This window comes from Dreissena polymorpha, chromosome 5, assembly GCF_020536995.1.
Source record: "Dreissena polymorpha isolate Duluth1 chromosome 5, UMN_Dpol_1.0, whole genome shotgun sequence".
In the NCBI taxonomy this organism is placed as follows: domain Eukaryota; kingdom Metazoa; phylum Mollusca; class Bivalvia; order Myida; family Dreissenidae; genus Dreissena; species Dreissena polymorpha.
Genome location: NC_068359.1, coordinates 9,586,042 through 9,658,130, shown reverse-complemented (window position 1 = coordinate 9,658,130; position 72,089 = coordinate 9,586,042).

Below are 72,089 nucleotides of genomic sequence, written 5' to 3'. Positions count from 1 at the left end.
ATCCACATGGGTAAAACATTATGTATAACGCTGTAAAAAATATCCAGTAAAAATGGAGTAGAACGCTCATATTTTTAGATCTATATATTCAATGTAGAAACAACAGATGTGTTTGTCAGAAACACAATGCCCCCTAATGCGCCGCTTTGATTTTTTTACCTTTGACTTTGACCTGTCACCACTCAAAATGTTAAGCTCCCTGAGATACACATGCATGCCCAACATCAAGTTGCTATCATCAATATTGCAAAAGTTATGACCAAGGTTTTGTGACGTATACAATGACAGATAGACAGGCCAAAAACAATATACCGCCGATCATTCGACCGGGGGCATAAAAACAGATCAAGAGGGCCTGAAAGGCTCAAAGTCGCTCACCTGAGATAACAAGATATTTTGGGAAAAAATCTTCTGACCAAGTTTCATGAAGATCGAAAAATAAATGTGGCCTCTAGAGTGTTAACAAGGTTTTACAATAGCCATATAAGGAAAAATGCCCCGCCCCCTGGCAGCCATGTTTTTCAACCAACCGGCATCATTTTTGAACTCGTCCAAGATTTTATCGGGAGGAATCTTCTTACCAAGTTTCATGAAGATTGGACAGTAAAATTGGCATCTAGAGTGTTAACAAGATTTTACTATAGCCATATAAGGAAAAATGTCCCGCCCCTTGGAAGCCATGTTTTTCAAGCGAACATAATTATTTTCAAACTCATCTAAGATATCATTTAGACCAATCATCTGACCATATTTAATGAAGATTGGACAATATATGTGGCCTCTAGAGTGTTAACACTGTGTTACTAGAGCAACATATAGCCATATAAGGAAAAATGCCCGCCCCTGTTGGCCATGTTTTTAAACCAACCAAAACCATTTTCGAAATCATTAAAGATATTATTGGGACAAATCTTCTGACCAAGTTTCATGATGATCGGAAAATAAATGTGACCTCTAGAGTGTTATCAAGGTTCTACAATAGCCATATTAGGAAAAATGCCCCGCCCCCGTGGTGTTTTTCAACCAACCGGCATCATTTTTGAACTCGTCCAAGATAGTATTAAGATTAATCTTCTAACCGAGTTTCATGAAGATCGAACTATAAATGTGGCTTCTAGAGTGTTAACAAGTTTTTTACTATAGCCATAAAAGGAAAAATGCCCCGCCCCTTGGCAGCCATGTTTTTAAAGCAAACGTTATCATTTTCGAACTCATCCAAGATATCAATAAGACAAATCTTCTGACGATATTTGATGAAGATTGGACAATAAATGTGGCCTCTAGAGTGTTAACAAGGTTTTACTATAGCCATATAAGATAAAATGCCCCGCCCCCTGGCGGCCATGTTTTTCAAACAACTGACATCATTTTCATACTCGTCCAAGATATTATTGGGATGAATCTTCTGACTAAGTTTCATGAAGATTGGGCAATAAATGTGGCCTCTAGAGTGTTAACAAGATTTCACTATAGCCATATATAGACATAATAATGAGGAAAAATGCCCCGCCCCTTGGCAGCCATGTTTTTCTCAGCAAAGGTTACCATATTTGAACTCATGAAAGATATCATTGGGACAAATCTTCTGAGTAAGTTTCATAAAGATCGGAAAATAAATGTGGCCTCTAGAGTGTGAACAAGGTTTTACTGTAGCCAAATAAGGAAAAATGCCCCGCACCCTGGCGGTCATGTTTTTCAACCAACCGGCATCATTTTTGAACTCATCCAAGATATTATTGGGATGAACCTTCTTACTAAGTTTCATGAAGATCAAACAATAAATGTGGCCCCTAGAGTTAAAAAGATTTTACTTTAGCCATATAAGGAAAAATGCCCCGCCCCTTGGCAGCCATGTTTTTCAAGCAAACGTAACCATTTTCGAACTCATCCAAGATATTATTGAGACCAATCTTCTGACCAAATTTCATGAAGAAAGGACGATAAATGTTGCCTCTAGAGAGTAAACAAGGCAAAAAGTTACACCGCACAACGCACGACGGACAAAAGGCGATCACAAAAGCTCACCATGATCACGTTGTGCTCAGGTGAGCTAAAAAGAACCTAAATTTTTCCCTTTTTTGATAATCTTTCCATAAAGTTAATTCAAGAGTGAAAGATTGAGATTCATTCACATAGAAGTTAAAGAATGTGATAAACACAAACTTCAGGAAACTATAGACTTTACAGTGGACTCATTGCAGCCATACTTTTTTTCTTTACAGTCAACTGAATATTAAGGTCATTTAACTGTGCAAACTTGGGCAAGAACATCCCAGCATTTAAAGAGAAGTTTAATACACTAATAAGATTTGGGATGTAAATATGTACATTAAAGTGCAAAGATAACCGTCTCCCAATATGTGGGCGCAGACACAATTTGGGCACAGAAAACATTGAGTAATACTAGTATATTTTTAGCATTGCAGTGCATATTGGCCAAAGCCTACTTTGCCTTAGATGTCTAAGTGACAAATGGAATTTCAGGGCTAGTATTTATTATAATTGTGCTACATTTTAACTCAGATTTCAGGTAATCTTTCTAGCCTATGGCATGATCTGTTCTACAAACTATTTTTGTAACGCAAGTCTTGCAATGGAAACATATAAGATACCAGTACTTTCAACCATACTTTGCTTTTTCTGGGCCCCTTGCACCTCTGCCCCGCCAACGGCCTCTTGTTTTAGGAGTGGCCACACCTGTGCCCTTTGACCCTTGATAAGAATTGCCTCGACCTGTAGATCATACAACAAGAGATGATCATTTTGAACTGAAATAGATTAAGTTATGAGAAAACAAGACTATTGCCAAGCAATATATGTTCCCTACCTTCCACTATTGTCAGAATTTGTTTTTAATATACATGTATTTGTTGCCATAGCAACCATAATTTTTGACGTAGGAAGAAAATGTTATGACGTGCATAATGTCCATATTGCCATCTATCCCTGTTTCAAGTTTTAAGAAAAAAATAAGAAGAACTTTTAAAGTTATCGCAGGAGCCAGAAAAGTGTGACAAACTGACAGACTCACGGACACACAGAGGGCAAACCATAAGTCCCCTCCGGTGAAACCGGTAGGGGACAATAAAGCATACAAGAAGAAATTATAATTAACATATAATTGAAAACATTTAACATGCAAATTTGAAAAGAATATTACAATTACACCAAATTCAAAAAATTGCGTTTCAATGATACAATTAATACAGGGATTAAGCTAGTGGAGCCCTTCCAGTTTCAGGTTAAAGCCAAACTAATTAAAAATATGAGCCCCCTCCACTGTTTTAACACCGCATGTCAATGAATATGTCCCAACCTTTGTTCTCTTTTATACAGTGTTAACATCATAAAAACCTGAGGGTCTGAAAGACCCAAAGTCGCTCACCTAAGATAATAAGATATTATTGGGACAAATCTTCTGACCAAGTTTCATAAAGATCGGAAAATAAATGTGGCCTCTAGATTGTTAACAAGGTTTTACTATAGCCATATAAGGAAAAATGCCCCGCCCCCTGACAGCCATGTTTTTCAACCAACCGGCATCATTTTTGAACTCGTCCAAGATATTATCGGGATGAATCTACTGACCAAGTTTCATGAAGATCGGACAGTAAATGTGTCCTCTAGAGTGTTAACAAGATTTTACTATAGCCATATAAGGAAAAATGCCCCGCCCCTTGGAAGCCATGTTTTTCAAGCAAACATAATTGTTTTCGAACTCATCCAAAATATCATTTAGACCAATCTTCTGACCAAATTTCATGAAGATTGGACAATAAATGTGGCCTCTAGAGTGTTAAAAAGGTTTTACTACAGTCATATATATTCATTTAAGGAAAAATGCCCCGCTCCTGGTGGCCATGTTATTAAAGCAACCAAAACCATTTTCGAACTCATCCAAGATATCATTTGGACAAATCTTCTGACCAAGTTCCATGATGATCGGAAAATAAATGTGACCTTTAGAGTGTTAACAAGGTATTACTATTGCCATATAAGGAAAAATGCCCCGCCCCCGTGGTTGCCATGTTTTTCAACCAACCGGCATCATATTTTAACTAGTCCAAGATATTATTTGGATGAATCTTCTGATCAAGTTTCATGAAGATCGGAATATAAATGTGGCCTCTAAAGTGTTAACAAGATTTTACTACAGCCATATATCCCCATATAAGGAAAAATGCCCCGTCCCTTGGCAGCTATGTTTTTCAAGCAAAGGTTACCATTTTCAAACTCATCCAAGATATCATTGGGACAAATCTTTTGACCAAGTTTCATGACGATCGGACAATAAATGTGGCCTATAGAGTGTTAATAATGTTTTACTTAAGCCATATAAGGAAAAATGCCCCGCATACTGGCGGCCATGTTTTTCAACCAACCGGCATCATTTTCGAACTCGATCAAGATATTATTGGGATAAATCTTCTGAATAAGTTTCATGAAGATCGGACAGTAAATGTGGCCTCTAGAGTGTTAAAAAGTTTTGACTACATACATGTATAGCCATATAAGGAAAAATGCCCCGCCCCTTGGCAGGCATTGTTTTCCAAGCAAACGTAACCATTTTCGAACTCATCCAAGATATCATTGAGACATATCTTCTGACCAAATTTCATGAAGATTGGACAATAAATGTGGCCTTTCAAGAGTTAACAAGGCAAATGTTGACGCCGCACAACGCACGACAGACAAAAGGCGATCACAAAAGCTCACCATGAGAACGTTGTGCTCAGGTGAGCTTAAACTATTTAAATAAGGAACATGGATGCTTAAATGGATGCTTGGTATTTGTAAGAACTTAATTCAATTATCCCTTTTCAGGCCCCTCCCCAGACATTGTGTTTTATTAAATCCTTTATTTCATAAATGACAACAGGAATATTCCAGTTCCTATACCTCTTCCCCTTCCTCGACCCCTGGTGGAACCTCCTGACTTGGCCTTCTGACTGCGACTGACTGCATTCTCGAGCCCCATCATGATGTCATCATCATCATCACTGCTAGACAGCAGTTCCAGGAAATCAGGCCTTGCAGCAGCAGACGATCACCTCTGCACTGGCTTTGTTATAGGTGAGATATCCGCACAGCTTGGTGATAGTGTGGATTTTGCCGGGCCAGCAGAATCATTCAACAAACCGTCATCACAAGTAAAACTGGCAGCTGGAACCATGCTCTTTGCACTGGTGACCAATGGAAAATTAGGTTTTGATGTGCTGGTGCTGAGCATTCCATTTGGATTTGATGCATTTGTACTTGGTGTGCAATTGTGTTTTGGGGTGTTTGGACTTGATGGACCATTGGGTTTTGGTGTGCTCGTATAAGGCATACCATTGATGGTGTTGTTTACAGCATTGCTCTTGAAATGAGTCCTGGAGTTTGGAAACTCCTCCAGCTCTCCACCCCGAATCCCCTTGTACTGAAATGGTGTGCCAGATTGGTAGCGAGTGCAGCTTACACCTTGGTCCTGGGATGTCTTTGCCACTTTAAGTTGAGTCACAATGTCCTTCGTTTCAGCAGTTTTCATCTTTTGCCTCACGGTTTTTTGCAGCATTGAAGATTTCTTGGCAGGAGGAGCAGCTGCGTCCTGCTCTAGTTAACGTTTTACACTTGAAGTTCTCTCCCTTTGAACATCCTGAACAGCCCCATCTGGTTTCTCTATTGCTTCCAAAGGGTTTTGATTCAGTTTTATTCTTGTATTGCTTCCTTTCTCTTTCCCTTCTGGGACTATTTCTTGACTACAAAACATTTTCTCAAGGAAAGTTTGCGTCATTTGGATAAATACGCTCTTTTCTTCTTTAGTCAATTTTCTTTTAATTTTTCTCTCAAATTGATGTCGAACATCTGAAAATGAGACAAAATAATCACGAAACCGTCGGAGACGGGTGATGCTCCCCAAAGGTTTTTTTGGTCACAATATTGCACTATATATTCAGATAAAAGGAAACGTCTTGAGGGCACAGTAGTTGGGTGGACAATAATTATTTTATATAAAATTTCAAAGGACCATAACTTTGTCAAAAATCATCCGACCAGAACCCGCTGATAATATGCACATATCCTCTTGGTAGTGAAGCTTCCCATTAAGTTTCAATGAATTCCGGTCATTAGTTGCAGAGAAATAGCCCGGACAAGAATTGTACTATATGTACAGCTAATGGAAAATTTCAAAGGACCATTACTCTGTGAAAAATCATCTGACCAGAACCCGCTGATAATATGCACATCTCCTGTTGGTAGTTAAACTTCCCATAGAGTTTCATTGAATTCCGGTCATAAGTTGCTGAGAAATAGCCCGGACAAGAACTGCACTATATGTACAGTTAATGGAAAATTTCAAAGGGCCATAACTCTGTGAAAAATAATCGGACCAGAACCCGCTGTTAATATGCACATCTCATCTTGGTAGTGAAGCTTCGCATAAATTTTCATTGAATTCCGGTCATTAGTTGCTGAGAAATAGCCTGGACAAGAATTGCACTATATGTACCGTTAATGGAAAATTTCAAAGGGCCATAACTCTGTGAAAAATCATTCGACCAGAATCCGCTGATAATATGCACATTTCCTCTTGGTAGTGAAGCTTCGCAAAGATTTTCATTAAATTCCGGTCAAAAGTTGCTGAGAAATAGACCGGACAAGAATTGCACTATATGTACAGTAACGGAAAATTTCAAAGGGCCATAACTCTGTAAAAAATAATCCGACCAGAACCCGCTAATAATATGCACATCTCCTCTTGGTAGTGAAGCTTCCCATAAAGTATCATTGAATTCCGGTCATTAGTTGCTGAGAATTAGCCCGGACAAAAATTGTGCCCGGCCGGACGCACACACACACGCACACACACAGACAGACGAAGCGGCGACTATATGCTCACCCCAAAATAAATTTTGGGGGAGCATAATAAATGAAGAACATGTCTGTAGGAGATGGAGTCAGAAATTTCCTGACCTTTCATTTGTGTATCAACAATATCACTTATTTTGATTTGTTATGCATCTGAAATTCAGAAGTGCCAATGCTTACTTATATGAAATGTTTCATCACAACAGTTATAATTTTCAAGCAATATGCAATCCAGTCTAAAGAGTAAGTTTCGCAAAAAAAGACATATATTTACTGATGTTTGAATAAACTGCATCAAACAACTCCGATGCATAAGTAAAGACAGTTTTCCAATATGATTATAGCCATATGATTCCAGCTAATGTAACAGACAGTTTTAGGCAAAGAGAGATTTCTGTTGTTATTGAGATGTTTTATGACATAACAAGGATTGCTTATATACAGCATAAAATACGATTCTAACCATAGTAGCACAGACGGTCGAGTGTTTTTGGCGCTTTACTTTTATTCCAAGGGTCATTGGTTTGAGTCCAGGTATGAATTACTTGTTTTCTTTGTAAAATTTATTCTGTTTATTACTGGTGCTCTTTTGTAGCAATGTTTACATTAATTTTATCAATTTAACGAGAAACATCAAAACATGCCAAAATCTGTTAAATGTATTTGCATTTAACTACTATGTTAAAGGCTTATATGACGTATCTTACAAACAATAATGAATAAATGTAGAGCGCAATGTGGAGGTTTAGCAACACATAATATTAAATCCCAAATTAAAATAAAGACATGTTAAGAATGGATCTTCTGCATGTATACTTTTCAAGTACAGGTACATCTTTTTACATAGGAACCAGACCCAATGGCCCTGATTATGTCAACTTCATTTCCAGCCCATATTCTACTTTTCAAACGGATTTACAGCCTTGGATTTATAGCCTATCTTGGTTTACAATATTTAAGCAAATTGTAATTTACTTTCATGATTTCAATGTTTTAGGGGACAATTCTTTTTCCTGTTCAATGTATCAATAGCTTTTGCTATAAAGGCATCAAGAATCCCTTTTACTATGTGAGATGTGTTGTTAGGATCAAGGTGCCGATTAAAATGGCCTTTTTTCGAATAAGAATCATCAGTTTACCCAATTCTAATGATAATCTTTGTTCGCTTGACAAACTTTAAATAAATTATAACATTAACATACACTTTAAGTTTAACTGGATATGTTTAATCTGGTTCAGAAGCTTTATCAAACAAAACTATTGCCAAGCAATATATGTCCCCTACTGGCTCCACCATTGTCAGATTTTTTTGTTGTTGCCATAGCAACCATAATTTTTGACGTAGGAACAAAATGAAATGACGTGCATAATTTTCATATTGCCATATATCCATGTTTAAAGTTTCATGACAAAATGTGAAGAACTTTTGAAATTATCGCAGGATCCAGAAAAGTGTGACGGACTGACAGACAGACAGAGACAGACGGACTCACAGAGCGCAAACCAATAGTCCCCTTCGGTGAAACCGGTAGGGGACAATAAAAATACATACTGCAATTTGTAATACGAACTGTTACTTACACTGCTGATTTTTTCAAAACATTTTAATAGTTTATTTAGCGTGTTCATCAATAACATCCATGTATCATATCCCACCTGCCATTGTGATTGTGTCCAAATGTTGGCGCTCCAGACTCAAACTTCCATGGAACTTGGCAATCTCATCTTCCAGCTGCAACACAAGTGTCACTCTAAGAAAAAACATTATACATGCAAATTGCGTCATAAACATTTCTCTGAATGAGAATATAATCACACGAATTTAATAAATATTTTTTTAAGTAATTGTATCAAAATGTGATGCGTATTGCCAATATTTAGAAGAAAGGTTACATGCAACTAAATAAACATTGTAGTGGCAACACTGTACTTCAAAAGTTTAGTATTCGCCTCCTTCTATTACCATAATAACCACATCTTTGACTGACTAAACAAAATAATATCATGCACATTCCTTTTATGGACCTCTATCCACATAACAAGTTCCATCAACCCTACTCAATCACTTTTATAGTGATTGCTGGATCTAGATTCGATGGACACATGGACATAGATAAACCAATAGCCCCCACTAAGATTACGCAAAGGGACTAAAATTTCAAGCCACAAGAACTCGCTTCATAACTATGTGATGAACTGACCATTTAATACAAAGAACAACAAGATGTGTTTGTGAAACACTATGCCCCCCATATATTTGACCATTGACCTTGAAGGATGACCTTGACCTTTCACCACTCAAAATGTGCAGCTCCATGAGATACACATGCATGCCAAATATCAAGTTGTTATCTTCAATACTGCAAAAGTTATGGCCAATGTTAAACTTTAAAGTCTGACGCAAACCAACAGGGCAAAAACAATATGTCTCCCAGTATAGACTGAGGGACATAAAAATAATGATCATTTGGTCCCTAGAATAACAGCATAGATTCATTATCCACTCATATCATATAGCACAACAACCAAAATCTACACTTATAAGAAACCTTTGGAACCTTTTTCTGCCCCAACATGCTGGAGTACAGCGCTGCTCTGTCTCGTGTTGTGGAGGGTTTAGGCACGCTGAATGATCGATGGTGTTTGCTCTATGACGCAGCCAGAACCAGGCGAGCTGTGCGGGAAAGTGACCCCCCTCCCTCACCACTTGCTGAGATCTTCAGGAGGCGAGATTCTAAATGGTCATCAGCCTTGTTTTTTATGAAAAAAGGAAAACATTGAATGAGATTTGTTTATCATATAACCGGCACGTACATGTAGGATTACTGGAACAGCATGGCTTAAAATACTAGAGCCTTGTCACAGACGTGACATATACCCCCACATGCCGCATTGACACAGACTATTTTTCATCCTGTCTTCACAAAACAAGAGAACCTAATTTATGGCGATTTTAAGAATTATTATGCCATGATCATTTATAGCCATTTTGACCTTTGAGCTCTTGAGTTCTTTCACATGACACGCCGTCCAATGACTGTGAACAAAATTAATGTACAGAGTCATTTTTAAATCTCACAATAAATGGCATAGTTGTGGCTAGGACAAGATCATTTATAGCCATTTTTTGACCTTTGAACTAAAAGTGTGACCTTGACCTTGGAGATATCGACGTAATTCTTTTGCGCGACACATCGTCCAATGATGGTAAACAAAAGAGTAACATGAGTTTAAAATCTTACAATAAACTACATGGTAATGGCCCGGACAAGCTCATGTATGGCCATTTTTTACCTTTGAACTCAAAGTTTGACCTTGATATCGACGTAATTCTTTCGTGCGACACACCGTCCAATGATGGTGAACATAGGTGGCAAATAATTTTCAAATCTCACAATGAATGACATAGTTATGGCCCGGACAAGGTCATTTATGGCCATTTTTTACCTTCGAACTTTAAGTGTGACCTTGACCTTGGAGATATCGATGTAATTCTTTCGCACAACACACCGTCCAATGATGGTGAACAAATGTGCCAGATGATTTTAAAATCTTACAATGAATGACATAGTTATGGTCCAGACAAGCTCATTTATGATCGTTGAACTCAAAGTGTGACCTTGACCTTGGAGATATCGACATAATTCTTTCGCGCGACACACCGTCCGATGATGGTGAACACATTTGCCAAATGATTTTAAAATCTCTTAATAAATGACAAAGTTATGGCCCGGACAAGCATTTGACCTTTCAACTGCAAGTGTAACTTTGCCCTTTGAGATATTGACGTACTCTTTTCACACGACACACCGTCCCATGATGATGAACAAATGTACCAAGTCATTTGAACATCTAACGATAAATGACATAGTTATGATGCAGAAAAACTTTCAGTTTAAAACACACTAAGTGACCCCGTGACCTAGTTTTTGACCTGGCATGACCCATATTCAAACTTGACCTAGACATCATCTAGATACAACTACTGACCAAGTTTGGTGAAGATCTGATGACATTTCGGGACAGACAGACAGACCGACCGACAGACCGACCGCAGACCGACCGACAAAGAGACACCTATATAGCCCCCATTACCAATGATAATGGGGGTATAAAAAAGAAGCAAAAGGTGGCCCCCAACTTTCTTAGTGCCTTGCCTGAAAAAAATATCCAAGATAAAGGCCAGAAAAAAAATCTGAATAAATTTTAATGATAAATATTCAAATCATGTTTGGTACAACAAAACACTAAAAATTTACAAATTTCATTAAATGATCAAAATGCTGCAACAGTTTTGTGAATAACCACTAAAGTTAAGATGTATAATAAACATCATAACATGGGTAGGTTAATAAAGCTTGATTGGTCATTGTCGGCTCGGGTACTACTTAAATGTCTCCCAGATACTCTTTAAGGATACAAAAATGTACCCTGGGTACTGAAAAAAATACTGAAACGTATCTGGCAAAGTAAGACTGTATTCCAACCCTAAATCTGATATTGTAAAACGTCCTTATAGAAATACGAAACAAAATTCTCTTTGAAAAAAACAACAACAATGTTCTGCAACATTTTTTGTGAGTAAGAGTTTCCGTAATAAAGAGGGCATTAAAAAAAATTAACATACATATGAACATGATTAATTCGAAAAAAAAACACACATACACACATTAACAACAATCAATTAAGCGGGGTACATTTAAGTTTACTTTATGATCCTGTGTACATTTAAGTAGTACCGAAGCCGACAATTACCAATTAAGGGTAAATAAGACTCTGTTCAAATGGAGGATGCAGCCGATTGTCAATTTGTGTCTTGTTCTCTGAAAATTGAGCAAAATGTATTTGCGTAAAGTGTCGTCCCAGATTAGCCTGTGAAGTCCACACAGGCTAATCAGGGACAACACTTTCCGCTTTAATGGTAATTTTCATTTAAAGGAAGTCCCTTTTTACCGAAAATCTAGTTTAAAAAGAAATTGTCTTCCCTGATTAGCCTGTGCAGATTGCACAGGCTAATCTGGGACAACACTTTACGCACAATCATGCATTATGCCCAGCTTTCTCGGAACACGACTCATTTAAACAAATAAGAATGGTAACGTGTGATAGGACGTGATCGGACGTGTTTTGAATCTGCTCTGGAAATACGAGGCTTATACGTTCTGTTTCATATTTTTGGATTAATTTTTTTGTGGTTGCGTGATATAAAAGGTCGGAAAGTGTGCTTGGATATTATGCTCTAGGAAAAATATATTTCATATAGTACTTTTGAGAGCATGAAATATATGTTCGCGACAAATATCTCATCGACCTAGCTTTCGTGAGCGAGTGTTCAAAAGTTTAACATCGGGTAATAATTCTTAATCCCTATTAATCCTGTTTTGCACCTCGAATCGGGATTGTGCATTGTGTTGGTAGTATCAAAGTTTTATACCTGGATAGTTTGCCTGGAGTAAGTATTCACGCCAATATAGACGAGTTCACCAGGTAATTATCTTTGACACGGTTGAGTGGAACGCAAGTACCCAAGATGGCTACCGGAAATAACTCTCAATGTAGAGATACTTTTCTCTCAATGCTGGATAACGATAAAGATCTGTCAGCCTGTCTAACACAGAAAGCAGATGATGCTGAGGACATTGGTTTCAATCTAAATCAATCACACCAAAGCATGAAGGTCGATAATAACACGGACAGCAAAGACCGTACACCGGATCCAGTAAGTACAGTTCTCACTACTGATGATGATATCGACTTAACGCATTCAAAGTCGCAATCGCTTATCTCTGGTGAGGTCCCAAACACCAGAAAGAACAATAAAAAGACAGTAATTACACGTGTAACGAAACCCAAAAGGCAAGCGCAATCGACTACACCTAACTCAACCCCAGTAGCCCAAACCAAAGGGAAACGAAACAATAAGAAACGTCGGCTCTCGGACTCAGAAACACAAGAAAACGAAAGTACACCATCTAGAATTGCGGAAAATGTATGCATTGTTACAGCCTTAAATAAACTTACAGACCAAATGCGTGCCAGTTTTGAAAGCCTGAGCAATAGAATAGAACAATTAGAAACGAGCATTGATAATAAAATAAAAACACAAGTGCAAACAGAGGTCGGACAAGCCATCTCTAAAATAAAAACCGATCTAAACAAGGAACTTACAAAGATCCGTGACGACGTTAAGCATGCGTCTGCAAATGCAACAAGAAGACATAGTAATGAAAACACTCAAAGTGAGTATGACAGCGAAAGCAGTTCTTTAGACATTGTTATAAGAAACCTACCAGACTCGCGCGAGGAAAATACTCTACATAAAGTGAACACACTGTTAAAAGATGGATTATTGCTCAACGTGAAAGCTGTGGCAGCCGAACGAAAGATGGTAAAATCAAACTACGAACATGGAATCATAATAGCTAAATGCAAAAATAAGGACGAACTTTATAAAATCTTGAAAGCTAGAGTGTCATTAAAGCACAACAGAACATACAGCAAAGTGTTTATCGAAAAATCGAGAACAAGGTCAGAAAGAGAAGCGATTTCTAATCTTGCTACGATTGCGAATCTTATTGGTAAAGACAAGGTAACACTGCGCGGAAACAAACTGGTCCCGCGACATGACGCTGACAACCGGAACGACAATTGGACGGAAGTACGACGATACACATATATACACGTTACCCGAGGATCAAACGCCCACGAACACAGACAAACAAACACTTCGGAACAAACAGGTGCGAGCCATGGGTCCCGTAGGTGTGACGACCGTGGTTACACCGGCCACGGAAGAATAAACAAGGGACACTACTCCAAGAATGAACGGCGCCCCTACAGAGAAACAGCCCACCGGCGCTATTAGGTGACATGCGGGTTTTGGAATCCAAATGGGTTTAATCAAAACCATTCATCTGAAAATTTTATGCTCAGAAAATCATGCATTGATAATTTAAATCTAGATATCGTTGGGATCGCCGAATGTCATTTAAAGAAATTCGAAAAAATAACATTGGAAGGGTACAGTTGGTATGGAAACAACAGAATCGAGACACATATGAACGCCCCAAAAGGAAGCGGTGGAGTCGGTATTTTTGTGAAAAATGAACTATTGGAACGCTTCCATATTAAGCTGTTAGATAAATCCTACGAAGGAATAATATGGATATCCCTAGAAAGCAAATATACCACGGAAAGTTTGAAAGTATGTGTCTGCTATTTACCGCCATCAAACTCGTCGAGACAGATAAATGTAAACGATTTTTTGGACACACTTCTTGGTCAAATTTACGTCTACCAAAATGAGACAATACTGACAGTGGTTGGTGATTTCAACGCACGTATCGGAGATACAGATGATTTCATTTCCGGAATTGACTCACTAGTACAACGTGACGTAATTGACTATGTGAAAAATCAATATGGTGAACCTTTCATAGACTTTCTACTAAGTGCTAACTTGTGTATACTTAACGGAAGAAACACTACGAAAAATGACTTCACTAGCGTTTCAACGCGTGGATGTGTAGTAGTCGACTACTGTTTAGTGCCATACGAACAGTTACATAAATTTACGGACTTTCAAGTTTTGCGCCCATATCCTTTAGTATCCGAATCATTAAACATTTACAGCATAAATAAACATATTTTTCCGGACCATTCACTCCTGAAATGGAATATAAGTCTTACTACAGTTTTAGAAACGGTGACAGCCCCAGACGACAGTAATATACGCCCAATGGAAAGCACACGATACGACAGGAAAAATATACCGGAGACCTTCACGATGGATATTAATGTCATTCAAATGATTCACAATACAATTTATTATTTAGAGAGAAATCAACATGAGCAGGCGTGTATAGACAATTCATATGATGATTTCCTTCAAATACTCCGGAGTCAGATGGACATGCAACTTAATCCCAAAATTGTACCGTTATGCAAAACACCCGGTAAATCGAGGAAAAAAGCATGGTGGAATGAAGACCTCGATGTAAAATGGTCAAACGTGCGCACCGCAGAAAGGAACTTTACTTGCTGTAAAAAACAGATCGCTACGGACCAGCCTTAAGCGCATTTATATTCATGAAAGATCGATATTTCATAGGTCTGTACAAACTTGCAAGAGGTGCCACTTAAAGGACCAACAACGTAAGTTACTTGAATCGTGTGAATCAAACAACTCAGAGTTTTGGAAAACAATCGGGAATGTAGGTCTAGGATCTGAACGCAACAATAAAATACCAATTGAAGTTAAAACAGTCGATGAAACTTACACTCGCGACTTACCAACAGTGTTAAACGAGTGGAAATCCTGCTTCCAAAAGTTATTTACAACCGATGAACATTACCCATTGAAACAAAAACCATGCGGCATCGGACCTACCCCACTGAATAGCGGTATTAGTATACTAGATGTTAAAAACGCAATAAATAGTCTTAACAAAAACAAATCACCAGGCTATGACCAGATACCAAGTGAAATGTTAAATAACAATACTTGTTTAAATTACTTGCACAAATTATTCTGCGTATGTTTTGAAACAGGAAAAATCCCAAAATCATGGAAACACGGTATAATTACACCTGTATTAAAGGATCCTTCAACCGATGCACGGGACCAAATTATCTACAGAGGTATAACGGTTACTTCGGCCGTCTATAAAGCCTACTGCGCTGTGCTGAACAAAAAAGTGACAACCTGGGCTGAGGAAAACAATAAAATATGTGACAATCAAAACGGCTTTAGATCCAAGCGTAGTACCACTGATCATGTATCAACGCTAAACGGCATACTAGAATGCAGAAAACGTAAACGACTATCGACATACGTCGCTTGCGTGGACTTTTCTAAAGCGTATGACCGAATACACCATGGACTGCTTTTTAATAAACTATCGAGTTTAGGCATAGAAGGTAAATTTCTGGACGCAATTAAGTCATTTTATGATTCCGTTAGGTGCGCGGTAAAACTGAATAATTATCTAACGGACTGGTTCGACGTGAACATCGGATTAAAGCAAGGATGTTTGTTATCAACGACCCTATTTAATATGTACATAAATGATTTGAATGAACTCTTAAATAATAGCGGTGTAGGCATTGAATTGAATGAAAAATTGGTGAACCACCTATTTTACGCGGATGACCTAATATTGTTAGCAAAAAACGAAGAACACCTACAGCTACTGATCAATATATTATCTCAATGGTGCACGATTAACACCATGACAATAAATAACAACAAAACGAAAATCTTACATTTTAGAACAGCTAAAACATCACCGACGGAGTTTGTGTTCAAGTGTAACCAAGCAATTATAGAACGAGTCAGTCAATATCGTTAACTGGGCCTCGTTTTAACAGATACATTGGATTATTCTATAACCGCAAAACACGTAGCACAGTCAGCATCTAGAGCGCTAGGATTACTGATCTCGAAGTACAAAGCACTAGGTGGAATGGATTATGAAGTCTTTACTAAGCTATACGACACGATGGTGTGGCCAACAATAAGCTACGGAGCTGCAATATGGGGAATACAGGAATTCACATGTATAAATGCCGTCCATCACAAAGCCTGTCGCTTCTTCCTAGGTGTAGGGAGATATACACCAAACGCAGCAGTCACAGGAGACATGGGATGGACACCACCGCACATTCGACAGTGGAAATCAGTGCTAGGACAATGGTTTCGCTTAAACAGGATGGACGATAACAGACTTAATAAAAAGTGTTTTGACTTCTTAACTAGACAGGGCGCACGACGAAACAACTGGAGCAAAACGATAATCTTATCAGTCAATACAAAACTGCAAAATGCCGCTCTCAGCCATGGACACACATACAGCAAAGCTCAACAAACGTCGATAATTAATAGGTATCAACAAGCCATGTTGATCGAATTAAGCTTAAATGGGAAGACACTGTAAATAGAGAACATGGTCAAATACGCGCAAATGGGGGTAATAAACTTCGGAACTATAGGCGGTTTAAGACAGAATTCACTGTAGAGCCATACGTCAAGTGTTCTACGATAAGTCGAGCACAACGTAGTGCCTTGGCAAAATTCCGCTGTGGCGTTCACCTCTTCGTATAGAAACAGGACGGTATGAAGGTGTACCAGAAAATGAACGATATTGTTTAATCTGTAAGACGAGAGTGTTCGAAAGTGAAGAGCATGCCCTAATGATGTGTCCGTAATATGAAAATATAAGATCCAATTTAACAGAAAGTGCTCTTCTGGTAAACCAACATTTCAACGCATTAAACCCAAGAGAGAAAATGAACTTCTTGCTGTCAGATGACCGCATCATTAAACCCACTGCCAGAGCCTGTCATGACATTTTAATGAAGCGATGCAACCACATGTATATATAATCCTTTTAATGTGTGCACATAGTCAATTTCGTATAAAATAATAATATACAGTGTACTACATAATTTTCTCTTACTGTATTGTTTGATGATATATATTTTTATTTATTTTAAGAAAACTAATAATTTTAAACCGAATTTCATCAGGATCTTTTTTATATTTCTAACAGTTGTAATTTTTATTTATTTTAAAACACTAATCATTTTAAATCGAATCTCCTTAAGAATCTTTTTTTATATTTCTAACAGATATGAAAGATTCTATGATGTATATAATCGTTGAACACTTTTAGAATTTTAGAACTATCGTCTCTCGTAACTCTTTTAGAGTGGTTTTGTACATATATATATAATGATTTTGTACTGTTTTATTGTGTTTTATATACAAAAGTAAGACGTTAATAAACTATTCTGTCTGTCTGTCTGTCTGTTAAGGGCAGGAGAAAAATATATCATTTTTATTCTTGTTTTTGTGTGTGTTTTACTTGGGTAAATTAATAAGCATTTAAACATGCTTTGAACATATGATCAGAGCTCCAGATAAGAATTTGTGAAATTAGTAACGGTACTGCCACAGACAGAAAGAAAAGGAGTAACGCTGAAAATCAATTAGTACCTGTACTACCATATTCAAAAATACAGGTAGTATTGTACTACCTGTGTTCTTTGATAAATTGAAGGGTTTATAACTAACAGAAACATTTGCAGCAATAATAATGAATATATTTAGCTTCTTAAACAGTTACTTTATTAGGTTTTCCATTCTGAATTACAATGTATGATGCACATCTATTTACACATTAAAACTTAGACTAAATACAATTTTTTTCATTTACTTGACAAGAAAACATAAGCCAACTAGTAAGCTAAGTAAATGAACACTTATGTCACTGTCTCATATTCGGTTTTCCAATCTTCCACTCTTTTTTTGGATCCGTTACCAATCGTGTTTTCTAACGTTTTTAGCCACCGATGCAATCAAATCGTTTCATATCGAGGCGACAATGTCTTTTTCTGGGTTTACAGATTGAATGTCAGGATGGTTAGACGACGGTGTCTAGCCATTATATGACAATAAAGTGTTTTTTAACGGCCTTTCGTTGCGCCAAACATATTGTTTTTTACGGGTTTACAAGTAAACGGAAATCACGCGACACAATAGACAATAATACCGGAACCCAGTATACAATTTTTCGGTAATTTAAATTAACAAAAAGCGCCGTTAGGTTAGAGACCAGCACATCACGCCGCGCTGACGCGAACGTATCCATACGGCCAGATTTATTTCGTAAATGCGTTAAAAGGATATAAAGTCGTAATTGTACGTCCATTTTATAAAAATTAATGTGTAAACCTTCATTAAAAAGCCGTATTTACTGCTGCACGGCTCTTATCTGGAGCTCTGTATGATTCCTACATTTCTCACATTTACAACTTCATAATTTCAAACAAGAATCTTTCCCACCAACTATTCAAATAAGCAAAATGCAAGGCCATATACAGTGGTATAGAAAAAATAAAAATAAAAGTCCAGATTGACACAATAAGTACTAATTTAGTATGTCCTCAAAAAAATTCAACTGCAGAACACATCTGTGTTTTGATTGGATTCTTTCCATATAGACAGTCTGCAGGGGTCATAAGGTTGACAGTGTAGACAAGGGTCTCATACTCCTTCCCAGCGGGTCACTGAGAGCACCCCACCTGCACCTCAACAGTGGCACACCACACGCAGCCTGGAAACATATACCAGCATACAAAGAAGTTGCAATTTATAGGAAAATGGCTTAACAAGTAGGCAAATGTGAATTGACAGCAAATGCATTTGTAAATTTTATACCTTGAACAAGCCAATTTTTTATACACTGATAGTCAGCTAGTTCATCTGTTTGTATTTTCATTCATTTCAAAATATGCCATTCAATCGAAGTAAAAAATAATATTAAAAACTGGTCCAATATCAAAACACAAGGTTTCTAAATACTTCAAATGTTAACCAAAAGTTTCATAAACACGTTCCTGCTTTCCATACCTATATCAATGTAGGAAATAATGCAAAGTCTGCCCAGCTGAAAGACTGCCTCAATCTGTCCTGACTTTTCCTGGGGATGACTCGACCATTTTTTTTAATCCGTCACTTTTCAACAAGTTAGTGACTGGATGCCTCTCATCCTACAACAGAAAATACTTTTGCTTGGAATGATGAAATCTCTTCGACCTTTAATTCATATATGAGCCGTGTTCTGAGAAAACTTGGCTAAATGTATGTGCGTAAAGTGTCGTCCCAGATTAGCCTGTTGAGTCCGCACAGGCTAATCAGGGGCGACACTTTCCGCTTTTATGGTATTCTGAGTTTTAAGGAAGTCCCTCCTTATTGAAAATCAAGTTTAGACGGAAAGTGTTGTCCCTGTGCGGATTGCACAGGCAAATCTGTGATGACACTTTATGCACATGCATTATGCCAAGTTTTCTCAGTCTGTTCTGTCTTACCCGGCATGACCAATATTCAAACTTGACCTAGACATCATCTAGATACAACTTCTGACCAAGTGTGGTAAAGATCCGATGAAAACTACTTGAATTAGAGAGCAGACACTATGCTGAATGTGTAAAATTTACTAAGTGACCCAGTGACCTAGGTTTTGATCTGGCATGGCCCATGTTCAAACATTGTCTTAAAATCATCTAGATTAAACTTCTGACCAAGTTTGGTGAAGATCGGATTAAAACTACTTGAATTAGAGAGCAGACACCATGATGAATGTTAAAAAACGCACTAAGTCACCCGATGACTAGTTTTTGGCCTGGCAAAGCCAATGTTCAAACTTGGCATAAAGATAATCAAGATAAAACTTCTTACCAAGTTTGGTGAATATATTGGATTAAAACTATTTGAATTACAGAGCGGACAACATGCTGAATGTTTAAAACGCACTAAGTGACCCCGTGACCTAGTTTTTGACCTGGCATGACCCATATTTAGACTTGAGCTAGACATCATCTAGATACAACATCTGACTAAGTTTGGTGAAGATCGGATGAAAACAACTTGAATTAGAGAGTTTCGTTTGTGGGGGTATAAAAAATTATCATTTGGCAGGTTCAGATAATTTTTACAAGGGAAGTAATATTTTTTAAAGGGATATAATAAAAATATTACTCACCTTGTAAAAATTATCTGTACCTGCCAAATGAAAAATAGAAATAATCTCCCTTTAAAGCTAATTACTTTTTTGACCTTTGACCTTGAAGGATGATCTTGACCTTTCATCACTCAAAATGTGCAGCTGCATAAGATACACATGCATGCAAAATATCAAGTTGCCATCTTCAATATTGCAAAAGTTATGGCCAATATAAAAGTTTTCGGACAGACGGACAGACTGACGGACAGTTCAACTGCTATATGCCACCCTACTGGGGGCATACAAATTTACATCAGACTTAAGTCACACAATAAGAAAGTATTGACCCATTAAAACTATAGAAAAAATTGTAAATTTACAACTAAAACATTGTAGTACGTTTTTTTGTGAGCCAAAATGAACCAGACTACATTGTTGAACAAGTACGTTTGTAAACAATATTGGGGAGATGAGGGGGGGGGAGAGGGCGGACTATTCCTGCCAATACACAAACATGAATAAAAATGAAGGAAATGAAGCATTTAATGCAGAAAAATAATATTTAACTTAAATGTGGTTTGATGATAATTTAATACAATGCTTTTTGATACCACTACATCTAAGATAATTATTTTGTAGGTTATTCTTTGTAAGTCTCACACCCTGACAGGTACACTCATATATTGTGCATATAAGCTTATATGTGGGTTGTCATCGTAAGGCTGAAATTTGGCTCCTACTTTTTTTCCCTTAGCTCCAACCTAGATACACATCATGCATACAATAACAAGAGGGCCTGAAAGGCCCAAAGTCGCTCACCTGAGATAACAAGATATTATTGTGATAAATCTTCTGACCAAGTTTCACGATGATCGGAAAATAAATGTGGCCTCTAGAGTGTTAACAAGGTTTTACTATTGCCATATAAGGAAAAATGCCCCACCCCTTGTGCCCATGTTTTTAAAGCAACCAAAACCATTTTCGAACTCATCCAAGATATCATTGGGACAAATCTTCTGACCAAGTTTCATGATGATCGGAGAATAAATATGACCTCTAGAGTGTTAACAAGGTTTTACTATAGCCATATAAGGAAATAGCCCCGCCCCGTGGTGGCCATGTTGTTCAACCAATCGGCATCATTTTTTTAACTCTTCCAAGATATTATTGGGATGAGTCTTCTAATCGAGTTTCATGAAGATCGGACTATAAATGTGGCCTCTAGAGTGTAAACAAGATTTTACTATAGCCTTACATGTATATAGCCATATAAGAAAAAATGCTACGTCCCTTGGCAGCCATGTTTTTCAAGCAAACGTAACCTTTTTCGAACTCATCCAATCCAAGATATCATTAAGACAAATCTTCTGACCAAATTTCATCAGGATTGGACAATAAATGTGGCCTCTAGAGTGTTAACAAGGTTTTACAATAGCCATATAAGGAAAAATGACCCGCCCCCTGGCAGCCATGTTTTTCAACAAACCGACATCATTTTCGAACTCGTCCAAGATGTTATTGGGATGAATCTTCTGACAAAGTGTCATGAAGATTGGAAATAAATGTGGCCTCTATAGTGTTAACAAGATTTTACTATAGTCATGCATAGCCATATAAGGAAAAATGCCCCGCCCCTTGGCAGCCATGTTTTTCAAGCAAAGGTTACAGTTTCTAAACTCATCCAAGATATCAGTGGGACAAATCTTCTGAGCAAGTTTTACGAAGATCGGAAAATAAATGTGGCCTCTAGTATAGTGTTAACAAGGTTTTACTATAGCCATATAAGGAAAAATGCCCCGCTCCCTGGCGGCCATGTTTTTCAACCAACCGACATCATTTTCGAACCGTCCAAGATATTATTAGGATGAATCTTCTGACCAATTTTTATGAGGATCGGACAATGAATGTGGCCTCTAGAGTGTTTACTTTTGCTATAGCCATATAAGGAAAAATGCTCCGCCCCTTGGCAGCCATGTTTTTCAAGCAAACGTCACCATTTTCGAACTCATCCAAGATATCATTAAAACCAATCTTCTGACCAAATTTCATAAAGAGTGGACAATAAATGTGGCCTCTAGAGAGTGAACAAGGCAAATGTTCAAGTCGCACGACGGACGACGGACAAAATGCGATCACAAAAGAACACCTTGAGCACGTTGTGCTCAGGTGAGCTAAAAATAACAACACTTCATGTTTTATATTGATTTAACATAATGAAATATGCACACATATCCTATAATACTAATTGATCATTTCTATTTTATTACAACAATGTTGTTATCATTGCTCCAGCTAGGATTTTAAAAGGGCAGGGTGTCTTTTTTTCAAAAAGGGCACTTTGGACGCGCAGTATTTTGTCAAAAGGACACGTTCGAGCGCACGGGCGTTTCTGGAATGCTTCCATTTGCATGTTAATTTATGTTATAAACAATTGTTAGAATATAATATATATTATTATTCCCATATTTTATAAAACAATTCAAATATAATGTCTACAATGAGGAAAAAATTAATTACAATGTATTGTAATAAGAGATTTATAAATCATCATATGTAAAAAAAACACATTTTTTTAAGGGGGGGGGGGTGGTCCTGGGAAGGGCCGGGCGGAGGTTCGGGAGGGCAGGGCGGGGCGCCCTTCAATTTAGGCGTAGCTGGAGCACTGTGTAATGCACTACATTATTATACATCCCATTATGGTCCATACCTATATGGTATTCGTACATGCCATACGTCCCGGATTGTCCGGGTAATGAAGAACGTGTCCCGCAGTCCCGGAAATCTGTCAAATGTCCTGGATTTTACTAAATCCATATACACATGTACCTTATCATAGGCTTAACTGAATCTCGAATCACTGTGTTCCCACTAATCCGCAGCGTCTCCATGGCAATGCCTACCGGAATAGGTGACTACGCTGCGTGTCAAAATCGATCAATTAACAGGGGTCCTGTTATCATATCGATTGTCTCACGTACGTTCGCAGTCAAACCGAAAAGTCGGCATTGTTAATGTGGTTGTTAATTGGCTTTATTATACTGATTTTATGGCAGTTTGTTGGCGCACGGTTTGAATGAGCGACAACACTCGTAAGCAGTGTTCCTGCAGTATGATCATGCAGACGACGAGTGACGTAATTTTAATAAGCGTGTGATTTTATGGCAGTTTGTTGAATTAATTACGCACAACTGTAAATGTTTCGTTCGATTCTCAAATGAGCATGATTCAATTTGTAATCCGAAACACGCTACCGAATTTAAATGCTTAATATTACGCGCCATTAACAAATTCTAGCGTCAAATAAACTGCTTTATCCTTTGTCTCAATAAAACGCGCGCGAAAGTTATGCAGACATGTAGAACGTCGCATGGAAAGTTTGGGTATATTTTGTGTTGAACATCACGTCAGGCGATTTACGGTGTTCAGTGAAATTAAAACGCCCCGATTGGACGTTTTTCATCACATCTTTAAATAGTAACAAATGCGCTACGAAGTTTTTATGCTGCAGTGGATACGCCCACGCGTTTCCTGCAGATATGTGACATGTACACAGAAGCAATAGGGTGCTCTTTTTTAACACGAAAAGCACGTGGCTTGTATATATTAACAGAAGTAGTATTTCGGATAGTCTTTCGAACATAGCAATTAACGATGTGATAAAAATGCGTACCAAAAATGCATATATTAAGTCTACATTCATCGCTATATGTATACACTGCAACGCCGATATATCGCGGTTGGTGGCATCCAAAGATAGCGAGAACGATATATCCGGCGCGCGATATAACTCGAGAAATGTCTTACTTAATTGTATTGCGGTTAACTTGTCAAATTTCCCGATTGTTTTCATTTTATATACAGCGCTGCTGCATATTTGTATTGTAATAATTGTTAACCAATTCTACAATAAACGATTTCATTACTACATAAGTATCTGTGTATTTATCATAAAAACAATTTTTTTTTATTTTCATGTACGATCCCTCGCGAATCAGCTAAAATGAAAAATTCTTGCCGCAAAAAAGTATAAAATACATTGTGCATAGATTCTAATTTACCCTTAGCGTAACAGTAACGATAGCGCGTGTTTGAATTATATTTTATTAAGAAGAAATGTCAATGCCACATAATTGGCGAGATACCGCGCTACTTTTTTTTGAAATTTACAACGAAACTTTAAACGGAAATTAAATTATCGCAATGTTGTACCGGCTACGAAATTTTTATTCACAAATAAATACACCCACGTCAATTTTCGCGCGCTTTTTATCAGGACAAAGAAATTCATGACCAGTACCGAAATTTAACGATTTATATACCAGTAAACTGCCATTATTACCTTTGCAATGACACTAATTGAATATTTCCTAAGTGTTAAAAACAACCACAGCCTTGTGTAAACAACATTGTCACTAATCGACTGTTTTTCACGCTTCACTGCGTGCCATAGTAAGCCTCGAAATATGGGGTGTTGATACTAGCTACAACCAGTTTTTTTGCTTAAGTTAGCGAATTAAAACATGTCATTTAGTGATCATGCTCGTCTGATTTTTGGGAGCTATAGCCAAAGCACGATATATTGGACAGCGCGATATAATGGTCAGTGATATATTGGCGTTGCAGTGTACATGTCCCGGAAAAATAAAAATCGGCAAAAGTCCTGGAAAATTGAGCTCAATGTCCCGGAATTGCTCTGAAAATGTATGGCATGTATAATGTTATTATTCACACATATCACCTATATATTACCAGTGGAACAAAACATCTACCTCTTTTCAACACAAAAATCAGTTGAACGAACTGGTAGTGGCAGGAAACGGCCACCCAAGCAAAAAATTGCCAGACTGTCACCCACTGACATTTGGAGAATCAGATAATCAGATTGTTCAAATTTACTTTTTGCAGTTTTGCTGATCAGATGTCTACATCACCATCAAAGTAAACACTTATCTTGTTAAGACTGCCACCCGTTCAGTCATTTAAACTGAGATTCTAGTTCGTGTTCTTAATTACTGATGCTCATAGGCCTAGGCAACTAAATTAATCAGAGTAGCATTCGAAAATTTCAAATCCGAAATAAAATATATTAAAGTAAATAAACGCATTAACCAACATTTAAACAAATTCATAAAAAGAAATGTATATTGTTACAATCGATATATGTTTATATTACAATATATGCATTATTCGTTTTACCTGAGAGGAAAATGAAACAATATATTTAATTGTTTCATAGGGCATTATGGTACAATTTTCCCGCAAAAATTCTTACAGGTTACACATGCGCAATTAATTTCCTTCTATTTTACATATAAAATAGTTGAAGTTCGATATCGATTTTTACCATGATCAAGCGCATACCCACTATATCATCATACATCATTGGAAAGATAAATGCATAATCTTTTGAAAAAAAATGCATGTCATTAAATTCTATACGCTCTAACTCAAAATATTTACCTTAGAATAGGCAAACCGGTTTTGAGAACTGTGCAGACAACCATTTTGGGCTCAAATAGAATAACCTACTTTCAAAGCCGGGAACCATCAACACAAAAAGTAGAGCACAAAAATGGCTTATTTCCTTTTGCTTACAAATATACCTTCAAGTTGATGCCAAAACTAACCTTTTGAAATGTATTTAACAAATCCTAGGCAGCATGCACTCAACAATGTGTGCTAAGTATAAAACTGACTGCATGTAACCCTAAAAACAGGAGTTCCGGTTTGGGGTTATGTGACCTACATACTGAAGGGTAACCCCGTACGTAGGTTATTTTCTACCATTTTTTGAATATCAATTTTATCAAATTATGCCGCTCTGTGCACGTTAGACGGGAACAATTTGCTATCCCAAGATATTGGATTTGGACAGAACAAACAACTGAAAAAGGTGCTCATTTATGTAATTTACTGTATAGATGTTAAACAATTAAAATATTATTATTATTGAAACTAAAAGTAATTAAAGGGAAAACACTGAGTATATAATTATCAAATAACAAAATATATAACTTTCTGAACTATACCGATATTGTTAATGCTTCATTGCGAATTGATAAACAACTATTTGAGGGACAGTTAACATGTGTTGCAACGCACCAGGAAAAAGACCTATATATTAAACAATCGCGTGCTAATGAATACAGTCAGGGACCTATACAAACTTAGAATACCCGTTAAATGGGAATACATATCTTTTTTTTCGGACAAGATACAACCAATTTTTTAAGAGTTCGAAAACCTAATTATGTTATATCAGCCTGACATGGCGGAACATATATTAAAAACAATAACCTGCTGTAAGGTATTTAATCTGATATCATTGTATACATGCAAAAAGGAAAAGACAAAACCAATTTCTTACTAAATTTGGTACAACGGAAGTTCCTGTTTAACTTTTTTGTAAACTACCATATATTGTTTATGCAAACAATTAACATTGAAATATTTTATCAAGCGGAAATCTCGTTAAAACAAAAGAAATTATATTTGGCAAATATCACTTACAACTTTTGTGGCATTCCCTCTCCCCCCTTGAATATTAGGTATAAATATACAGCGGTGGATTCTACACAAATATTGATTCCGAATCTTTTCAAGTATGACTTCAAAGTAAGTATTTTAGATTTATTTATTTATTTACTTCATCGTCTATTGTTTCAAACACAGCAATTCACACGACGACTCATGCATTATTAATCACTCGGTTAAAAGTCAGTTATTATATACTGGAAGTCTAAATGCTTAATACAACATCCACGTATAATATATACAACTGGTATATAATTAATTACAGGTCGTTTAACGCTGTTCTAATCGTGTCAGTGGTCACAATTGTCGTCTCCAAATTTACAAATGTAGAATGCTTTCCGGACTCACGAATATCGCCGATATGCACAGAACCGGACTATTTTAATACCAACTTCTACAACGACATACACGAATCGTTTCTTATGTTGACTCCACACGAGCACGTGCCAACATTCGATGTGGAGAACTTTAAGAGCATCAAAAGAACACATGTTTATGGGAAACTACGGGTTGCGCCAGTTCAGGAGATCTCTCGTCCGCTCACGTGCATGAACGCTCCACATGCAACTGGCATTACGTCATCAACTCAGATTAAAACAGGAGGCCGCGTGATCTCATTGAAGCGGCGTGCAACTGCAATCATTGTCAGGCCGGAAGTAGGCGGTCACGGTGCCAGCCCGTACAATACTATGTGCGCGTGCTCCGGAAGATCGGTTGTGACCTGGATTCTGGACGGTACATCTATCGACAGACTGTCGAACCAGTGAATGTTGGGTGCACATGCATGCTTTACTAGCCAATGTTTTCCAATATTGTCTGTTCATTTTTAAAATCAAAAACAGCGATGCTTTTTTCGAAAACAATTCTCACATTTGTACAAATAACGGAATAATAAAGATATACGATATTTCAGCGATATGTCGGCATATTTTGTTGAATTGTCTCGTTTCAAGTTTATTTCAAATTTAAGATCATTTTTACGATTTTATCGATGAAAAAGACCCACAAGAGGTTATAAAAATGTATTTACCTACGCACTGTACTAACACATCTTTTACGCTAATGAAATATTCAGGTTGACATATAGTCGTTTTTTTCGATCTGTGTCTCATTTTTATATTGTTTTTATTAAAATTCATTTGTTTTAATTTACATTACTCATTTGCTGGTTTTATTTATACAACGAGAATTAAGTCATAAAATGTGCTTTTTACAATGTATTTACATGCTTATATTAATGATTTGATTTTAAATTGTATTCATTTTTATAGAATACATTGATTGTCGAATTATATACATTTTATTCTTACATTTTACTGAGATTATTGACTTGTGCATTATTGTTTTATTTGTAAGTTACTCTGTTAATGTTTGATCTTTAATTGGATAGGATTTATTAAAATACGACCAATTCTAATTATTTTTGAGGTTATTTAAATGAAATTGGTATGTGCTGATTTGTACAGCTGTTTGTACTATCTGTACTCGAACACAAATTATCGTGCTGTTCCATACACACGGCCGAGGCTTAACATTAATGACCTATTTTATTATATAAAAATCAGTATTTCTCGTGTTTTTTAATCAAAAAGAAAAATCATTAAAAAAAACAACAACAACAGAATATGTTGCCACCACTAAAAAAACGAATGACTGTATGGCTGTGTAGTTGCTCATTGTTTGTATATACCCGGTTCGCAAACGTATATTTTTCTTGTTCTCATTTTGTATACGTATAATATTTGCAACTGCGTTAGCATACTTGTAATTGTATTTCGTTCACGTTAAGTGACACATGGACATAAACACCACGCTACTGTAAAAATAGGTATTTTAAAAATGTAATGACATCATAATGTGAAATAGACAACCAAATAGGCAATTGTATGGTATAGAGCTTCCGCAAATGTATGTACATGTTACTACCGGGTCATAAAATGGGCAAGCGTATTGGTAAATTCTTCGGTCAAATAGAAGGTCATGAAAGTAAGAAGCATTTTACAGGTGGTTTTCGTTGAAAGAACTGCGCCGAATATATTGAAAGGGGATTACCGAAAGAAATTACGGTTCAAAACAGAAAATAAACTGCTGAGGGCCTAGATTACGTGATAAATTAACGATACACGTTTCAAATACTTATACGTTGTTCCGCCAATTTCTTAAATATCGATACCTTATATTTATAATATTGAAAGGGACACCCGGCAAATGCTTTAATACGTGGATTTGTTATTGTAAACTTACTTTGCACGTGTAACATACATTTTCCATTTCAATAACATTGAATGTTGTCCGCTCAATTAAGACAGCCATGGTTTTCAATTTAAGTATGTTCGGACGGGTGATATATACAATCAGAATAAAGTCATATATGTATGCTCCTGAGATGTAAGAAGACACTTATTTATTTACAAATAGAAAGACGCGTTAGTGTTTTTTTTTACGTCAATTCATATTTCTATTATGATTCGAATGGGTATTTTACTATTAAATAATAAAAAAAAACATGTCTGATTTCTGATTTCATATTTTACAAAAATCGCATTGACCCTGTGAGAAAATTACCATTTGAACCGCTTTCATATTGACTCCGAGATACAACCCGCATGACATACGAGCATGCTAGTGTGATATAAACACATGAAGCGTGTTTTTTGTGTGAATTTATTTAGCAACACGTGAATTGGTTAATATTGGACCAATGTCAAAGTTATTTATTTTTAAACTGGTTGGTCATTGCGTTTATGAGGAAGTGAAAGTTTAAAGGTGGAAAAAATCATTGACTGATATACATAAATTAAACACTTGTACACGCGCTACCTATTTAACAAGCAACAACAACAACAAAACAACAAAAATAACAATCGTGATACATCATCGTCGGACACCCCGGTCTGTTCATTACGTTACTCTCCATTCCTAATGTATGAGCGGAGCGTAATCAGCAGCCGTGGGTATCTGACGATGTGATACATCGGCTATCTCGGATTCCTCCGGAAGATAGAATAAATCGTCTGCTGATCCAGAGTGCCAACATAACTACTAATTATACAACAACAACAACAATAATAACAATAACAACAACACTCAGAGACTCTAAATCGTACAAAAAAGAAATTAGATCTAAATAAGTTTCATATTCCAGCGAGGTTTTAAAAACTGTAATTATATATATAACATAACTATTATTCATTTTACCATAACACGTTTGTTTTAAATTGTCAACAAGTTTTCGTTTGAAATCGCTTATTAAGATTCTATTACACAGATACTAGAATGAGATATACCAAATACGCGTTCTTGACATTGGTCCAGACATATGTTTCACTCAATTTTATTAAAATTTGCATAGTTAAGTACCAGTATGTAGTTTACATGCATGCGTATGTTTTCAGTATTAACATATCTTATACAGGGTGCAGGATCACGTTACTTTGTTGGGTTTTCCCAATTAAACGTTAATGGATTTGACACACCGTTAAGTGCTGCTTTTTTTCAAAATAACTTTTTAAAACAATTTTTCTTAAGAATTTAAACTAGTACATAGAAGACAGATTTTTATGTTGCTTATGGCAATGTGAAATACACCAGAATTATTTTATTTAATAAGCCTGTGTTTTTGATACAAAAGTATATGTATACTGCACGACTATGCGTCACGCAACCTGAAATTTTGTCACCGATTTCAGACGTTTTCAAGGATTTATTCTTATACCTTAAGATATCGGCACAAAATGCAAGAAAAACTGTCTTTTATGCACTCAAGATTTTTGCAAATGTAATTTGATAACTTGAGATGTTTGCAAAAATAAAGTACTTAACGGTGTGTGTATATTCTGTCCAGCCCGTGTGTAAACCCCTGAAAACCACGTTGATTCTGCACCCTGATATAGAGCGTTCATACAAATAACATTCAGATGTTTCAGATATACTGATTCATAATTTGTTGACATTATATTGAAAAACATTAATCACAAAATTTGACAAAATGCTTCGCTTTATAATATTTGTATACAGTGAACTATGAAGCCAAGTTAAAATACCGGTAACCTTAATTGATAACCAAACCCAGTCCTTCTGCCCCACCGCCCTTTTGTCTGTACATATGTTTCATCAATTAACTTATGGTTATTTGCTGAACTATTTGATTGTGATCGAAAAATCAATTCATTGAGTGCAAAATACACAATTATCTATAACATGGATATTTATACGAAGATAAAAGAAGAAACAACACATATATTATTACACTATACAGTAAGACCCATAACGTTCGAACTTTTAAAAAGCACAATAGTGTGATTTGGAAAGAGACAATAAGATAATGTACGTTATGCTCGATTGGTCATCGGCTCGGGTACTTCTTACATGTAACCCGGGTACGGTAAATATAATAAAATGTACCCGGGAATTTTAACGCTTTATTGGTTATTGTCGGCTTATTTTTTTAAAAATATGTTCACATTTATGTAAATTTTCTGTTAAATGGCCTCTATATTATCGAAACTCATACTCAAACAGCATTTTGATTCAGTTTTTTATTTAAGAGAAGTTTGTTTAAGATAAACAATATCGTTTTAAGTTAATCGGTAGGGAGTTTTACGACATCAGATTTTGGGCGAGAATATAACTCGGGTACAGTCTAATATCGACCGGGTACGTTTAAGTATACTAACCATACTCGGGGTACATGTACGTATACTTCAGAGTACCCGGAGTACTGGTTTGTAGTACTTGAGCCGACAATGACCAATCGAACGTAAGTTATCTAACGTTAATAACAGCTCATGACAACATCCATCAGTATCATTCAATAAAACATTGGACCCTCTTGCAAACACGCGTTGCACATTTCATCTCACACATATCACTCTGACTGACATGGGGTTTCGCTGTCATATCACTAGCACATTGACAAGACAGAGAGAGACCGTGTGTCAGTTCTCGACCTTGTTCTCAAACGGAGCTTTTACAAAGGTCTGAACTCATCTCTCACTAGGTTTAGGTTGACCTCCACTAACCGACTTTAATTCGCTTCTTTGAAGTGTACACGTGCACCCAACGCCTATGATTTGATAAGAGAGATCGTATTTGCACAGAGACGACTTGATATCCATGGTAATTTTTTTTCGTAGCACAGGTTGTAGTATTTCTATAGGTTCACATTGTGGTTGATCTTTGTTTTTCTCTTTGGGCTGATTCCCTTCCTGTGTGTAGCAATTCGTGCACCTGCAACGCTTTGTGATCATGATAGCTGGAAACCTGTCTTCATCGTAGGTCATCACTAAGTACCAAGGACAGGTAGATTAGTCCATCACATCAGTCTTATTTGCTCTATCTATATTTGTCGCTCTGCATTATCGTGTTCCACCAATTAACGTCACCTTTTCTTTCCGGTTGTCGACTTTATATTCACCAGGGTGCAAGGCATACATGGTCCAATAGTTGTTTATGTCAATTCTTTTAGCAAGCTGCTGCGCCAGATCATTGTCTCTGGGGCGCTTACAGAAATCACAACCGATTTGCATCATCGAAACGGAGGTACAAATTAAAATTATAGTTTGCCACAAGTGCTGAATAGAATACAATTTACATCGCTTATAAAATCAAGACAACGTTTAACCTTTGCATGCTGGGAAATTTGTCGTCTGCTAAAATGTTGTCTGCTGAATTTCTAAAATTAGCAATTTCTTCGATTTTTTTTAAAGAATACTATCAGAATAGCAAACAATTTGGATCTTGATGAGACGCCATGTTCTGTGGCGTCTCATCTGGATCCAAACTGTTTGCAAAGGCCTTCAAAATTCGGTTCCAGCACTGAAAGAGTTAAACACCTGACATTGTTCAAGTTTTGTAGCGAACAATCAATCAATAACTCGTGTTTTACTTATTTTATATAATGTTGTTTTGTACATAAAGAGCAACTCAATTTACCTCCATTCCGTGAGTGTTGATCCAATATGTTAAGGGTCAATCAATGTTTATAAAATGCCTTAAACCCACTGTTTTACAAGTCTTATAAAGGTACAAAGCTGGAGAAAACGTTGTATTTCAAAATTATTAACGCAGTAAAATAAACGTATGAGTTATCTTATTAAAAGTTCTTTGCAAGTTTTTTTTTTATACCAAGGACTATTTTATACGATTTCGGAAACACCCTGGACACTTTCATCTTCATCGATCGAATTGAGTACAAATTACAAATGAAACTACCCGGTATAAACAGAACATGGTAGACAGAGAACAGTGCTCTAAACATTAATTGAAAAGCATCATTAAAATAAATGACATATTTTCCATTCGTGATTGAAAGCACAATTTTATGTTTGCTCTTCTTTATATATTTTCGTTATTTGATTTCGGTGTATGCAAATAATTTAAACAGTTTAATTTCGCTTTCGAATCGATAGTGAGATTGATCCATTATTTATTTCCTATTGGGGTATCGAGAGCAATAAAATAATTGGTGTAGGAAATAAAATCAACATTTTAGTAGCCACATTTCCATGGAAGGGTTACATACGAATATGATATGGAGTTTCCAAACTTATGAAACTTTTGAAACTGTTTTCATAAAATTTAATATATTCGCCAAAAACACTTTCTAATTTGTAATATGGTAAAATTGTCCGTTATTTCGCGTCGTAATGAGAAAACGATTAACAAACGATTTCAGACGAAGTATTATTCCAGAAATTTCGATTTGCCGAGATTCAGATGTTCATAAGCCTGGTTTTTTGATCTGTACTGTGGAGAGCTTCTTTGTTAAACCTTTGTCTGATGTAAATGTACAACATTGACTGCTGAATGTGAAAACAATCATTTACTGAGGTGATCGACGGTATTGTTTGTTGTTTTTATTTTATTTAGTTATCCCTGATTCACCCGAATCGATTTGATATAATGATTAATTAATCCGTGTACTTAACGACATTTATATGATTTGATTTTCCTGATTGTGCTCAGGGCGTGACGGAGACGACAAATGCGAAACCTTTTGTTGACTCTCTGAGAGAAAGACTGGGCAAAGTTGATGTCCTCCATCCCGTTGAGACGGGAAATGCGACACCCTTTATTGACTCTCTGAGACAAAGACTGGGGCAATGTTGATGTCTTCCTTGAAACAAAGGTACTTATGGTGCCGCCAACGTTACAAACGCAGCTCGGCGTTGGCGAGATTCATTGGGCAACGGCTGTACGTTTTCTTGGCGACGTTAGTGTGGCTGTCGACAACGATTGCGAGGTCAAAACCACGCGACCGCCCCTCTTGCCCACAGTACTTTGTCATGGATTTTGATTCCCACAGGGTACCGTTCACCCTAGCGGGAGCCAGATGCTCAAATGCCTGGCTGTGTCTTCGGTGGATTTAGTAGAATCATATATGAAGGACTTTAAAAAGTGATTTTCTAGACATGTTTAAACCACGGTGAAAAGAAACATAATAATTTGGATGAGGAACCTAATTGATTGCGCATGTTTCACTAAGTATATTTTCGTAGTTGTTTATGACTTTTTTTTTATAAACGGCACGTGGGGACTTGAGGTGTATTGATAATTGTCCCAATAGTTTATACTTAGTTACAAACAAAACTTTGTATACATGAATAATTTATTAAAGCTATACTAATAACAAATACAAAATGTATACAACGTACCGGTATATATTGTACAACAGTTACCAATCGTCTAAATTAACAATTTTATGATTTATGTTATATCTTAATAGAATATTTCTACTATATATTCAACTGATATCAAACACATTTACGCATGCAACATTTATAAACTATTATTGCTTTTTGTACGTTTTAATGATAACTAATTATAGGAACAGACGAATTGTACTGAATACTAAAATTGTGACCAGCCACCCGTTGTACTCCAAATACAATTTTTTAAACATGTATTTTAATAATTACATTTGTTTCCTTTTTTGTTGTCTGTGTTGTTGATTCTAAATGTCTTGATGTCCTAAAGATTCACTGTACTTAATAACGATTGCAATTAATGGCATGGTATATGGAGTTTTGCATCATTGAACTTAAAACCTAATTTAAACAACGGGACATGCGGATTGAAAGAGGCTAAAGGTTTATAATTACTTCATTCATTCACTAAAAAGAGTTACATGCTAAAATATCTTGTCTGCAGGAAACACGTTTCAGCCCCATATGTATAAAGGCATTGATTCGGAATGGGGATCGGAATGATTTATACTCCATGGTTTATCTAATTCTGGGGGAACAGTATTTTCATATCCAGTAGCACAGATTATAGAATACATAACTATAACTACGTTGCTGATACGCACAGATATTTTTTGCACTTGATATTTATGCAAGTTAACACCGCTTTATGTTGCTAACTTTATATGGGTCTCCTTTTTACTGATGAATTTGATACTATAATACTCGGACGTAAGGCTTTTATCATGTGCGGATATATTAATTTTTGTTATAAATCTTGAATAAGATTATTATAATTACACAGCGTAAATTACAATTAGGCTCGAAATAAAGTCTTATATTTAATTAATTGCTGCAATATTGTAGGTCCATTCCGATATAATTATCAGTCGAAAAAGATTTACCTGGCCTAGAACAATTCCAATACAACAGGCTTGAAAGTATGTATTATTTTATTCCAGTGAAATTGTACTAATTCTTCTAACGGATCAATAGAGAGTATAAAATGTTAGTGTTGATAATAGATCAGATTTATCATGCGAGGCTTAGAAAGCAGAAAGCACGAGCTTTGGCGATAAACCTGATCTTTAATCAACACTTACCTAATTTCGCGTTTTCACGAGTATTTGTCGTACTTTGATAATGACGTTGACAAGTGTAACCAAGGTCAGTGTAATACTCCGCGCTCCAAAAAAAAACCGCTGATCAAATGATCATTTTTTTAAATCAGAATATCGTTCTTAGTCCTTAAGCCAAGTACTCAAAATTGAGGTGGGTAGTACCAGTAAGGGGGGCAAAACTACACCTATATATCTTGGAAGACGCATGCCAGTAGCATATGAAAATGGTTGATAACAGTCTGTTACTGGCAGCTTTTGGTATTTTTTTCTCCTTTGAGATGGGGCCTCAATCAGCTTAATTTTCATAAATTGTCTGGGAGAAACTTAACCGAAGTAGGGTCAATATACACTTTGACCCCTCTCCCATCAAAAAAATTGCTACAAAACGTATTTTAACTGATCCTGGTAGGGTAGAAGGTCCTTAAAACATACTAGAAGTTTACCACAATCGGACCTCCGGAAAGTTTTTTTTAAGATGGCCGCCAAGATGGCCGCCAATACCTATTAAAGATCATAACTATGTAACTATCCAATCAAATTTGATGAATTTGGTATTTATACCTAGATTTCAAGGGGCAAAGAACACATAATGTTCATCAGATATTGTTTAAGTTTAATTCAGTACACACAAATTTAACATGGCGTCGAAAATGGCCGCCGAGATGGCCGCCAAAACCTATTTATGATCATAACTATGTAACTTTCAACTTACATTTGATGATTTTGTTGTCTATACCCAGATTTCAGGGGGCAAAGAACACATTAATATCATCAGACAAAGTGTAAGTTAATTATGTTACACATGAATTTAACATGGCGTCCTAAATGGCCGCCAAGATGGCCGCAAAGATGGTCGCCACAACCTATAAAATGATAATAACTATGTTACTATCCACTCAAATTTTACGATTTTGGTGTCTATACATAGGTTTCAGGGGGCAAAGAACCCATTAAGATCATCAGACATTGTTTACGTTTATTATATTACACACCAATCCAAAACAGCGTCCAAAATGGCCGCCAAGATGGCCGCCAAAACATATTTATGATAATAAAATATAACTATGTAGCTTACCACTACAATTTGATAAATTTGGTGTATATACCCAGGTTTCAGAGAGCAAACAACACATGAATATCACATATATATCATCAGACATAATGTAAGCTAATTACGTTACACAGAAATCTAACACGGCGTCCAAAATGGCCATCAACACAATACGAAGGACCACAAGTCCATAATTTCTTACTCAAACGTTATGGTCTTATGTAAAATGCCATAGTTTAGGAGACAAGAAACACTTTAATCGAATTGAGGAGTTAAATCATCATAAAATCAAATTTACGACATTTGGAAGAGAGAATGAACCAGCACATGACATGATAGGATCAGTTTTTACTAACTTCTGTAGACTTGATTTTTTACCGTTGCTGAAAATCATTGAAGATAAACAAATTACATCCTGAATAAGCACTAGTTCTTTCAAAATGTTAATATTGTACACTTTGCGTTTCTTTGACTATTTATTTACATACAAGCGGAAGTAGATGGTCTTATTGTCCCTTTCTGAGTAATGCAAGATCAAAATGAGCAAATCTGTATCCTCGCCCACCAACGTTGTGGTTGGTTGCTACGACGGGATCGTTATACTGTATTTAACAATTTGAACGTCTTCATCCCCTGAAGACAGAACAACATAGCATCCCTTTTTATTAAGAGTTATGCTGATCAGAGCAAGCATGCCGGCATTGCTTCTGTCACGAGACAAAAAGACTTCCTTTTTACATGAGCATTCTGGTTTCTTTGCTGAAACTCACAATATGATTCACGTTTCCGGTGCGTTTTGTCTTTGTTATAATCACCATCTTCGTAGCCATCGAACCCCACCGTCGCTTGTCTGTAATGCCTTTCACTGAATCTACATAAGACTCGGCTATTGCGTTATATGAGTCACCCTTCTCCATGGTTAACGATTCAGCAAAGTGCCACCAGCATGCATCTGTTTTATGAATACAGTTCATCACAGCCTCACATGATGTGTCTACAGCATACTCTCAAATTGATTGAGCGATCTGAGGCTTATCTGTTGTACAAAGTATGTTCTTTGCTTCAAAGAAGGCAGCAGGGTGGGAGCTCAGTTCATAAGACAATACGACTGCAAAGGAGGATCTCCATATGTTGAAACCACCAGAAAGAGAAGGATCAAAAGCACTGTCAGAAGCGATCTTAGCAGCCAAGCTATTCCAAAGAGATTTGGGTCTGTATTTCTTGATAATTTATAAGCAAAGACCGACTTTGCTATGATATCTCTTATGATCGTTTTCCCAACCACCTCTATTGTATGAACATTCACATGTGACCCAGCCACTATCCCATTGACCATGTTTCTGAGAGTAGGGTCAGCTGTGCATGGTGATCAGGTTGTAATCTGTGTCTGTATTTTCTCTAGATCAGAAGAATCCCCTTTGATGCACGCTTCAGTTTAGTCTTTGTATTGTTGACTTGTAGTATAGGTCAGTCTGTGAAATCCTGCATCGCACTGTTGTGCTCGGATGTTGCAGATAGGGTCCAAGGGTTTTGCATTTCCTCAGTCATTCCACTGCCGCGAGTTAGACCACATTTGCTCAATAAAAACATCATCAATGTTTGCTCAATAACAAGATCAAGTCCTAGCCCAGCCCAGCACTGATGACTCCTACAAACAACGTGAAAACCAATACCGAACTTTCGATAAACGTCCGGGTGCGTTTCCTCTAGGTTGCTTATTTGCTGCAGATATATGTAGAAATACGCAGATTGCAGGGAATGTATCCAGCAGCAGCAAAGATGGATAGCAATTTGGGAACTGCCTAATGCACCAACCAACACACAGAACGATATGCTTTAATCAACACCATTGAATTGTTAATTATAAGCTAATAATTCAGCAATACTATGCTTGTCTTTGAGGTTTTGACAATTTCATGTTTCTAATTCTCTGTAGCCCTCTCGAGTTTGATCAAAATCGCATAACATATCATCTGCTACCGTCGGTTTGCCCCTCAAAAGGGAATAGTACAAATCCTTGGCGTGATCCAGCATCATCTGAATGTCTGGATCTTCCTTGGTCATTTCGACTGAAAGCTGGCTGTGTATGCACTTTTCAACAAGAAGATGGTCCCGTGAAGCCCTCTGGACAGCTTTTCGTGTCACAATGTGCACAATTGCATTTCTCAATTAGACAGCCTGATTTGAGAGCAGTTTGTTCCTTTGCCCCCCCCCCCCCCTGCAAGTTCATACGTTTATAAAACATCCCAAATTCTGAACAACATTATCAACTACTTTGTGGCGCATCAATGATGATTTCGGCAGCTTTCCAATACAATGGTTGGTCAAACGTTACAATGGTGTGAAGGTTGTCGCAAGGTTGCAAACTAAGACTTATGTTGACAGAATGCACGCTTTGTCCCAGTTGTACATATTAATCATAGGCAAGAAGACAACAGCCCAGGGTACTGGCTTTGCTGATGCAAGATACGCATCATTCCCTGCCAATTCAGTGTTGCCTGAAGCTGAAAAATATCGATCCTCTTGTCAAAATCCAGAAATTGCGACAGGTCCAAACTATGGCGTTTCACATAACAAGCATCACGTCAAAACTAATGGACTTGCGGTCCTTCGTATTGTGTCATTTGGACGCCATGTGAGATTTCTGTGTAACACAATAAACTTAAACTATGTCTGATAATCGAAATGTGTTCTTTTCCCCTCGAAACCTCGGTATAGACAACAAAATCATATAATCTGAGTGGATAGTTACATAGTTATGTACATTTATAGGTTTTGGTGGCCATCTTGGCGGCCATTTTGGACGCCATTATGGATTTGTGTGTAATATAGTAGGTTAAATAACCCCAAACCGAAACTCCTGTTTACAGGGTTACATGCAGTCAATTTGATATATAGCACACATTGTTCAGTGAATGCTGCCTAGGATTTGTAAAATAGAATGCAAATGGAACGTTTTGGTATTAATTTGAAGGTATACTTGTAAGCAATAAAAGAGCCAATTTTGTGCTCTACTTTATCTGTTGATGGTTCCCGGCTTTGAAAGAAGGTCATACTATCTGAGTAAAAATGGTCGCCTCCACATGTGTCAAAACTGGTGTGCCTATTCTAAGGTAAATATTTTGAGTAACAACACATATAATTGATGGCATGCTTTTTTTTCAAAAGATTATGCTTTTTTCTTTCCAAAGATGTATGATGATTTAGTGTTGAAACGCTTGGTCATGGTAAAAATTGATTTCGAACATAAACTACATATTTGTATTTTATATGTAATATAGAAGGAAATTAATATCGCATGCGTAACCTTTTAAGAACTTCCGACCAAGTTAGTCGTCTGCCAGAATTTTGACAATTGACCATCAAAAACTCTCTGTATTGCAAAACATAAATGCCAGATGTAATTTTGACCCAAATTGGGGCTGTTTGCAATTGGGCTGTAGCACTTGGGGACATAAGAGGGGTAAATGCTGGAAAATCACACCGAAACCTGTTCCGGAGACATATTCTAAGACTACTTAAACACTCGGTATTGTTTTTCAGTGACATTCTGATATTAATTTGCATCAATTTCAAAAATGAAATGCAATGTCTTTATTTCATCTGTATTTATTATTATTGTTTACTTTTTGAACGTATTACTGTTAAAAATGCCCGCCAATTTTGGACCGACACTGCTATTTGCCTTCGCCTTCAACCCCGTCAGGCGATTCTACTCAGAATAACACTACTTTGCCTTATTTTTCCTGTTTGGATATCTTGCTGAGTTCAAATAAAATCAAATATTCAACTGAAAACACAAAAATGATTATAATATTATGCTTTCTTTGCTGGAAGAATGGTGTTGTTATAGACCCCGCATGAAAAACACCAGGGAATCTGTATTAAAGTGACCTCATAATCACTATTATTTGTAGGCGGTGTCGAAATGGGTCTATAGCTCTGCATGAACTGTCGTCCAATTTGTTTACAAGTCCGGCTGAAGTGACAGGCCATCAAAAACTGTACAGCATGACTGATTCGGAGACACCCCTCAACACTCGCCCAGTCGTGTCGAGAGGATTGGTGTCTTTGTAGGTTAGTACACCGTTATTTTCAATTAAAACTATTGTAAAATGATTTCTTTGATATCTTGGCACACTGTTGTCCCCAGAATTAGAAAATTGGGTGTTTTACATTTACTGCAGCTCTGGAACAACATTTTGTGGCGATAACTTTGCCAGTGTGCCCGACAATGTGATTCCGGCGTGGTGACTTATCCATTTTCAGCAAATAAAGCAACAAAGACTATTGAAAGCTTACTCTAATTGTATCCCACTTACATTAGATGGCGCCGTTATGGTTAAACGTGCACAAAATACCTTTTTGTTTTCTCAGATAACACGGAATTGAGCACCCGGGCCAGACTTACACTTTCCGAAGCCTGTCCGAGACGGAACTCGAGCCTATGAATCATAGGTCCAGCTGTGGCAAAATACTTTAAGTCTACATTCAAATTTGTAGGTAGGCTTTCCATGCTTTTATAAAAAATATACCGATTTTTTTCAAAACCACCCCCACGCTCGGCTTTTGTCCAGTTTATTTTCACCCCTTGGGTATATAAAAGTTCCATAATTCATTCAAATTTCCAAATATGGGCATGCATTTGGTGTGTACAGATGCTGTTAAGGTGTTAAAAGTTTAAACAAGATGAAATAAGTATTCTTTTACAGACATTTATTTTTTACAAATTTTTATCTATGGAAGAGCGCCATGAAATGTAAGTGATTTCAGCCAAGTAACAATTGGGTCGGTTAAAAACAAAGTGTCATAAAATTCAAAATAGTATCATTTAAGTCATATTTTAAACTTAGTTTTTATAGAAACACTATATACAGCAAAAATACCAAGAAATAGACAGATTTACCGTTTACTTTTTGAAATAAAAATACAAATACAACATGCATTGTTCGTATTTTCAACAGTAAATCACCCAATTTCGCCATAACGTTGTTTTAATTTTAATAATTGAAGAATGTGCATAAAAATTGCAACATATTTAACAATAAATATAGCTTATATGCCATATTAAATCAAATTACGTTAGAAAATAAATAAAACGCGTCGCAAAAAAGTATACATCGTCGGCAGGATTCGAACCTGCGCGGGAACATCCCAAAAGATTTCTAGTCTATCGCCTTAACCACTAGGCTACGGCACCTAATAGTAGGCTCTTCAACCTTCGAAGAAATCGCGGGAAATCATTAGAGGTGCGCTACCTTAAGCTCATGTCTGACGATGACTTTTTTGGGTCAGGAATTCAAGTGTGTTGTTTTTCCATGCAAGCAAGCCCTTTTGTTCGGTCAAATGACAACAGAAATGCTGCTTCTACATGGATTTTACCTAAAATGTGCCAAAAAAAAGTTTGTTCGAAACCTGTTCAAAACCTCCTTTGATGCACACATATTGCCGATGATGATTTTTTTTCACTTATTCAGTCATCTGTTACATCAACTTTGCCTATTAGAATCGAAAGAGATGACTTATATGGAGTCTCAGTGTTGCATGTATGATGTAACCAAGTTTGGCTTTTCTACCTTTATTCTTGACGCGAAACGATGTTACGCATGACGCTTTTAACGGCAACTTTTATGAATAAATCTGTGTGTCATTGTACCGGAACTTTGTGATCTTTCTCAAAACAGATTATACCTGTGGAAAAAGTGCAAAATTTGAAGGGGATGAATTCTCTTAAAGGTCACATAACCCCAAACCGGAACTCCTGTTTACAGGGTTACATGCAGTCAATTTGATATATAGCACACATTTTTCAGTGAATGCCGCCTAGGATTTGTAAAATAGAATGCAAATGGTACGTTTTGGTATTAATTTGAAGGTATATTTGCAATCAATAAGAAAAAGAGCCGTTTTTGTGCTCTACTTTTTCTGTTGATGGTTCTTGGCTTTGAAAGTAGGTTATACTATTTGAGCAAAAATGGTCGCCTCCACATGTGTCAAAACTGGTGTGCCTATTCCAAGGTAAATATTTTGAGTTACAACGCATAGAATTTGATGGCATGCATTTTTTTCAAAAGATTATGCATTTATCTTTCCAATGATGTATGATGATATAGTGTTGAAACGCTTGGCCATGGTAAAAATTGATATCAAACATCAACTATTTTATATGAAATATAGAAGGAAATTAATTGCGCATGCGTAAACTAGTAAACTTAAACAATGTCGGATAATCTTAATGTGTTCTTTGCCCCTGGAAACCTATGCATATCCACCAAAATAATCAAATTTGAGTGGAAATTAACATAGTTATGATCAATAATAGGTATTGGCGGCCATCTTGGCGGCCATTTTAGACGCCATGTTGGATTTGTGTGTGATATTGTTAGATTAAACAATGTCTAATGATCTGTATGTGTTTTTTGCCCCTTTAAACGTAGGTATAGACACCAAATCCATTTAAGCTAAGTGGATAGTTACATAGTTATGATCATTAAAAGGTTTGGGTGGATATCTTGGCGGCCATTTTGGACGCCATTTTGGATTTGGGTGTAATATAATAAACTTATACAATGTATGATAATCTAAATGTGTTATTTGTCCCTTGAAACCCATATATAGCCATCACATTAATCAAATTTGAGTGGATATTTACATAGTTATGATCATTTATAGGTTTTGCGGCCATCTTGGCGGCCATTTTCGACGCCTTGTTGGATTTGTGAGTACTATTGTACACTTAAACAATGCCTGATGATCTTTATGTGTTCTTTGCCCCTCGAAACTTGGGAATAGACACAAAATTCATCACATTTGATTGTATAGTTACATAGTTGTGTTCATTAATAGGTAATAGCGGCCATCTTGGCGGCCATCTTGAAAAAAACTTTCCGGAGGTCCGATTGTGGTAAATTTTTGATATGTTTTACATAAGCTTCTACCCTACCAGGTTCAGTTAAAATACCTTTTGTAGTAATTTTTTGGTGGTTGAATTATTTTTTTTTCATATATTGACCCTATTTTGTAGGCTCGCTAGTTTTTAGGAACTTTTCTTGCAATCTCATAAATATTCATAAATATGCAAATGTACTTATTTGCATATTTAACTGCAGATCCTACTAGGTTATAATCATAATCTTTATTTTAACACCAACGTTTCTTTTCTAGAACCAATTTTGAAGAAATATTTGAGAATTATACTAGCTAAACTAGCTATATAGTCAAAGCCTGACGGCTGCCATAGAAACAACTCAATAATAACTTAAAGTCACTATCACGCTCACCAATACATACGGCTACTGTATTATGCTATAGAAAACATTCCACAACAAGTAGTACCATACGATGGTTAATTACAATAGGAAGACCCTAAAACCAAGTAACATTGATGTAAAAACGTTATATTACAAGCATTCGGCAAGTTTTAAGCATCTAAATATCTAAATATCTTTCCACGATGTAATCTACTTTCGCTTTCGAGTCAGGATCGGATTCATTCGGGTTGCGTTCATTTGCATAATTTATACAAGCCATTTTCGCATTCTCTAAGTTCCAGTTACCCAGAATTCATTTTGATTTCACAGAATGATTATTCATGAGAGCTACGTCATTCTTCCGACGCTTACCGTATCAAATCTCGTGTTCGCCCGTAAATGTTCGGATATTTCACGGGATATATAAATGGAATTATTTGTGGACACAAAAAATAAAAACGAGCATTTTGTATCTCGTTAAATCAATTCTACCAGACAACATCTAACGTTGAAATTGTGCATTTTGCTAAAAGGAACATTGATTTGTTTATGGGTTACCTTTATTTAACGAAATATTCGATATTTTTGAGCGTGATTGTTACTTTAAAGCTAACCAACTGAGATTGTTATCACACATTTTGTTTCTTTATAATGAGTATAAAATCAATAAAAATCAGTGTTATTTGCCCCCCCCCCACCACTGAGGGGTACACCCCAACCCATTTGGCTGTTAGACTATCTGTGACAAAGAGTTATAACAATTATTAATAACACTTTTATTCATATTGAATTGCAAATCTAAGTTCTCGGCTAAAACACGGTATTGGTGCTGATTTGCATTTTTTTATGTTATATCCATGGCTATGAACAAATTTACAAGATAGGAATTAATTCTAAAGATCCACTACACTGGCATATACCCATCTTACTTTCCTGAAAATTTCAAGAGGCTAGTGCTACACGTTCTTGAGATATACCTTGAAACATGCTCTAAAAATGGCCTTTTTTTAGCGTTATGCAGTCTGACTTGAAAATATATATTGATTTAAATGAGAAATGCTCTTGACATCAGCAACAAATGATTCAAACATTGGTATAATCTTACACAGACTTGTATCCGGTACGATTTGCTGCTTGAATTAATGAAATAGGTAAAATATTTTGGATTTTATAAGTAAAATACTACCAGCAGGGATTTTGTTTCAACTCTAAAATTCAAACATATACTTATAGTTATACTCCAATTATTGGTACAAAATTTCAGTAGATTAAACTTTTATTAACATAAAAAATTCAGTTATGTATTAGGATAAGTACAAAACCCATTCAAACTACTAGATAAGCCGGGGTTTTAGCAATAATGATAGTTCATTGGTAAATCTTTTTATTTAAAATTCTGTAGTGTCTGTAACCATTGAAAGTTTTATGTGGCAATAGTTTAGAAGTTTTTCCATGGAAAAGTATAAATACTACATTTGCCAATGTGTATTCATGTCATATCTAAGTTGGCTGAAATTTGCCTTGCTAAATTATTATCATTATTGAAAAATACTACTTAGAAAAAAGTTACAGACACTACAAAAATGTGTAAAAAATGAAGGAAAAAATCCCTGTTCTATTTCTCATAAATATTTTGTTTTACTCATGAAAAAGTTCCATAATTTATGTTGGAATGTTACATCATACATTGTGAAATAGATTAATGTGCAAAAAAAAGGTAATGCAAGACCTCTTGGGATGACATATTGTAAGCATTCTTGTGGAATTATTTTATGAACAATTTATTTAGGAACAATATAACCTGATTTTCTTTATATAAAATGATTTTTCTAAATATGTCTGTGTTTTTTACGATGAAACAACCCTTTAATATGGAGAGAAGACAAGAACAAACCTCTTGTAATGACTCAGGTATGTATCTACCATTTTGATTATGCTACCCTAAAATTCGTAGTGTCTGTTACCACTAACTTCCTTCTGTAAGCCTTAAACCTTTTTTGTTATATGTGAGTAAAATGAAACAAAATTGTATTTTGTATTACATTGCTGATGTCTAAGGTGCATTGTTTAGACATTTTCTGTCTGAAATTTGAAATATTTATCATAATAATGTAAATAAATTGTCTTCATAGTATAGCTTTCTATAAACTGGCATTTTTTCAATTATCTCCTAGAATATGCAATTGGAAACATAGTTTTTTGCATTAAATATCATGAGAACACTTAATCCATACAAAACCATTTGAGAATTTACTGAGATTAGACACAATACCAAACAGTTTGTTTTGATGGTCATATGGTTACAGACTCTACAATGCCTACACATTTAACTTATTATTGTAAATGCTATTAAAGAGCATATGAAATCATTTTTAAGCTAAAGTGATGAGTTTTAACAGTGTCTGAAGTAACTTCTGTTTTTTACTTTGATCCAAATGGCTGCATTTAATCATTTCCTTTGCTTATGAATGGATCAATGAAGACATGCGTACTGTATGCTTTACACTACATGTATATAAATTTACATTCTTATACTTTAATTAGTACTAGAAACTTTGAAGAAAGGAAAATGAATTTTGTTTCCATTCTTGTTTCAGGAAGCAAAGATAAATCAAGCAAAAAAGAAAAGATAAAATAAGAATAGGTTTGGCTGCATGAAGGTTAAGCATTGGGAGAACAAACGAAAATATGAGAAGCTAAAATACAACTATGATGCCTTTATAGCTGCTAGGCTAGAGCAAAATAATGGAATCAAAGGACATGTTAGTGTTTGCTTTGGAACAGAAAAAATACATTTATTTTGTAAGTTAAGCAAATTTGGCCTGGAAGAGATGACTGTTTACAGGATTCAATAGATGTCATCTTGTTTATAGCGCACAAGATCCAGAGATATTATTGAAAGTGGACTTCGCAAATTCAAATTCAGGGCAAACATTACGTAAAGCTTAAACTTCTTTGTGATTATCTTGATAGCTAGAGTAACAAAGGGTTATAAATACATCACTGATTTGCTGCTTGCAAAATTACATTTTTTTACACTGAAATGTTTGAAAGTTTTCCGCACATTATTTGGTAATGCTTATTGCTGCATAATGAAATTCTAGATTATATTAATTTGAAACTCTATACAGGTGTGCCAATTCATATTAGATGCCAAACTCATAATGTCAGATTAGTCTTCTTTGACTTGTATGTGCCCAGCACTGATAATTGTCAAGCTACACGTCTCCTGGACAGCTATTGTTACCCCATGTGTAGTGTCTGTAACCAACTCAGATCATGTACACAAAAAATGTGTTTTAACTAAAATTCTAACAGATCAAAAATCATTTGATATAATGTTCAAGTCACTGTTTTTATGTAAACTTTCTTTTATAGTGCATTTTTTAATGCTTTATGCCAATCTGCAACTGTTTTTGGAATCATATATTTTGGTAGTGTCTGTAACCAAACTTATGAGCATGAAATTCTACCTTTTATGAAAACTTATGCTTTTTCAAACCAATCGTTTCGATTTATTTTGCTTTAATATACTTCCTTGTTTCAGACAAATGCCTAATTAGCTATCTTGTGAGTCTATAATAAAAGTTATGGAAAAGTTTCTTGCTTGATTCTCTTTTGGTCTGATACCTGATTAATTAATGCTTTGCTTTTTTTTGTTAAGATAGTAATCACTTTTGGTTTTTTGCTTTAGTTAAATAGTTTATAACCTGTAGTTGATGTTAAAGTGAAAATATCTGAAGTTTTATAGTTCTGCTATGTTTTTTTTGCATGTTATATGACTAGTGTAGTGTCTGTAACTTGTATTATACCATAGGATAAAAAATGTTAGATAAAAAAATAATGCATGCATAATCAAATAAAATTCAACTTGATTTGAGTAGGAGATACCTTGAGCTTTAAAAATAACACCAAGGAAATGCTCTATCTACAATTTCATTTTTTTAAGTAAGTGAGACTTCTTTCAGCACCAATACCGTGTTTTAGCCGTTTATCACAAACACCATCATAACCATCACCATTAGGACACCACAACTATCGCCTTCACCAACACCACCATCATCACTAACAACACCACCACCATCAACACCATCACCAACACCACAATCAACACCACCACCATTACCACCACCGTAACCACTATCACAACTAACGTCACAACCATCACCACCACCGTAACAACTGTTACCATACCCATCACCACCACCATCACAAACACCATCAACACCATCATCGCTACCACCAAAACATTCACCTCCATCATCACCGCCATCATCACCATCACCATCATCACAACCATCACCACCAAAACCACCACAATAGCCACAATCACCAGCACTATCACCATTTCCACAACCACCATCACCATCATCATCATCTTGCAAATCATCATTAGTTCCCTTGTTAATCTACAAAAAAATGTATTCTCTTATAACTAGTAAATAAACATGGACACCTTAGGCATGTGTGTTTGTATTTTACGGGTTTTTTTACACAAAAATATAAAAAAATATTATTCATTCGCTCCAATTTCTTTAATATGCAACGATGTTCAGCCTCCACGAAACGTCTAAATTGATGAATCTTCATGGCATCCATAAACGTTGCGCCATACTTCTTCAGCAGAGGAACTGGATCGTGTTAGTGTCCAATCTGACACGCACTGAAAACTGACCTAAAAACAAGAATATCAGTGAAACTGATGGATGCTCCCCGATGATGCGCTTTGTCAATCTATGTGTTAATAACAACCTAAAAATCTATTAATAGCATCGGTGACCTTCACCTTGACCCAATGACCTCAAACCTCATCAAAAGGTAGAGGTCTATGCAAGGTACCTACATGCCAAATATTGAAGAGATCGGTAAGGCATTGAAGACGCTATGCGAAACTGTAAACAAAGTGTGACGGAAATCTTGTATTAGCCTCGGTGACCTTGACCTTGAACCCATTGACCTCAAACCTCATCAAAATGTAGAGGTCCAATCAAGGTACCTACATGCCAAATATGAAAGAGATCGGTAAAGTTTTGAAGGCGCTATGAGAAACTGTTACAGAAGTGTGACGGAAAATCTATTATTATCCTCGGTGACCTTGACCTTGACCCCAGTGACCTCAAACGTCATCAAAAGGTAGAGGTCCATGCAAGGTACCTATATGCCAAATATGAAAGAGATCGGTAAAGTATTGAAGGCGCTATGAGAAACTGTAAAAAACAGTGTGACAGAAAATCTATTATTAGCCTCGGTGACCTTGACCCCAGTGATCTCAAACGTCATAAAAAGGTAGAGGTCCATGCAAGGTACCTACATGCCGAATATGAAAGAGATCGGTAAAGTATTGAAGGCGCTATGAGAAAATGTAACAAATGTGTGACGGAAAATCTATTATTATATTATTTCTCATAATTTTTACCGTAAAATTCAGCATAGAAGAGCCCGTAGAAACAGTAGAGGAATTGTTTTATAATATAAAGAGCAATTAAGAGATGGGATACAATTAATTAAAAATCATTTTGATACAATCATATGGCTTAAACTTGATCATATATTTTTTAATACCCAGAACGATATCTTTGTATGGGGTGCCTATATCTGTGAAGAAGACTCACCTCTGTACAACAGTATTAATGTCGATTTATTTGATATTTTAGAAAAATATTTGTTTCTGTATGATAGCTTAGGTAGTGTTTTATTTGCGGCGATTTAAACAGTAGAGTCGGTCAGAAAAGTGATTTTATTATATTTGATAAGTTAAATGATTGTTGTGAATTTCCTGATTATGTTTTCGAAAGCACACTTGCGCTGGCCTCAGATGACAGGTCACATAATAACCACGGGATTAAATTGTTAGATCTCTGTAAAGGTACATGTTACCGAATAGACTGATCCCGGTAAAGCACGAGTTTCGAAAAAAACATTAATCACCCCGGTACAAACAACGCTGGTCCATTACATCAACCAATGATAGCTCACTTTAAATAATAACGGTTGATACGGTGTGTGATTTTGAAAGGATTATAAATGGATCATGTTTATTTGTACCAGCAGATTAGTGGGTTTTTCCAAAAAGTTCCGTTTTCCGGGATACATATATTATTAACGGTATTATAGATAATACTGACCAATATACATTTTTGTCCAATAATGGTTGTTCAGTCATTGATTACTTGTTAACAAAAGAATGTTATTACTCCCAAATTGAGTCATTTAAAATATGTCCATTCAATGAATGGAGTGATCACGCTCCACTGCATTTTTCGCTGAACTGTAATAACATTCCCCGTGGTGGTTCATACTATTCAGAGACTAGGTATAAATGGGATTCTACGTATAAAGAGCAGTTTCGCTCACGAATTATTTCTCAATTGCCTTTGTTTAATAGCATTGTTAATATCACAGATAATTTAAGCTGGGATTCGGTGAACAATATGTTACTTTTATTTACAAAAAGTATTCGTGATATAGCTGACCCTTTGTTTCCGAAAGAGTGTATTTTTAAAGATAATGTTGCTTTTGAAAATTATTCTTGTAAAAATATGCAGTGGTTTGACAGTGAATGCATAGATTCCCGTAATTTATATTTAGATGCACTTCGATGCTTCAACACTGATAAAACGAATAGTAACAGAATAGTTTTGAAAAGAAATAGAAAAAAAGTGTATACAAATATTGTAAGAAAGAAAAAATGTTGCAATTACAAACGAAGAATGGATACAATTACAGAATTAAGGAAAAGTAAACCAAGAGAATTTTGGAAACATTTAAGTCAAAAACCAATAGATCTAATAATATACCGTTAGCGGAATTTACAGATTATTTTTCGAAGATTAGCTCGGATAATATGGGTACATCTAATTTAGAAGCGGAAAGTTTTAATTGTTGTAATGATTTTAATCTACCTAATTATGTATTTCCTGAATTAGATGAACCGATAACGGTGCATGAAATAACAACTGCTGTAAAATCCCTTAAACGATTTAAAGCGTATGGAAGTGACAACATTTTATTTTTATAGAATCTATTGACATTCTGTCATCTCATTTATGTGATTTATTTAACAATATACTAAATTCTGGTTATTTTCCGGATCAGTGGACGAAAGGTATTATTATCCTCCTTCATTAAAAAGGTTCCGATGTTAATTATTATAGAGGAATTACGTTAGTGAGCTGTTAGTCAAAATTATTCACGACTGTTATAAATAAACGTGTTGAAAAATATCTGTACAAAACATAACATCATTTCGGACGCCCAATTCGGATTTCGAAAAGGACGATCCACTACTAACGCAATTTTTATTTTATATTCTTTGATAAATCATAATTTATTTGAAAACAAACGTTTGCATGTGATTTTTGTCGATATGATGAAATGCTTTGATACTATTTATAGAAATGCTTAATGGTTAAAAATGTTTAAATGTGGAATGCAAGGCAAAATATTAAGAATTGTGAGGGATATGTACCAAAAAGTTAAGTCATGTGTAAAATCATTATCTTCATTTTCAGATTACTTTAGCTATGCTGTTGGCTTGCGTCAAGGAGGAGTTATGTCCCCTTGTTGTGTTCTATCTTTGTAAAAGATCTTGAGTTGTTTTTGCAAAATAATATTGATTCAGGTTTGCAACTAGATGACATTGTTTTAATTTTATAACTTTTTGCAGATGACATGGCCATTGTGGGTAAATCGCCTGAGAAAATCTAGAGCCATTTGGATTATTTATATACTTATTGTAATACCTGGGGACTGAAAGTTAATATTGATAAAAGTGGAAAGTGGACATACAATGACCATGCTATAGAAACTGTAAATGATTTTAATTATTTAGGTGTTGTATTTAATTATACAGGTAGTTTAATTTAAATCAAGAACATTTAATTGGAAAAGCTCTTAAAGCATTGAATACATTGCTTTGTAAATATCAATATTTTGACTTAAAGCCAAAAATTCTATGCCAGTTATTTGATGCATATGTTGGGACTATTTTAGGTTATTCAGCAGAAGTTTGGGGTTTTACAAAATCTAAGGAATTGGAAAGGATACATCTGAAGTTCCGTAAAAGGCTTTTAAGAGTTAAAACTAACACCTGTAATGCATGTGTTTATGGTGAGTTAGGAAGATATCCTCTCTTTATACATAGATACATACGAATTATACAGTATTGGTTTAAAATAGCAACCTCTGCTAACATAATAATCAAAACTGTACAACATTGGAGTCTCAGTTTATAACAGAGGCTGCCGAAATTGGATTTATAACATCAACGAATTATTGGATGATTACGGATTCAGTTATGTTTTTAACAGCGTTCATGATTTTGATGTTAAATTTTTTAAGCACACTCTTAAATCCAGAATTATTGATTCATATTTACAAAATTGGCACCGTACACTAGAAGATAGTTCAATGTTAGATATTTATAGAACGTTTAAGTCAAATCTTGAATATGAGATTTACCTAGACTTAGTTCCGAAAAATTTAAGGATTTATATATGCCATTTAAGATTATCTGTTCATATAATACATATTAATATTAATATTAATAAAATAATCCATCTGTTATTAAGCATGTACAACTGCTTCAATCAACCAATAGGTCTGAATAATAAAAACTTTGTTTATTCGTTAAGGAATCGTTGAGTATTAGATTGAATTTTTTAAATCGTATAACGAAATTTTTAAATTGTTCATCCTCTGTTCATTTGTATATATTTGTTTTGTAAATATTCATGATTGTTGACACTTGTTTTATGCGCATGTACATGTTGATATATATCAATACCAACCTCATGTGTTGTTGACGATGTACATTGTGCAAGTCAAATAAAATGTCTATCTGTCTGTCTTATCTTTTTATTCACAGCAAAGATGACGATCCACAATTCAGACGGGTATATGTAACCTTCAGCGGTTCGCCATGGTGTATCGGATCCCATGTAGAGTTCCTGCACTTATCCCAATGCACGGACAGCTGTTGAACAAAAACATGTTAGAAATACCACCCACGACGTATATTGCATGAAAAAAAAATGTCCCCAATATTTTTTGTCAAAATCTATTGATTAAAGTGATATTATGGGCATCTTACAGTTTATAGGTGTCTATCGCAACCGTTGTTTATTTTTGGTGTTTTTACTTCATATACACTTATATTTGTTAATGCAGAATCAACATACTAAAACAATATCCCGGAAAGAGAAAAATAATGCATTTGATTATTAACCGTACTTTCGTTTGACAACTGATCACGCATGTACAATGTGAACCTAAATTTAGTTTTAGTGCAGATTCGTTTATACGACACAAAGACACAATTTTTTAAAGAGATCATTTCGGCTTACAGGACTGGGTGAGTCACGTAAAATATCGAATATAAAATAATTTTTTATAAACAACTGGTAGCAAGATGAGTTGCAGATAATTGGTCAGTAACCACATTTTAATTAACTCTTTTGACCTGTTAATTCTTTTCAGCTCAATTCAACAGTGAAAAATGCCCCTAATATCACTTTAAAGTTTTAAAAAGTTCCAACTGACAATGTGCTATATTTATTCCAAATTAGTTGCAGCGCGAAAACCTTCTATTTACGTTAATTGACAGTGTTGAAAGTTCAAAACGATCCGTTAAGTACACATACACATTTAGGCGCACGTGTGAATTGTTTAATACCTATATTTTTCATAGGGAATATAAAACACATATAAATTTGTTTTTAGGTTCTTTTCATTAATATCATCATTTTTTAATACTTCGAGCGGTAAATAATTCACCTAAAACAATTTTGTTGCAACAAGTTTTACATCTTCATTATGTACTATTTTCCATTACTAGTATCTAAAACACAGTCTAAAAAACGTATCTTTCTCACAAGCACCGTCTCAATTGCAAAGCACACAACGATATGCGTGACACAACTTCATATTTACCTTATCAGGTGAACTACACATCCATCCGATTCAATATCCCGACAACCAATGGTCTAAACAATCAAGTTTCACACCTTGCCATATCTCCTGATCACATCTCAGAAAGGTGCAATACGCCATTAGAGCAACTCAACGGATGAAGTGGTGGTACATAATCAACCCTTTACCACTTAGGAACGTATTTTGACGCATGTGTAGTCCCATAGAAAGTTAAATTAAATTTAAGACCTTTTTAATTTATTCAAAATTAAAGGCTTCATCTCCAACCCTTTGATACTGATGAGCAGCAAACAGCATACAACCTGAACAGAATGCGAGTTACTCGCAGGATGTTCTGGTTTTATGCTGTTTGCACATAGGCATTTTTAATTTGCTTCTGAGTGGGAAAGGGTAAAACGAGTGAAGGTTTTATGCGGTAAAAACATCGTCCGATTTCAAAAAAGATCTAGTAGGCATCTAGTGCCAGGAAAAGCACTGAGCCATGTTCAGTTATCATCTAAGTATCGGGCAGAACATGTGCAGACCTTGGACGGCCAGCTATACAGAAATCAGAATTTAAAAAGCACTACCGAAATAGAATAATGTCATGTCGAGGGTAAATCGTTTAATTATCTCACCACACATGTTTGCGAACTCGGTCAGCACGTCTGGAAATCGTTCTTGAACGCCTGAATAGGCTACCATTATTCGCAGTTTGCTATATTTGCTTTTTGAATTCAATTTTATATCGAAATGCATTATGCTAAAATGTGCTATCTACAACTGACAATTATATTAAAATAAGACCCTCATCATGCAAAAATGGGTCTTATGCCATATGCGCCCATCATAGCTATAGCGAAAACAGTCTGCGCATCTCTCAGTCTGGTCAGGCGATACATAATGAGACCATAAAACACTAAGTGATTTTATAGCGAACAGCATCGCCTATGACCAGACTACGCAAATGCACAGCTGGGCTATAGCTACGCTTGCCGAAACGCCATAAGACCCATTTTCGCATGACGTGGTTATGAATGGGTTATTTGAATGTTTCTTAAAACAATGCGTGTTAAATTGTAAATATCTGAAATAAATAATATTCAGAGCATACATTAAAAAGTATTTAAAAGAAGTTGCATAATTCAGTAAGCCTTAAAGTCCTTCATACAGTAGCATCTTATCATCATTATCGTGATAAGCAAAAGATGAATGAAGCAGTGAAAACTTTAATACATATATTTAAGGAATACATTTCCCAAAACTTAAACAAAAATAAGTCCATTTCGATCAAAAATATCATACGTATAGAGTTCGCATCCACAGCTTTAAGGTATTTCAAATAATTAAAGCCTTGGCAGTTCTGTCGTTAGTGCAGAATTTTAAAACATTTTCCTGAGAAAAATGGAAATGTGTCTATAACACAAACTCTAAGGTGTTTTATTTCACTCTTAAAAGTCAAATGTATTCAGGAAACTTGACTTGTATTATTTATAACTATACATAACTTAAGATGTGTTGCATATGTATTTGTTTATGTACTTACTTGCAGTCTTGTAATTAAATGAAATTAACACAATGCCTATACCACGTGACTTTTAAAGATCTGTGTGGGGAGTAAAGTGTCAACAAATGCGCGACGAAGGTAAGATTTTTATGGATAACTTTTTTAATATGTCACCATTTTCAATAGGATAAAGTGGAGCGCCCGCTCATTCATGAGAGCTTTCTATAGGTATCATGATTTTATAAAAACGAATAAGTATTTTTTCAGTAAAGTGCAACCGCGCGTTTGAACGGTTAGAAAAAGGTTGGATCAGCGTGGGGACATTATTTTATTATGACACAAAAACATCACCTCTGGTGAAATTAAGCAATAAACTTTATGGGCGGAGCTTACACTATATCATTTTGCATTCATTTTCAGGTTTCTGTTATGTATTTACGAAACACAATTCAAGAAAAATATTCTTACAGTAATATGATGTGTGTGGTATACGTTTTCAGAAGGATCTGTGTGGTATACTGTTTTGAAGTTTTTCAGTTCTATTCAGTTGTTTTTATTAAAAAACGCTTATCAAAAATGTATTTGAAACTGGATTTGTAAATGCGATAGTAAGTAAAACACATAATGGCTATACACTACGCTTGCACCGCTTGCTGAACTTATACATAACTATGATATACAGGCATGCTATACAATCCCCATCATAATATTAAAATCTTACAACGGAGCATCTTAAATCGATGACAATCCCACGCCTTCCTTAAATAAGTGTACACGTTATGTTATTGTATTAAATTCCATTTTTATGTGAAGTAATGTATTCTATATATTATTTTAAATATTATATTTGCTTTAAGGTATGGTCCAATGCTCCGACTGCGGAAAAATGTTGAAGACCAGAGCTGGATTAATGCGCCACATTATTTGACACGCTAACTCTGGAAACTATTACTGCTGTGGGAAAGCATTTCAGGTAAGATTAAATACCTTAAAAATAGTTACATTTTTATACAGTTATACTAACAAAACAGATGAACGGATTTTCGTGAAACAATACAGATATACAATATATCTCATCTCTCAGGTTATCATATATGTTGAAAGATCTCAATAATCGTCAAATCGTTGGTAATATAAAACATAACGAACGCGTGTCCTCTGATACTAACATTTTTGAAATAGCGTTCCTTACGCATTGAAATGTAACGTGATAAAAATAGCTTTTTTTTCTTCTCAGGATGCCTACAATCTTAGAGCGCTTCAAAGAACGAAGGATCCAAATGGCACATGTGTGTACAGTGCGGCAGGAGCTTTGCGGACAAGTACCTACTCGTGGCTCAAGAGAAAAGTGCAAAAAAGAGGGACTGGTGAAATGTTACCGCTGTGGGTTTGCAGTTAGGAGTGAGAATTACCTCAAATAGCACGACAAGACCCACATGTCTGACAAGTGTTACAGGTGTAAGGAGTGTTTCAAAACGTACAGACGCAAAACAAAACTCTCTCAACACGTGAGGACTTCACATATATCCGTGAATATTGATTAAAAATCAGAATAGTTTACAGTTTGTCTGTGTAACTTGAGTATCGTTTTACGTTATTGCATTCGTTGTTTTATTTTAGCTTTACTTATCAAAATGATTCTTAAGTAATCCGAATTTAATTAGTTTGTTTTGTCTTTCGTTAAGTTCGTTTGTGTGTTTCTTTTGAAGTCCTTGTCAAATATTTGTGCAATAATTTGGATTTACGGTATTCATTAATATATCGCATCTGTGATTTGTATTATCGAATCTGTGATTCTTTTTTAACTATAACTTGTTTAAAGTTTTGTGATGTTTTTTCGTTGATTTCAATTTTAAATACCGCTGTCAAAAGCTGGTTCGATAATCATAAGCAGCTAGGGTTTCTAATAGTAGTAATTTTCACGATTGCTTTACATACTTAACAACCTGCTTATACTTATTCTAGTCCGTGGTAATTGACAGTAAACAATGTATGATATGAGGTTGTGTATACAATACAATACTCCTTAATTAATTCGAAATACGTCTTGACATTCTTCACAGCTGCATCCCACCATAACACAAGAGTCGTACATATATAATCATTTAATATAATAATTAACGCTAAAGATAAGCATACACTTGTTACACTGAATACAACGACATAATTTATAGCATGACATTATACAACACTTGGCGAATGATTGTCAATATCTATACTATGTTATAAACTAATGCAACAATATGAATTCCATATATGAGAATAATACAGCTTATTGAATTTAACAATAAGCTTAAATTATTCTAGAGCAAAGTTACATTGTCTAAGGGACGCAACCTAGTTCTTTGGTTTATCCATTGTTTATAGCAGTAGCCTCCCCTAGCAAAAGCACATGTTTGAACAGGAACAGGAAGTAGCAAGTTGTCTCCCTTTTCTAATTCCAAGACAATTCTGAGAACAGATTATTTTTTCACAAATTTATAAAATTTAAAATCCAAAGAATCCTTAGAAATTAAAGCATGTCAGGTAGAGGGAAAGGTGCAGAAAGAAAGAGGAGACAGCCATCCCCTACAACAAGGGCTGGGATGAAGAGGGGACGACAAGACAATGATTAAATGAAGGAGAAAGCTTGACCCTCTTTGACAGGCCAGAACGGCCATCAGGTAAAGTTGTGGATTTTGAGCAACTCATTGGAGATTCATTTTCTCTTGAAGATCCTAAAAAGCAAAATTTCAATTTAAGTACCGAGATCAATCATGACAGGCCCCAATTATTACGGTGTGGCGGGGACAATTTAGGAATGCTGATCCCTGATAACTTTCAAATAAAAATCAAATAAAACGAGTATGTCAATTTAGCAACTTTAATTCAGGGAGCTGTTGACTGCAAGGAGACACAGAATGAAACCCTTTTGGGTGTGGATGAACGGGGGAACATAGTAGGGAACAAAGTCATCCACAGATAAAATTGTCTCCATTGAACGGTGGACCGACGCATTTTTGATTTTTAGCAGCATCTATTTGAGTGCGCACCCTGATCAAACTCCAGATATTCTCCAATGCATGTTTGATATTAGGGAAGTTGCCAGAAAACATGAGGGGTACCAATGGCGGACCTATGACGAGCAGTTTAGGCTACGCCAGAATAGTTTGTTCATGCCATGGTCAAAGATAAATTCCGACTTGTGGTTGCGTTGTTTTTCAGGGGCCAGTCAAGGGACAACAAAGGCAGTGTTTGAAACACGAACAAAACTGCCCCCACCTCCTTGTATTGATTTTAACAAAGGTTTTTGCAAGTGGAAAATTTGCAAGTTTCCCAATGTTTGCTCTGTATGCTCCTCAGCACAGCATGGCCGATGGAGGTGAAGAGTGAACAATGCTGGACAAAGTACTTCTACTTTTCAGCCCACTTTTCGACCCACATACAAAAGTTGGCAAAGAGGAGCAGCCCGGGGAAAACTGTTCTGAGTCTGTTATTGATAGTCAGCAGAATTTCAATCATATAAAACAACCATTAATTCCTTCTCAAGAGACAGAGTTTCCTTTAGTCCCTTCCCCTATTTATATCAGACAATTAGAGAAAGATTTGCAACTTTATGATAAATCAGAGACCGTTTTTCTTTTAAATGGTTTTAAAACAGGGTTTTTATTACAATACAAAGGCCCAAGAAAAGCAACAGAATCAAACAATTTAAAATCTGCTAAATTTCATCCTGACATAGTAAGAGAAAAAATTGAGAAGGAAGTGAATTCAAAAAGGGTAGAGGGGCCATTTCAATACCGTCCAATCTCAACTCTAAGAGTATCACCAATTGGACTTGTTCCAAAGAAATCTAGTGGTGAGTTTCGGCTTATCCATAATCTCTCTTACCCAGCTGGCGAGTCCCTTAATGACTTTATAGATCCCGCAGTTTACTCAGTACAATATAGCAGTTTTGATCAGGCCGTTGAAATGATTCAGTCATTAGGAAAAAACTGTGAACTGTTTAAACTGGATATCAAAAATGCATTTCGCTTACTGCCAGTTTCTCCACATGATTTTGATCAGCTTGGGTTCATGTTCGATATAAATGTATTACTTTGACAAATGCCTTCCATTTAGTTGCTCAATCAGCTGCAATTTGTTTAATAGATTTGCAGATTTTTTGGAATTTGTAGTCAAACAAAAGTCCAGTTCAAACAACCATATGCACTATTTAGATGATTTTTTAGGAGGAGGCAAGCAAGATTCAGGGCATTGCAGGGAACTAATGTCAGTATTTGAATCTTGTTTGTCACAGTTAGGTGTACCATTAGCAGACGAAAAAACAGAAGGGCCAACAACAAAGCTTTGTTTTTTAGGGTTGTTGCTAGACTCCGAAAACATGATGGTGAGCATCCCAATGTCTAAAATCAAAGAGATTATTTTAAAACTCAATCTCCTATTGCAAAAGAGTCGCTGCACGCTTAAGGAAATGCAAAGTTTAATTGGCATGCTAAACTTTGCATGCAGAGCAATTTTACCCGGAAGGCCATTTTGCAGAAGACAAATAAATGCAACATGCGGGTTAACAAAGGAACATCATCATCTCAGAATCACGAAAGGCATAAAAAATGATTTGCAGATGTGGAAAATGTTCTTTCAGCACTTCAATGGTATACATGTTTTTCATGACAGGTTTTGGAGCACGAATGAGGATGAACAGCTGTTTACTGATAGTGCCTCTGGAGAAGGGCTGGGTTTTGGAATATACTGTGCAGGCAAATGGGTTTCAGAAAGGTGGCAAGAGACATGGCACACAAAAGGGTACACAAAGGATATAACAGTACTTGTACTTTTTCCAATTGTAGTTGTTTTATTTATCTGGAGAGACACATTGAAGAACAAGAAACTGAAGTTCAGGTGTGATAACTCCTCAGTGTGTCATATTTTAAATAAAATGTCATCAAAATCTGAGATGGTAATGGTTCTTTTAAGGAATCTGACCATCAAATGTTTACAGCAGAACATCGTGGTGAAGGCAGAGCATGTCAGTGGTGCAAACAACGAAATAACTGATGCTTTGTCTCGATTTCAGATACATCGCTTTCGGAAGCTAGCTCCCACAGCAGATCAGGAACCATACAAAATGCCAACCCAGCTTTGGAAAATATTCGAGACAGAGCTATTTACTTAATACAAGCTAGCCTTTCAGTCAACACAAAAGGGGCCTATCAAACAGCGTTGCGCAGCTTTAACAAGTTCATGCAAGATTATTCCATACCCTCAATTTGGCCAGTGCCAATAAAACATATCATACTTTACATAGCCTTTTGCTTTGAGAAAAACTATTTTCCGTCCACCATCATGACATACATTTCTGGTCTCAGTTTCTTACACAAAATAAATGGATACCCTGACCCGTCTGCCAATTTTGCGATACAAAAGATGCTAGAAGGTTGTAGACGTAGCAGAAAAGTGAAGGACTTGAGATCTCCCATTTCACTACAAACACTTAATAAAATAATTGGAGCATTAAAACACATCTGTTACACTAAATACGAAACAGTTCTCTTTGGGACAGTATTTTCATTTGCTAATTATGGCCTTTTTAGAGTAAGCAAACTTGTTCATACTAATCTGGACGATAGAGCCTTGACAACAAGGGATGTAATTTTAGAACATGGCGGGCAGGCCGTTCAAATTCATCTGAAGGTCACACACACAAATCAATTAGGTCACCCTACTTCAATCAGAATATCACTTAACAAGGAAAACAAGGACATATTTAATTTTCTAACAGACTACATGTCATTTATTTCACCAAAGGCTCATTATTTCTTTTGCCATGCAGATCTTAAACCTTTGACAAGGTATCAATTTTGTTCAGTACTCTCTAAGGCGTGCAAACTCATTGGCCTTACTTCAAAAACAATTAAATCTCACAGCTTTCGCATTGGTAGAGCTACTGATCTGGTCATCCAAAATGTTCCTGACGATGTCATAAAGCAGATGGGAAGATGGGCATCCAATTCCTTTTTCGCTATATAAGAATTTAATGCTCAATGATCTAATTATTACTATTTTTCAAATATTGCAGACACATGGGTCCTAGGTGACTCTCTTGTCAGATGGGCTGGGGTACAGTACCACGAGAGGGTTCGGCCGTCAGACACAGAATGGGAGGGGTATAGTGGCCTTAAGGCCGAAGACCTCCACTCAAAAATTCAACATGGACTCTTGTCAGGCAAGACACCTAAATCAATTTTCATGCATATTGGAGGCAATAATGTTACAAACACACATACATGTAAAATAATCCGATTACTCAAGAGGGAGATACAGTACTTGATTGCCAATTTTGAACATGCATTGGTTGTTTGGACTGTTATCTTGCCAAGATTAACTTGGGGTGAAAAATCGGATCCCCAATACATTAAGAAAATGAATGACAAAAGAATGTCAATTAACAGAACTCTTTCGAAAGTCATCTTGTCTTTTAAAAATGGCCGATCCCTCAACATTAAGTCCATCGACACAAACACACATGGTTTCTTTTACAAAGATGGTATACATCTCTCTCAAGTTGGAAAAGAAATGTACATTCTTGCCATTTCAGACACAACCCAACAGCTTTTCAAATCATCACAAAAACATTTTGAAATGTAAGACACTTTAAATGTTGCAGCCTAATTTTTGGGGGACAAATGGTTATATAAATATCCCCATTTGTTGTGGCGGAAAATTCAAGGCTGCTGGGAATCAGATGGTGTCACATATACAATTATTCAAATGCAAATGCATTTTGATAACTTTGGCAATCATTAAACTGGAGTTTGCTGCCTTTTCTTTCAGAAGTTGTCTCAATTTATACAATGCATAAGTTGTAGAAATACAATTCTGTATGGAGAGCAATCTCCTGATCTAACACCAAATTGCTTCAGTGTCGGTCGGAACAGGCGGCCTGACAGCGGAGACTTTTACTATTAATAGATAAAGGAGACTTAAATTATTTTGGAGACTTATTTTGGAGACTTATTTTGGAAACCTTAACTTATTTTGGAGACTTATTTTGGAGATTCACTTTAGAGACTTATTTTGGAAACTAATTTTGGAGACTTATTTAGTTTGGAGACTTTATATGGAGTATGATAAATTGAGGATATTGGATATGGAGGAGAAAAATTGAGGATATTGGATATGGAGGAGAAAAAATCAGCATAAGTTATTTTACCTTGAAATGGTTGAGCTAAACATGACATCATCTGGTTCCCGGGGCTTCTGGATTTTCTAAATAATTTCTTACTCCTAATGACAAGGTCTGACCTTGATATTCATAGGAGTATAGTTAAAGCACTGTGGTCAAATAACTGCCATTCTTATTTTTCTGTTTTCTTTATTTTGTATTTGTACTAATAAAACGTTATTGGAAAGGATATTCTGCCTTTGTTTCTTAAAATAATACAGTTATTGAATTTAAACAATAAGCTTAAATTATTTTAGAGCAAAGTTACATTGTCTAAGGGAAGCAACCTAGTTCTTTGGTTTATCCATTGTTTATAGCAGTAGCCTCCCCTAGCAAAAAAACATGTTTGAACAGGAACAGGAAGTAGCAAGTTGTCTCCCTTTTTTAATTCGAAGACAATTATGAGAACAGATTATTTTTTCACAAATTTACCCGCCCGCAACACCCCAATAATCCTTATATCCTAAGAAGGAAGCTAAAGCCAACTTGTTAACTAAAAAAAAATAAAAAAATTAAACAGCGAAAGGAAAGTGCTTGAGTACATATATATACAAGTAACGCTTTATGGCTATAAAATCCTGCCGCTGAGTTTTTCTTGTTACAGAAGCTGGCAATGTGGTGCTCACACACGCGGTATCCTGCAGATGTATATTCGATTTGGACGACACCGCCTTAGATATGACATTCAACGATCGTGACAAGTGGAAGCACCCTTAGTGCCCTGCGACAATGAACAATGTGGACTCTGGGAGCCGAGATATCCAGCTGTGCTTGGTGGACGTAACTGTGAAACAAAATTAAATGTGTTTTTTTGTATCTAATGTCTTGCTATACATCTGAAAATATTAAAGAGTCGTTTCATGTCTTTGTTAGGGTCCACAGTGGGTTTTTAGCGGAAAATTCGAGGCTGCTGGGAATCAGATGGTGTATCATATACAATTATTCAAATGCAAATGCATTTTGATAACTTTGGCAATCATTAAACTGGAGTTTGCTGCCTTTCCTTTCAGAAGTTGCCTCAATTTATACAATGCATAAGTTGTAGAAATACAATTCTGTATGGATGGCAGCCTCTCTTGATCTAACACCAAATTGCTTCAGTGTCGGTCGGAATAGGCGGCCTGACAGCGGTGACTTTTACTATTAATAGATAAAGGAGACTTTACTTATTTTGGAGACTTATTTTGGAAACTCATTTTGGAGACTTATTTAGTTTGGAGACTTTATATGGAGTATGATAAATTGAGGATATTGGATATGGAGGAGACCAATTGAGGATATTGGATATGGAGGAGAAAAAATCAGCATAAGTTATTTTACCTTGAAATGGTTGAGCTTAACATGACATCATCTGGTTCCCGGGGCTTTGGGATTTTCCAAATAATTTCTTACTCCTAATGACAAGGTCTGACCTTGATATTCATAGGAGTATAGTTAAAGCACTGTGGTCAAATAACTGCCATTCTTATTTTTCTGTTTTCTTTATTTTGTATTTGTACTAATAAAATGTTATTGGAAAGGTGATTTTGCCTTTGTTTCTTAAAATAATACACATAAACACACACTATATATATATATATATATATATATATATATATATATATATATATATATATATATATATAATATATATATATATATATATATATATATATATATTTATATATGTTTATATATGTTTCTACTATAATCATTATTTTGTTTTCAGTAAATCATTACGGTTACCTTCGACTTCAAATAACAATAAAATAGAAAATAATGTCGAAAATGTAACATTTTTTGTCGTTTAAAGTTTCTTCACAATGATGCATGTCACTTTGAGCCACGAGTAGGTACTTGTCCGCACAGCTCCTGCCGCACTGTACACACATTTGACATTTGGGTCCTTCGTTCTTTGAATCTTAGAGATTGTAGGCATCCGGAGAAGAAAAAAAGCTATTTTTATCACGTGACATTTCAATGCGTACGGAACGCTATTTCAAAAATGTAAGTATCAGAGTACACGCGTTCGTTATGTTTTAAATAACCAACGATTTGATGATTATTGAGATGTTTCAAAATATATGATAACCTGAGAGATGAGATATATTATATATCTGTATTGTTTCACGAAAATCCGTTCATCTGTTTTGTTAGTATAACTGTATAAAAATTTAACTATTTTTAAGGTATTTAATCTTACCTGAAATGCTTTCCCACAGCAGTAATAGTTTCCAGAGTTAGCGTGTCAAATAATGTGGCGCAATAATCCAGCTCTGGTCTTTAACATTTTTTCCGCAGACGTAGCATTGGACCATACCTTAAAGCAAATATAATATATAGGATACATTACTTCACATAAAAATGGAATTTAATACAATAACATAACGTGTACACTTATTTATGGAAGGCATGGGACTGTCATCGATTTAAGATGCTCCGTTGTAAAATTTTAATATTATGATGGGGATTGTATAGCATGCCTGTATATCATAGTTATGAATTAGTTCAGCAAGCGGTGCAAGCGTAGTGTATAGCCATTATGTGTTTTACTTACTATCGCATTTAAAAATCCAGTTGCAAATACATTTTTGATAAGCGATTTTTTTAAACAACTGAATAAAACTGAACAACTTAAAAACAGTATACCACACAGATTTAAACACGTATACCACACACATCATATTACTGAAAGAATATTTTTCTTGAATTTTGTCTCGTAAATATATAACAGAAACCTGAAAATGAATGCAAAATGATATAGTGTAAGCTCCGCCCATAAGTTTTATTGCTTAATTTCACCAGAGGTGATGTTTCTGTGTCAAAATAAAATAATGTCCCCACACTGATCCAACCTTTTTCTAACCGTTCAAACGCGCGGTTGCACTTTACTGAAAAAATACTTATTCGTTTTATAAAATCATGATACCTATAGAAAGCTCTCATGAATGAGCGGGATCTACACTTAATCCCATTGATATGTTTGACATATTAAAAAATGTATCCTTAAAATCTTACCTTCGTCGCGCTTTTGTTGACATTTTACTCCCCACACATATCTTAAAAAGTCACGTGATATAGGCACCGTGATTAAATGTGTTGAAAAATCAAAATATGTTAGCAAATGCAATATAACGGTTCGCCTGTCGATTAAAGAAAATGTTATTTTATGTTACTTAGTATCATTTATAAAAGATGGTTATGACAACATCACCAACAACTTGATTAGTCGTTTATTATGGGATATTGTAATATAAACAGTTCAATAGTTTCCTGTCCCGTCATTCGCATTCGCGGACTGACAGAACATTGACGTACATGACAAACGCGGTCACAACCAAACATGCAAAAGTGGATCGTAAGTGATATGAACACGTTAATGGCGCGCATGTGCTTAACGTCCTCATCGCATTTTGACGCACCCACCCAATTGCAAGAATGCGGAAATAAATGATCGACTGTAGTGAAATTTGGAACAGGATATTGAAATATAAGAATGAAGCAACTTAAATGCTCGAAAACGTGTAAATGAATGTGCGTCGTTATAGGATTCGTGTTTACCTTACCGGGAAGAGACGGTTTCCTTCGTACACTCCGTTTCCCAACCTATAACAAGATGACACCAACATTGAATATGTTTCAGAAATTACTAAATAAGTGTCAATTGCTGCGATAATATGAATTATGTTCTCAACTTTCCTTTGTCATGTTATTAAATAATTAAGGGGTGCTGGGAAACACGTGAGTCATAACAATATGCATCCTCAGACATTAAAAGACATCTTACACTTTGAAATTCAAACACAAATATACATTGTAAGGTGTGTTGTTACATTCCAAGTAATGATCACACAAAGGTATCACGACTATAGCTTTGACTTTGAGTTTGATTATGGCCAAGCAGGTACATCTTTACAACTTGTTGCTACTTATTGTTTTAACAAGATGTATATAAATAATAGTTAAATGTGATGGATATTTGAAAGTATACAATTTTGAGATATAAGGGCAAACATATGAACTTCGGTACAACTAGGCGACGCCTATGTGTGTGCTGTAATTAGCACATATATTATCTCTTAAAGGTGATGTTATTGAAATATACAGGTTCGTAGCCTACTCAAATGTTTTCTTGATTTTGTTTTTGTGGAGTTAAATCGTGAAGAGCTTTACGCCGTATATGTGCTTTTCGAAGAATAAAACACATATTAAGTGAGCGCATAGCATTTTAGTTTCAACATGGCATTGTATCAATCTTAGACGAATACATGAATATGAACAAGAGTGGTGCATTTATATTCATTAATTTGTTTAAATCTTAGACCTCTAAGAAAAAATCCCACACTCTTCACAACAAAAAAACTGGCGTCCAACCGTACGCATAACCTAGCCAATATCGCGATGAAATGTCCTATCATATCAAAATGAAACTTAATTTATTCACAAAATGGATAAAATAACAACGAACCGATCTATTTTCTTTGATATATTACGATTATTTTTTATATTCGAAGACAAAGGCTTAATACACCGATAAGCGGTATCATCAGGCTTCTTCAGTAACTGAACAGATGTGTGCGCAGCTATCAATCGTCCCTCGCGTTAAAGGTAGGTGTACTAGCACTATAATAAATGTTTTGAAAATCTAAAATTAACCTATATTGCATATAAATGTTTAATTTGACAATACTTAGCTATAAATTGCAATTTTAATTTACGATACACATAGGTTGGCAAAAGAATGAACGAGGAACTCTTGAAAGAGAGTCATGGCAACCGTATCCCAGACCGGTTGGTAGAATGCATATGTGTTTAAAAATACATTTAAACACATTTCATGAAATACATCATAAATAAATATAATACTGTGGTTTTTGTTGATCTTCGACGGCCATATAGCACATACTTCGTCTGATTTGATCTACTGGGCCATGGAAAGGATCATCCATTTGTTCGTTTGGCTGCTGACACTTGCCATATCAGTTAGCCCCTTGATGTTGCTGTATTTTGACCGGTTATGCATTAACAATACGCAGAGTGTCAGACCTACTTGCACACAAAACTGAGCTAGTGGTCACAAAATACGAAGAAGCCAGTCTCGCGTGCAAAGTGTAGGTTTACCAAATCCGAGTTGTCGAGAGATTACCGACCATGAATACATGGATGATTCTATGCTCATCAAGAACATATCAACACTAAAATCTAAACACCAAGTCGGCAAAGTTAAGGAAAGAAGTCCGCAAAGATGAGACAAACCAATGCAACTACTTCGTCGTCTAATATATCCGCATACAAAGATACAGAGGCTTACCGTGATGATGAGGACAATGTCTGATGCATTTATGAGCAACGCCAGGTATCATCCATGAATGACCGCCATCGTGTAAAAATTCTAAGCCGTGGTCATTATGACTTTTGCGGAGATTGCGCATACTTGACAGTTATGCCATTAAAAACAAGTTTTGAGACGTGGTGATGTGTTTTGCTTTTTAACATACAGGAACACATATTTAAATGAATAAGTATAACATTTAAAGTATTAAATATGCAAAATAAACACGAACTAGTGTTTTATAATTACTACCGGTATATAACAATTAAAAAATATATAAAAGGAATTCAGAGAGTTGGTGTTATTCCTTCTTACAGTAACTTTCATATATGCTTTTTTGAGAAACATTTTGAAAAAAAAAATAATTGCTTTAAAAAATATTACCTAGAACCAAATCGTAAATGGTAATATTCAGGTATTAAAACTGTTAATAAATCTTAATTTCGAACACGGATAAATGTCATTTAGAAGCCATTGATAAAATTGTCAAGAATTCCATATCTTGATATATGATCACATTTGTTAATTTTATTTATACAATTGTGGAAACATATTCTTTTTTGGTGTGTCCATAAAGCACTTAACAATGAATCAAACACTTATTCGTGCAGTATTTTGTTTGGAGCTTGTGTTCTTCGTCTTTGGTACCAAAAAGCATGACAGTGTAGGGATATTTTTATGGAGAATGTTCATGCATTAGCACTTTATCACCTTTAATATTTTACTGGGAAACTGATGTTTACGGTACGCCTTTTACACCTAAATACAAATAATGCTTGCTGGTGAGCAAATGACTTCTCTCTTTTCTGGAAGATGTTTTTCTTTCCTACATATCATGATTATTTCCTGAACGAAAGTATCATAACATATTTATATGAATTCTATGCCACCTAAATACATTATGGTGGCATTACGCGTTTCACTATATAACTTTTGTGTATTTTATTGTTTACATAAAGCAATTTCTATGATGCGTGAATTTCAGGGTTTGCATTCTGTTGATAAAATGTCAGTTTTATTCACTTATTTGTCACTAATAAGAAGTTGTGCCAAAACTTGCTATTTGATTTTACAAAGGAGAATTTTTTATATATGTAAATAAGTTCTTAATTGGTTTTATTTTATTGCGAGTTATGGCATGGTAAAGTGCCATTACTTAACATTTGATTTTACTATAATTCAATAGACACATGTAAATAAGACCTAAAGTTTTAATATAGTGGAGAACGATGATATGGCATAGTCCACATCTATATAAACATACATGTATACGTATGTTTTATACTTATATTATGATGTATTTTGTGCAAGTTGTGTCAAGCAGTTAACAGCTCTCTGTGTTGGTGGGTCTGGCTTTTTAAGCGCTTGTGCTGGGGCTGTTTAATGGATAACACAATTTGTATAATACAATGATCTCTTTCAGCTCAGAATGCTGAGCAGCAAAACATGTGTTTTGTGATATTATTGAAAATAAGACCCAAAGTTGTAATATAGTGGAGAACAATGACAAGATATAGTCCACACCTTTGTCACGATTATTATATTTTTTATGGAATATATTCACTGGGGGTTGACGAGGTATAAGCGTAGTCCGTTTCGCTACGACGTCGGGTATACGTTTTACTACGAACACATTTTGTTAATACACATGACATCGAAGAACGGATTTGTGGAAATGTGTGTTTAAAACAGGTAAGATTATGTTTTTGTTATTACAAAACTCGGTTTTTAAGCACAATGACATTCCATAGATCTGTTACATAAAAGTTATGATTCACCATTGTCTAGTTTGTGCGGTTAAACATTAAAAATACCGCTCATTTATCAAACCGAAGTCAAGTTTCACTTTAAAAAAAATGCAATTTAGGTTTACAACTGTGTTTAATTTACACAATTTTACAATGTCCATATTGATGTATGTATCGTTAAGCCACTGCTGTGTTTATAAATGTGTAGGGTGACCCAGTTATCACAAATAAAGGCTATTTGTATTATTATGCATGATCATGTCTCTGACAGTATACGTATATGTCTCGCTATGACAACGCTTTAGCGTGTGTGCGTTTCTCACAGAAGACGTATTGGTTATCTCTCAAAGGCGAAAGAAAGAAGGTTTTTTTTTTAATTCAGAGTCATGAGTCTCTTAGATTCGTATTGTTTCAGAAAATATATATTTTTTTGTCTTAGTCTGCTTTTATTTTCGGTTATTATTTTTGTCTCTTTGCTGATGTTGTTGTTACTCGCATATGAGTGTACCGCGTTAATCGTGAAGCACATGTCTATTTAAATATTGTGTACCTAAATATATATTGTTCCTCTTACTGCATACCTGTTTGCCTGAGATGTAAATAAAGTTGTGTTCTGTTCCATGTTGTAAGTGAATTTGAAGGTGTGGGACATTATAATATATACATATTGTTTTCAGAGTTTGCGAAATTACATTTAAAGAATCGACAAACTGAAACATAGTTTGTTAATAAGTAAATAAATTAAAGTCACATTGATCGGCTCATGTTGAATCGGCTTAACAAGTTGGCAAGTTTAATTGCCGGTTAATTATAGGTGTTAACCGTGGAGTCAAAATAATGTAGGAGCGACGGCCCGGGTTGTCAAAATAATATAGGAGCGATTGTCAGAGTTGGCAAAATAATGTAGGAGCGACTGTCCGCCCTGTCAAAACTTCGTAGGAGCGACGGTCCGCCCTGTCAAAACATCGTAGGAGCGACTGTCCGCCCTGTCAAATTTATCGTAGGAGCGATTGTTCGTAGGAGCGATTGTCCGGATACCATATACCGAGTCATGGAGTGGCTGGATGTTTCCTTTTCGGAAGAGGTTGTAACAACGCCAAAAGATGACCCGAAGCGCACAGTCGACTTGGTAATACACATTATTATCATATAATTAAATTCACGACTTGGCCAAAAGAAACGATCAAAATCGATCAAAATCGAAAATCCATATATAAGACGACAGTTGAGAGTTGAGAACCTAATGTCGTCGGTCTCAATAAAAATTACGCATCTTCACCTTGTGACAATGCCTTATACGTTCTTTTAGATAGAGACCGGCGATAGGTTTTTAGCATACGGTATTCTTTATCAAATAACACTCGTTCGATCCTCGTTTATGTCCAACTCGCTTATCTCGAAACACTGCTTATGTCAAAGTAAATCCCATGTCCCAACTTCGATCCTTCTTTATCTCATACGGATTTTGATTTTTACATTTTATATATCAAAGCGATTATCTTGAAAATCCGTTATCGCCAACTAAATTTGAGATGAATTTCATGTTGGTATGCATGATTTTACCTGTAAAATCAACACCTGTAACAGCCGTAAGGTGTGGAAAGTAGAACCCCAATGGCACAAATCCGAAATTGCTTATTCAATGTATTGTTGTAAAGGTGTGTCAGTGGCTTTCTGTCACGGGTTATTGTTTACTGCGTACATAACGGCCGGTAAATTTACCTCGTGTTACAATGCGGCTAAGGCAAAGTCTCACTATGATGCCGGCGGAGCCCCGGTGCGTGATCAGGAATCTACCTGGATGAACCGGGGCCCTACCGGGATGAACCGATGCTCCACCGGGATGAACTGTGGACAACCGGGGCTCTACCGGGAAAGTATTACAATGTTGAATACCTCCGGGATGAACCGGGGGTCACCGGGAACGACCGGCAACGACCGGCGTGGCACTGGGAACAACCGGAACTGCACCGGGAACAACAGGGACGGCACCGTAGCTCCACCGGGGCCCAAAATAAATAGACCCTGGCAGAGCTACGGCGAGCCTGGTGAATGCCGACAGAGTCCCGGTATATCTACGGTACATAAGTAAACCGGCGCTCTGACGGTGCCGTCCCGGTTGTTGCCGGTGCAGTCCCGGATGTTCCCGTTCCAAGCCGATCGTTGCCGGTCCTTACCGGTGATTCCCGGTTCATATCGGAGGTATTAAACATTGTAATACTTTCCGGTGGAGCTCCGGTTGTCCCTGGTTAAAACGGGGCATTGCCGAATCTTTGCCGGTGTCTGATGCCGGTATAGCCCCGTTGAGTGCCAGCATAGTGACGGTATACCGGGGCTCTGCCGGAACGCTGCCGGCTTTCAACGGGGATCAGGCATTACAGGCGGAAACCGTGGCTTCACCGGGATAAACCAGTC